Genomic DNA, 72,089 nt, shown 5'->3' on the forward strand with positions numbered 1-72,089 from the left:
GAAAATTACCCAACTTTCAGAATACACAATAAACAACAAGTTCTATGGACTCTGTCTAAACTTCTCCCTGCATCAATAAAGCATCCAGCATAATCAAAGGCTCCACCCCAGACATACTGTCTTCTCCCACCTCCAACTGGGCAGAAGATATGAACACCTGGAACCATGCACTGCCAGGCTCAACGAGAACTCCACTCACCTCAATTCTGATCTGATTCCACAACATAGGGTCTAACATCTTTTTATTTGCAATTTGTCTTCTTTTGCACATTGGTTGTTTATTTGTCCGTCTTTGTGTGTAGTTTTTCATTGATTCTATTGTATCTCTTCATTCTACTGTAAATGTGAGCAATGAAATGAATCTCAGAGTAGCATAAGGGGACATATACATGCTTTAATAAATATGCTTAGAAATTTGAATTTTTGTTCCACTGTTATAACATTCTTATTCAATAAGATGGACTGATTTGTCATGTCCTTGCACTTTATTGTCTGTCTGTGCTGTAATTTCTCTGTAACTACATTTTGCATTTTATTATTGGATTTCTCTTATACTACCTCGATGTACCAATGCTATATGCAAAACAAAATTTCCACTGTATCTCAGTACATGTGACAATATTGTACGGTGCTGAGGTACCTTTTAGGATGTGCTGGGATACCTCATCAGTGACACCTTCGGGTGTTTCAGGCCCTTCAACAGGAGACACCCCCGGCCAGGCAACCCCACCATGGTTGATCAGGCCCTGGGTTGTGTCCGAGTAGCATTGGTCCATAGATCACATCTCTTTCTCCATAGCCACCGGGAGGTTCTTTCTGCAGATGCTGTGACGGTCCTGATGGCTCTTTTCTTTGCAGTCCTCATAATGCCAAGGAGGGAGTAGGTTCTGCAGACAAATTACTAGTTCCCAATTTCATTCAAATAAAGTCACGCCTCAGAAATTGTGGTTCTTTTGAAATTGACCTAATGAATTGTATCAGTGATGTGATTGACATTTAGGATTTCAACTATGCCATTGCATGATAGAAAATAGCATCTTTGCACAATACACTTGGGGAGATTTGGAGGCGTTCCCACTCTCATTTAAGAAACCAAATGGATGAAGTTTGGGAAAGTTCTCTAGTAGGAGTAGCAGAGGAGGCATTAGTTGATGCTTAGTTGAGCACCTTTGTTGCATTCACCATGTAAAACAGAATTTCCCAGTGACTACCCATTTTAATCCTACTTCCCATTACCATTCCAACATGTCAGTCTATGGCCTCCTCTACTGCCATTTTATAGGTCCTCTTATGGAAAGTGACAGGTGAGCCTTTATGCTTGATAGAAATGAAGCTGCTTCTAGCACTTTAGTTCTCCCTTACCACTGCAACGATAGGTGAACATTGGTTTGTATTGGTTTGTATTGCAGTTTTGGTCTCCAAATTTGAGGAAGGACATTCTTGCTATTGAGGGAGTGCAGCATAGGTTCACAAGGTTAATTCTTGGGATGGCGGGACTGTCATATGTCGAAAGATTGGAGCGACTGGGCTTGTATACTCTGGGATTTAGAAGGCTGAGAGGGGATCTTATTGAAACATATAAGATTTTTAAGGGATTAGACACGCTGCAGGCAGGAAGCATGTTCCCGCTGATGGGTGAGTCCAGAACCAGAGGCCACAGTTTAAGAATTTGGGGTAGGCCATTTAGAACGAAGTTGAGGAAAAACTTTTTCACCCAGAGAGTGGTGGATATATGGAATGCTCTGCCCCAGAAGGCTGTGGAGGCCAAGTCTCTGGATGCTTTCAAGAAAGAGATGGATAGAGCTCTTAAAGATAGCGGAATCAAATGTTATGGGGATAAGGCAGGAACTGGATACTGATAGTGGATGATCAGCCATGAACACAGTGAATGGCCGCGCTGGCTTGAAGGGCTGAATGGCCTACTCCTGCACCTATTGTCTCTTGTCTATTTATTCAAGTTCCCGCGCAAGACCAGGCCCTTCCGGCCCAATAAGCCCACTCCGCCCATTTACACACATGTGACCAATTACCCTACTAACCATACGTGTTTAGAAGGTGAGAGGATATCGGAGCACCTGGAAGCAACCCAGCTTGTCATGGGGAGAATCTACAAACTCCTTACAGACAGTTGTGGAATTGAACCTGGGTAGTTGGCAATGTAATAGACTCTCGCTAACCACTATGCTACTGTGCTGCCCATGTGATGTGCTGGAATCGCTCTTGGTTTTTCTTTGGAGCACACTGCTTTGGAGTCCTTCAACTTCCATCCATTTTTTAAAGCTTAAATTGAAAGGAAAGTGCACTCAAGTGTCTACTTTATTAGGTATACTTGAATACCTGCTTGTTGATGGAAATATCTAATCAGCCAATCATACAGTAGCAACTCAATGCGTAAGAGCATGCATGCATGGTCAAAATGTTCAGTTGTTGTTCAGACCAAACATCAGAATGTTGAAGAAATGTGATGGAATAACTTGACGGTGGAATGATTGTTGAATCTAAATGGGGTGGTTTTGAGTATTTCAGAAACTGCTGACCTCCTGTGATTTTCAGGCGCAACAGTCTAGAGTTTACTGAGAATGGTGCAAAAGGAAAAAAAGAAACATCCTGTGAGTAGCAGTTCTTTGGGCAAAATCACCTTGTTGATGAGAAAGGTCAGAGGAGAGTGGTCAGGCTGGTTCAAGATGACAAGAAGGCAACAGTAACTCAAATTAGCCAGTGTTACAACAGTGGTGTGCAGAAGAGCATCTCTGAATGTACAACACGTCAAACCTTGAAGTTGTTGGGCTACAGCAGCAGAAAACCATAAACATACACTCAGTGGCCAATTTATCAAGTACAGGAGTAACCTAATAAAGTGGCCACTGAGAGTATGAAGTATTTTCATCTGCAATGTTACAAGTTGAAACTTCAAACCATTGTTCCGGTATTTCATTTCTGTTCCAAATAATGATTATAATGACAACAGAAATTGCGATAAATACATAGCAGGTCAATTAATACTGGCAAGGTAAATGGATAGTTGCTTAACTCTGAAGAATGTCCACTCTACCAGCAGGGAAACTGTTGTCATTGGTATATCATGACTGCCTTACACACATAAACTTGCAACTTGCAAATGAGAATGATATATATTAATATCAAATTATTTACACTTGTATCATATGTGCCTTAAAGTAATGACATAACATTACTGGGGTTGCAAAAAATCAATTTTCACCTTGTGTTATCTACATTTAAAATCATTAGGAAAACTGGCACTACTCAGGCATAACAGCAATGCAGGGAGGCAGTTTGGAGTAAATGGGTCCTAAAGTTGTTTCATTTGAGGTTTTACAAGGTTTCTCAGTTGGTGTGAAGGATCTTTGTTTCATTTTGTGTTTATTGGCAATTCCCTTGACTTTAATCATATGTTCATCTGATTTTTAAATATATAAGTATTGCAAATTATTTTGAATTGAAACTAAAATGAAATAAACATGCATAGCAAATATTTAAAGAATAATGTTAGAACATAAGAACATAAGAAATAGGAGCAGGAGTAGGCCATCTGGCTCGTTGAGCCTGCTGCACCTTTCAATAAGATCATGGCTGATCAGGTGGACTTATCTCCACCTATCTGCTCTTTTCCCATAACCCTTAATTCACCTACTATGCAAAAATCTATCTAACCTTGTCTTAAATATATTTACTGAGGTAGCCTCCACTGCTTCATTAGGCAGAGAATTCCACAGATTCACCACTCTCTGAGAAAAGCAGTTCTTCCTCATCTCCATCCTAAATCTACTCTGCCGAATCTTGGGGCTAGGTCCCTTAGTTCTAGTCTCACCTACCAGTGGAAACAACTTTCCTGCTTCTATCTTATCTATCCCTTTCATGATTTTATATGTTTTTATAAGTTCTCCTGTCATTCTTCTGAATCCTAGCGAGTACAGTCCCAGGCGATTCAATCTTTGCTCATGGTCTAACCCCCTCACCTCTGGAATCAACCTAGTGAACCTCTTCTGCACCAGTATATCCTTCCACAGGTAAAAAGACCAGAACTGCATGCAGAACTCCAAATGTGGCTTCACCAGTAAGCACCCTGTACAGTCGCAACATAACCTCCCTGCTCTTAAATTCAATCCCTCTAACAATGAAGGCCAATATTCTATTTGCATTCTTGATAGTCTGCTGCACCTGTAAACCAACATTTTGCAATTCATGCACAAGCCCTCCTAAGTCCTTCTGCACAGCAACATGCAGCAATCTTTTACCATTTAAATAATAATCTGATCTTCCCTTTTACCTTCCAAAGTGGATGACCCTGCATTTACCAACACTGTACTCATCTTTCTGCATCCTCTGCACAATTTGGGGAAGACAATTAATTAGAAAATACAATTTTAAGTTCTTCACAAGCTTCCTATGCTGAATCTTGTCATATGCCTTACTAAAGTCCATGTAGGCAACATCCACTGCATTGCCTTCATCCATTTTCCTGGTAACTTCCTTGAACAACTCTATCTACCATGCATGATGCCATGCTGACTATCCTTAATCAGTCCACCTGTATCCAAATACTTATAATCCGGTCCCTTAGAATACCTTCCAATAACTTTCCCACAGCTGATGTCAGACTCACTGGCCTATAATTTCCTGGTTTATGTTTAGAGCCATTTTTTAAAACAATGGAACAACATTGGCTATCCTCCAATCCTCTGCTACCTCCCCTGTCACTAAGGATGATTTAAATATCTCTGCTAGGTCCCCAGCAATTTCTGCACTTGGCTCCCATAGAGTTTGAGGGAATGCCTCGTCAGACCCTCGGGATTTGTCCACCCTGATTTGTCTCAGGGTAGCAAACACCTCCTCCTCTGTAATGTGTACAGGGTCCATGAAGTTGATGCCTGTCAAGTCAAACTAGAGTTTCTAGAAAGTATTGGGACCTAGAGGCAAAAGAAAATAAAATTTAAAAGTAGTAGCAAGAATCCACTGATAGACCGGATGGAACCCACTGCCTGAGTGCGGCTTCTGCCCGGAACATCGGGAGGACCCGGCAGCATCACAGCGGCAGTCCGGGAGCAGCGTTGGAATCTGCGGTAAGATGCTGAACCTTAAATAACTTGAGAGACTGTTTCATGGAAAAGAGCACTGCTGTCACTGCGTTTTGGGTTAGCGCTAGCTTCACGTCACGGGGATCATCGCACGCAGGCGCTTCTGGGAAATGATGTGAGGTTTAAGAAGAGCTCGGGAACCTTCGGGAATGGTCGCCCGGTTTGAAAACATGACGGTCTATTAGGGAGCGGAGACTGTGCAGCTCGAATTCGTCTACAAAGTCCAAAGAGACAGCCAGTTTTTTCACCTAGTGAATTAAAACTAATGTCTAATGTCAAATGTCTCATGGCTAATGGTTGATGGAACTAATGGAATGATCAAACTGCCACACTTACGAAAAATAAAAGGAGGAAAAAGGAAAAGTTGTTTGGTCATTGAGTGGAATCTAGTTAAAAAACCTTCAGGTAGACACATTCAATGTCTTTCAAGTGGGGAAGCTGCACATGTTCAAACAAGAAAAAGAAATCCGACATGACAGTGAAAAAACTGGTTGACCGGGAAACTGGAGGACCAGGAAACAGAAATCTGGGAGCTTTGAGCTGGAACAGCAGGAACAATAACATGGAATCCTGAGAAAGGAAGAAAATCAAGTTAAGATAAAACAACATAAAAGCTTCATTAAAAAGTTGTACTTACCTTCTCACCTGTGAACAGTCTGCAGAGGAAATCAAACATGGCTGATCAAGCTATTGGGAAATCAGTTGAGCAACTCAAGGTACAGCGAACGACAGCAAAAGGATTATTTTCTCGTCTGGTCAACAGTATTACCAGGACCTATGTCTGAAGAGGAGCTCAGAGTTAGTTTCAATAAACTCACAATAGGAGCCGAGAAAGCCATGGAAGCCAATGATGATGTGGAGGCCGGATTCATTGCAGAGCTGAAGGCGGAGCTGAACCCAGAGGAAGCAGCTGTGTTAACTGAGCGGCAAAAAGCCAACTTGGCAAAGACAGAAAATAAGTGTGAGTTGAAACTAAAGGAGGTCAGAAGCCTAACCTAGGAGACTCTTTGGACCAAATTTGGAAATGTTGAATTGTTCACAGCATTACACGCAGCAGAGGATGAATGTAAAAACGCGCTGCTGTACAACCTGATGGCAGCCAGGAGGCGTATGACTTCATACTTAACCACCTGCAAGGACTGGTAAAGACAGCGAAGGAGGTGCACGGTCAGTGGAAACGATGGATCCCGCCAGGGGATCAGAAGGTCCTAAAGGGGCTCAAACCCCACGTCCCCATGTTGGTTTCCAAGAAGGCCCACTTCATCCAGGCAAGGAGAAAGGAGGATGCTGAAAGACTAACGCTGATGGCGTTGGGCTTTTCCTCCAATTTTCCCACGCCAGCCATCAGATTGAAACCGACGGCCCTCCCCAAGTTTACTGGCAGCAAACATGATTTTCACAGGTGGAGAAGGACTGGGAAGCACTCCAGAGGCAGGGAGAGCCAACCGGTTGAAGAGAGGTGAAAAAGGTTCAACTACTGGACAGTTTTGATGACAAAATCAGAAGGGACCTTCACCTCACTACTTATAACACTGCAGATGACATCTTCCGTGTTCTAGAAAACTGCTATGGAAATCAAACGTGCATTGCTATTGAAATAGTGGAAGAGTTACAGAAAATGCCAGCTGTCAGAAGTCATCAGTCACGAAAAATAGTGGAATTAATTCAAGCTGTGGAAAAGGCACTTCAAGACTTGAGTGACCTTGGAGAGATTGGTGCTATGAAAAATCCATTGGTGACAAAATCAATTGAAAGTAAACTTCCAAAAACTCTCAAAAAGGAATGGCTGGTCTATGTCACTGACAAGAGAAATGCTGTGGCACCAGATAATCAGTCTCTTGGAATTCCTCAAAGGGCAAGAGAGCATATATGAGCGGCTCGAGCAACTGAGGGATGAAGAGCCAAGTAGAAGAGAAACCAGGGCTGAGCCAAGACATGCCAGAACCAAGTCTACCAAGTCAGGCGACGACCATGCAGGGTGTGTAGTCTGCAGTGATGGAAAGCACAAAAGGAAGCTCGACTTTTGCAAACAGTTTCGAGCACTAAAGCTACCGCAGTAAAAGGCTGCAGTAAGGAAGTTGGGGGCATGCAAGAAGTGCCTCGAGGTTCATGATGACAGTTCATACTGCAAACCCGCCTATCTGTGTAAAAACCAAGACTGCAAGGATGCGCATACTCCTGAGCATCATTACTATCTGTGCCCCAATGCTGAAATAAAGAAAAGCAGCGCAGGTCAGAAAAAGAGTAGATTTTGTCCAGAGGAAGATAAAGGCAAGAAGAAATATACAGAGGATCAAGAGGAGTTCTTCAGCAAACTTTCACCAGAATTGGCCAAACAATATCACGATGTATTTTCAAACACTGCACCCAGAGCCTTCAGCACTGTGAAAGATAAACTGGGCCTTCTGGTGGAAAGTGGATTGCAAGAGCTACCAGTGATTATGATGCTTCTCGAGGTCACAACTAATGCTGGGCAAAAAATCAGGACCTTAATTGACTTGATTTAGACACCAATTATATAACCCACAAGGCTGCAAGCAGACTGAACCTCAGAAGTGAGGAAATCACTCCCGTTGTCCATGGAGTTGGGGGGATGAAGGTTCAGGTGGAGACAAAGCAGTACCTTCTAAAAATGAGAGTAAACACTCCCAAGGGCACTCTCAAATCACACCAATTGGTTTGTTATGGGATAGACAGCATTGCAAAAGTCCACAAATATGTGACACCGAGGCAAATGCAGAAATTCTTCCCAGACATACTGCTTGATGAACTTGTGAGACCCAGAGAAATAAATTTACTCATAAACCATAGAGAAGGTCAGCTAGCACCTCAGAGAACCAGAGCTGTGGGAGACCTCGTGCTGTGGGACGGACCACTGGGGAAGACGGTCGGAGGAGCACATCCTGATCTCTTTGAGGAGCTGTCTGTGTCAGCCCACATGTCCAAGACACGTTTTGCAAGGTCAATGAGAGCAGCTGCTGTAAAGTACGAGGAGCTCACCAGCGGTGTCCCAGAGCGACTTCCACCAAACAAACAGGATGGCATCAAGCTCCAGGAGTCAGGTACTTCAAGCACCAACCGGGACTCCCTAGAGTGGTGGAAGTGAGATAGTATTGGCGCAGCATGCGAGCCAAAATGCCGGGGTTGCCACTCCAGAGACTGCCAGCCGGGTGGCAAAGGAGTGACTGTTGCTGAGGAGAGAGAACTCGAAGTTGTAAGAAGAGGCCTCAGCTATGTCACAGGTGACCGCCACAACAAGGAACCACATTGGCACGCCAGATATCCTTGGTTAGAAAATAGAGCTTCCTTGCCAAGCAATAAAAGAACAGTCGAGGATACATTTCTAAGGATGGAAAAGCAGCTAGCCAAAGAACCTGAGTGGAAAGCTGCCTACACTGCTCAAGTGCATGACATTGTCGATCGAAGGTCTTCAATGAAATTGTCCAAAGACAGAGTCATCAACTGGAACAGGCCAGTCTGGTACGTGAGTCATCTCATTGCTCCAAACCTGCACTCTGTCACAACCCCATGAGACTCGTGTGGAACAGCAGCCAAAAGTTCAGAGGCATGAGCTTGAACGACCTGCTAATGAAAGGTCCAGATGTCCTCGACCAGATTTGCACTGTCCTGCTCAGATTCAGGGGTCGGGTATACACTGCTCTGGGTGACATAAAAAAATGTACAATTCGGTTTGTTTGGAAGACCGAGAAGTGCACCTGTATAGATACCTCTGACGAGACTCCAAGGATGAGGAGCTGGGGGAATATGCACTTACAAAAGTGAACATTGGAGATAAATCAGCAGGGTGCATTGTGCAGCTAGCAATGCGCGAAACTGCTAACCTCCCTCCTTTCACCCACCCCAAAGAGGAGCGGCAGGTGCTCCAACAGGACAGTTATGTTGATGACATTCTCATATCCCACAACAACCTTGACCAGCTGAAATCCATCACAGCAAATGTGGAGCAGATCCTGAAGGCCGGAGGTTTCGAGCTCAAGCCTTGGGTCTTTTCTAGGCAAAATGGGAGGAAAGAGTGCAATGGCAAGCTGGAGAAGTCCAAGGCAGAAACCATGGTCTTGCCAAACGAAATGCATGATGATGACAACAAGGCACTTGGCCTGGGCTACATAGTAGAAGGGGACAAGCTCCGTGTCATGATTGCAATCAATTTCTCGAAGAGAAAGGAAAAAAATGAGACTTGGCCAAGACCTTCTACAAGAACAAATCAGAGACCAGACACCAAACCCCCTGACACAAAGGGAACTGCTCAGCCAAGTATCAGGGCTGTATGACCTAGTTGGCCTGGTAGCTCCTGCTAAGCAGAAGGGAGCTATTCTGGTACAAAGGGCATTCCAAGAGGGAAAGGGTGAAAGGTGTCCAGTCAAAGACACATGGGACTTAGCACCCTCAGATGGCTTCAGGGAGGATGCAATTAAGCTCTTCGAGGAGTACGTTCAACTTGGCATGGTAAAGTTGACCAGGGCACTGACTCCCCCATGCTTCACTGAGGAACCCTGGGCGATCACGTTCTCTGATGGAAGCGAGCATGCCTACGAAGCAGTGACGTACCTAAGATGGAACTTGGACCAGGGCTTAATCGTCAGGCTGGTGGAATCTAAAGCCAAATTAACTCCCCTGGATCACAAAGGTGATGCTGTCAAAGCAGAGATGTGTGGAGCAGTGTTTGCCTCATGCCTGAGAAAGTACTTTGAGCTGCATAGCCGAATCCAAGTTGGGAGGTGATACCACTTCGTTGATAGCCAAACAGTCCTTGGTGCAGTACAGTGAGAAAGCTATGGCTATCAAACATTCTTTGCAAATAGGATCGGAGAGATTCAAAACAGCACAGGGATCCAGGACTGGCGGTGGATTCCTGGTCTGCAAAATATTGCTGATGTAATCACCAGAGGAGCCAGCCCTCAAGACCTGGACGAAGACTCGGAGTGGCAAAATGGGCCAATGTTTTTGAGTTTGCCAGTGAATGAGTGGCCGATGAAATCAGCCAAAGAACTGGCAGCCACTGCCAGGGAAAGCATCAACAAGTTGCAAAAGAAGGCATTTGTTGCTGCTTTGACAAGGGCCAAGGCAAAGAAACGAGAACCCCAGCACAAAAACCGTACCAGGTCAAAATAGAACAATGGAGACCACCTGCAGCATCAGCCATCTGAAGCCTTGTGGATATCAAGCGGTTCAGTGTTCTAACTCGACTAGTCAAAACAGTTGCATGAATCTGGAGAGCAGCAAAAAAAAGTTCATTGGACAAAATCAAGCCGTGGACAGTCCAAAGTGGGAGGCAGTTTCTTTGGCAGGAGTCATCTCAGTAAGGGAATGAGAAGATGCTTTAAGAGACATTTTTCTAGCTGCACAAGAGGGCACAACCTTCCCAAGCACCACTACAGACCGGCTACAAAAACCAAGACTCTGGGCTATTGGTTTGTGGTGGCCAAGTGCAAATCTTCAAAGTAGATCAAGTTGGTGTCCCCATCTTGCCCTATGATGCCTGGGTGTCCACACTGTTAACTCCGGAGGCCCACAATAAGAGTCATGATGGAGTGGCCGGAACCTTGCTCAAGATGAGAAGAGAGGCATGGGTCATAAGGGGAAGGAAAATTGCCCAAAAAGTTGTCAATGGTTGCATGCTCTGCAGGAAGGCAAAAGCAAGGAAATGTCAACAAGTAATGGGTGACTTGCCGCCAGAAAGCGTTGAACCTGCTGCACCATTCCAGTTCACAATGGTGGACCTCTTTGGACCCTACCAAGTAAAAGATGACGACAAGAAAAGAGTAACACGGAAAGTCTGGGGAGTGGTCTTTTGCTGCATGGCCAGCAGAGCCATCCACACAGAGCTGGTAAATGCCCTATCAACCAGAGGATTCCTGATGGCCTATCAAAGGTTCATAGCAATCAGGGGACATCCAAGAAAGATCTGGTCAGATCAAGGCACCAATTTCATTGGAGCAAAACCAGTCTTGGAGGAGCTGTACAGATTCTTGGACGGCCTAAATGAAGCAGCCCTGCAGGAGACGGCGGCAAAAAATGGAATGGAGTGGATGTGGAAAATCCATCTGCCTGATTCTCCACACAGGAATGGTGCTACAGAAGCCGCTATACGCATTTTAAAGAGAGCACTCCAGAGTCTTGGGAAGGAGTCTGGGCTCAGTTACAGCGAGTTCCAGACAACTCTTCACATAACAGCCAACCTTGCCAATGAGCGCCCAATTGACGCCAGGGTACAGAGCCGGGAAGACTGTATTCAGTATGTCACACTCAACACTCTTCTACTTGGTCGAGCATCTCAAAGCCGGGATTTGAAAACCTTTTACTTTTCCAGCTACCCCTACAAAAGTCTCCGAGCAATGCAGTCGGAGGTGACCAAGTTCTGGTGGTGCTGGAGCAACTGGCTGGTCCTAATTTGTTTATCAGGAGCAAGTGGCATACTGCACAGAGAAACGTCTCTGTAGGGGACATCGTCTGGTTAAGCGACCAAAATGCACTGAGAGGACACTTCAAGCTTGGCAGAGTCGTCAATACTAATCCAGACAGCAAAGGCATCGTGAGGGACGTCAACGTCAGGATCTTCCCAAGCTACAGTGTTCCTGTGACAAAAGCTCTGAAAGTAACAACAAGGCATCCAATCTCTGATGGGAAAAAAGACAGGATCCAAGCCACCATCCTTCACAGGGGCGTCAGGTGGCTGGTTGTCTTACTGCCTGCTGAGGAACAGATGGAAAGTCAAGTCAATAATACATTGTAAGAACACAGAACTGGGACCACCAAGTTTCCCTTTGAAGCTGGTGATCTCCCCAGTATTTCCATGGGAAGATCAAGTGGGAGGTGTCAATTCAAACTAGAGTTTCTAGAAAGTATCGGGACTTACAGGCAAAAGAAAATAAAATTTAAAAGTAATAGCAAGAATCCACTGATAGACCGGCTGGAACCCACTTCTGCCCGGAACATCGGGAGGACCCGGCAGCATCACAGCGGCAGTCCGGGAGCAGCGTTGGAACCTGCAGTAAGATGCTGAAATTTAAATAACTTGAGAGACTGTTTCATTGAAAAGAGCACTGCTGTCACTGCGTTTTGGGTTAGCGCTAGCTTCACGTCATGGGAATCATTGTGCACAGGCGCTTCTGGGAAATGATGCGAGGTTTAAGAAGAGCTCGGAAACCTTCGGGAAGGGTCGCCTGGTTTGAAAACGTAATGGTCTATTAGGGAGTAGAGAGTGCGCAGGTCGAATCCGTCTACAAAGTCCGGAGAGACAGCCAGTTTTTTCACCTAGTGACTAAAAATAATGTCTAATGTCAAATGTCTCATGGCTAATGGTTGATGGAACTAATGGGACTATCAAACTGCCACACTTGCGAAAAATAAAACAAGGAAAAAGGAAAAGTTGTTTGGTCATTGAGTGGAATCTAGTTAAAAAACCTTCAGGTAGACGCATTCAATCTCTTTCAAGTATGGAAACTACACATGTTCAAAGAAGAAAAAGAAATCCAACTTGACAGTGCTACTTTTCCTCATTTCTATAGGCTCTGTGTCTGTCCCCTGAGTAAACCCAGATGCAAAGAATTCATTTAAGATCTCCCCCATCCGTTTTGCAGGTCAAGGGAGTAGGCAGTTTAAATGGTTTCAGCATGGACAAGATGGGCCAAAGAGCCTGCTTCTATGCTGGACTTCTCTATGACTTTGTGACTCTATGACTCTATAGATAGAGTAGACAGCTAGTACATAAGTATCCTTTTCCCAGAGCTGATATGTCTGATACCAGGGGCCATGCATTAAGATGAGAGGGGTTAGGTTAAAAGGAGATGTGTGGGTCACTTTTCTTTTAAATAGATAGCATGGAGTGCCTGGAAATGTACCTGTGTTTTGGTAATCCTTTGTGTTTTAGAAATGGCTTGTAATTTGGAAATCTTTTATAAGACAGAAATCTTCCATCTTTTAAGAATGTTGTTTGCATTGAAAATAAATGAATTGTGTTTAAACTACTTGGTTAGCTGAAAGTATCTCCTCTGTGATAAGAAGGGGGATACACCACTCTAAAATTGGGTATTAGCAACTAAACTCCCCATGGAGGATAAATAGGGAAGTGAACGAGTCTTTGAAGATTGGGTGGTTACAATTTAACCTCTCTTTAGTGAGGATTCCCATAGCTACTGGATCTGTGTTGGATAGGGCTTAAGGCCACTTGAGGTTGAACTTTGCAGTCAGAAAATGCGATCCCATCACAGTGGGCTGAAGGGGCTCATCATCGGTTCTATGTTCTAAAGAATGTTCTAGATGTGAATGCTTAGATTCACCTTAGGCAGTTGATGAACTTGATATTAACACATTACATATTTATTTGGTTTAACTCACAACAAGCTGGAGGAACTCAGCAGGTCGGGCAACATCCGTGGAAACGATCAGTCGACATTTCGGGCCGGAACCCTTCGTCAGGACTGTAGGGTAGTCTCCAGCCCCTTGGTATGAACATAGAATTCTCCAACTTCCAGTAATTCCCTCCCCCTCCCTTCCCCTATCCCTATGTCACTCTGCCCCCTCCCCCAGCTGCCTACCACCTCCCCCTTGGTTCCGCCTCCTTCTACTACCCATTGTGTTTTCCCCTATTCTTTCTTCACCTTTCTTGCCTATCACCTCCCTGCCTCCCCTCCCCCACCCCTTTATCTTTCCCCTTACTGGTTTTTCACCTGGAACCTACCAGCCTTCTCCTTCCCACCCTCCCCCCACCTTCTTTATAGGGCCTCTGCCTCTTCCCTCTACAGTCCTGACGAAGGGTTCTGGCTCGAAACGTCAACTGATCGTTTCCATGGATGCTGCCCGACCTGCTGAGTTCCTCCAGCTTGTTGTGAGTGTTGCTTTGACCCCAGCATCTGCAGATTATTTTGTTTTTATTTGGCTTAATCTTTGATATGCAATTGGCCATGAGGGCAATATGAACAATTTGTTACAAAAGCGCATTGAGGTAGTACAAGAGTGTAGAATAAAGTGTTACAGTTACAGAGAAAGTGCATTGCAGGTAGACAATTATGTCATGGTCATAAGGAGGTAGATTGTGAGGTCAAGAGTCTATCTTATCGTACTAGAGAAACATACAAAACCTACAGCACAATACAAGCCCTTTAGCCCACAAAGTCGTGCCAAATATGTCCCTACCTCAGAAATTACTTCGGGTTATCCATAGCCCTCTATTTTTCTAAGCTCCATGTACCTATCCAAAAGTCTCCTGAAAGACCCTATCGCATCCGCCTCCACCACGGTTGCTGGCAGCCCATTCCACGCACTCACCACTCTGCGTAAATAACTTACCCCTGACATCTCCTCTGTACCTACTCCCAAGCACCTTAAACCTGTGCCCTCTTGTGGCAGCCATTTCAGCTCTGGGAAAAAGCCTCTGACAATCCACACAATCAATGCCTTTCATCATCTTATACACCTCTATCAGGTCACCTCTCATCCTCCGTCGCTCCAAGGAGGAAAGGCCGAGTTTATTCAACCTGTCTTCATGAGACATGCTCCCCAATCTAGGCAACATCGTTGTAAATCTCCTCAGCACCCTTTCTATAATTTTCCCATCCTTCCTGCAGTGAGGCAACCAGAACTGAGCACAGTACTCCAAGTGGGGTCTGACCAGGGTCCTGTATAGCTGCACCATTACCTCTCGGCTCCTAAATTCAATTCCATGATTGATGAAGGCCAATACACCGTATGCCTTCTTAACCACAGAGTCAACCTCCACAGCTGCTTTGAGTGTCCTATGAACTTGGACCCCAGGATTCTGATCCTCCACACTGCCAAGAGTCTTACCATTAATACTATATTCTGTCATCATATTTGACCTACCAAAATGAACCACTTCACACTTTTCTGGGTTGAACTCCATCTGCCACTTCTCAGCCCAGTTTTGCATCCTATCAATATCCGGCTGTAACCTCTGACAGCCCTCCACACTATCCACAACACCCCCAACTTTTGCGTCATCAGCAAACTTACTAACCCATCCCTCCACTTCCTGTTCAATAGTTTTATAATAGTGGTATAAAGATTTGCTATATTCGTCACATGTACTTTAAAATTTACAATAAAAGGCCTGTAGCTCTTCCTTTGGATCTCCCCCTCCCCCTCCCACTTTCAAATCTCTTACTAACTCTTCCTTCAGTTAGTCCTGACGAAGGGTCTCGGCCTGAAACGTCGACTGCACCTCTTCCTAGAGATGCTGCCTGGCCTGCTGCGTTCACCAGCAACTTTGATGTGTGTTGCTTGAATTTCCAGCATCTGCAGAATTCCTGTTGTTTGCAATAAAATGCATTGTTTTTTTTGTGAAATCAGATCAGTGAGGATTGTGCCGAGCAGTCTGCAAATGCTACCATGCTTCTGGTGCTAACATACACTCACTAACTCTCATCATAGGTTTTTAGAATGTGGAAGGAAATCAGAGCACTCAGAAAAAAAACATGCAGTCACAGGGAGAACGTACAAACTCCTTACAGACAGTAGCAGGAATTGAACTCCCAATTTTTCAGCTGGTGCCGTAATAGCATTATGCTAATGACTATACTACCCAGCCATCCTTGAACCTGTTCTTCAGCCTGGCGGTACATTAACTTCAGGCTTTTGTATCTTCAGTCTGACAGGAGGAGGGAGAAAAGACACTACCTGGTGTGGGTGGGCTTTTTGTTTATTCAGGCTGCTTTACCAAGGCCATGAGGAATACAGACAGAGTCCATAGAGGGGAGGCTGGTTTCCATGATGTGCTGAGCCATTTCGACAACTCTCTGCAGGTTATTGCAGTCACCTGCAGAGCATTTGCCATACCAAGCCATTATACATCTATTTAGCATACTTTTTATGGCTCAACAATTAAATACTGCTAAGGGTTGTTCGAGACATGATAAATGTCTTTATCCTTCTGAGGAAGTAGTGGCACAGGTGAGATTTTCTGTCCATGACATCAACATGTTTGGACAAGGACAGGCTATTAGAATTCATAACACAGAACACTACAGAGCAACACAGGCCCTTTGGCCCACTAACCATTTAACCTACTTGCAGATCAACCTAACCCTTCCCTCCCATATCGCCTCCATTCTCTATCTTTGAAGTGCCGATCTAAGAGTTTGTTAAATGCTCCTAATGTATCTGCTGCTACCACCTTTCCTAGCAGGGTTTTGCACGCAACTCCCTGTAGGAAGAACTTTAACTGTGATATCCCTCTATGTTTTCCTCCAATTACCTTAAAATTATGCCGCTGGTGTATTCAGTAATGTTCATGACCAGAAACTTGAAGCGCTCGGCTCTCGCAACCTCAACACCATTGGTTTAGATAAGATCATGTCCACCGACTCCTTCCTGAAACTCTTTTGCTTTGATGACATTGAGGGAAAGGTGATTATCATGACACCATGTCACTAAGTTCTTAATCTCCTTCTTGTACTCCGATTCAACATTATTTGAGATACAGCCCACTATGGTGGTATCATCTGTAAGCCTATTAGAGCAGAGTATGGCCACACAGTCATACGAGGACAGGGAATAGAATGGCAGGCTGAGAATGTAACCTTTTGGGGGACCACAGTTTAGAATATTTGTGGCCAAGGTATTGCTACCTCTCCTTCCTGACTGGTCCGTTGGTCAGGAAGTTAAGGATCCATTTACAGACGGAGGCATTGACTCCCAGATTCTGGAGTTTGGTGAAATGTTTGCTTGGAATTATAATATTGGAGGCAGGTTTCACCTGCTTTGTTACTTCTGCAAATCAATGGAGATGCCCACAGATTGTATCAATCATGAAAATTGTTTTTCGTTCACTGCAATGAATTTTGAGCAATGAAGTTTCATGGAAATTAATTTACAAAATGAAAACCAGTTACTTGCATTCATATTCCATAACTAATGATGTCATCTCTGATGTTTCTCCCTCCTTATACATTATACACACATATTCATTCATTTAACAAGGAGTCTAGAAGTCTGTCAATAGTTTTGTGTTAGCTCCAAAGGAGCTAATTTGTCAATCTAAAATTAACATTATCGATGAAATACAAATACAAATATACCTTTAACAATATTGATTGCAATTTTTAAAATCTCATTAAATACACTATGTCAGTCAGTTGATATGCATATTTGAAAAGTAAAGTAAGAAACCATGATCTCATACTTATTAATATCCAAAATATCCAGTGTATAAAACTGACAAAAATGTAAGTGAAAAGTAAAAAAACAGAATGATAATTTTAATGGATAATTATAGATAGGGAGCTTGAAGACTTGGATGAGGATGCAAAAATAACAGAAATATAAAAACTCAAAAAGCATAACACATCCATCAACATTTGAAAGGGACAAAGCTGTTAATATATTTGGCAATGTTTTTCATCACACAGAGTCCATCTGGAACTTTAAACATTAGGCTTCTTCAAGCCTTTTTTTAACTTATCATCTCCCATTATCAAAGTCATAGTCAATATAAATTTACTATCAAAGTATGAATATAACCAAATAACCATATAACAATTACAGCATGGAAACAGCCCATCTTGGCCCTTCTAGTCCATGCCGAACTCTTTACTCTCACCTAGTCCCACCGACCTGCACTCAGCCCATAACCCTCCATTCCTTTCCTGTCCATATACCTATCCAATTTAACTTTAAATGACAACATCGAACCTGCCTCAACCACTTCCGCTGGAAGCTCGTTCCACACAGCTACCACTCTCTGAGTAAAGAAGTTTCCCCTCATGTTACCCCTAAACTTTTGTCCTTTAACTCTCAACTCATGTCCTCTTGTTTGAATCTCCCCCTCAATGGAAAAAGCCTATCCACGTCAACTCTATCTATCCCCCTCAAAATTTTAAATACCTCTATCAAGTCCCCCCTCAATCTTCTATGATCCAAAGAATAAAGACCCAACTTGTTCGACCTTTCTCTGTAACTTGGGAGATGAAACTCAGGTAACATTCTAGTAAATCTTCTCTGTACTCTCTCAATTTTGTTGACATTTTTCCTATAATTCGGTGACCAGAAATGTACACAATACTCCAAATTTGGCCTTACCAATGCCTTGTACAATTTCAACATTACATCCCAACTCCTATACTCAATGCTCTGATTTATAAAGGCCAGCATACCAAAAGCTTTCTTCACCATCCTATCCACATGAGATTCCACCTTCAGAGAACTATGCACCATTATTCCTAGATCCCTCTGTTCTACTGCATTCTTCAATGCACTACCATTTACCATTTATGTCTTATTTTGATTAGTCCTACCAAAATGTAGCACCTCACATTTATCAGCATTAAACTCCAACTGCCATCTTTCAGCCCACTCTTCTAACTGGCCTAAATCTCTCTGCAAGCTTTGAAAACCTACTTCATTATCCACAACTCCATTTACCTTAGTATCATCTGCATACTTACTAATCCAAACATCTAGATCATTAATATATATGACAAACTACATTGGACCCAGTACAGATCCCTGAGGCACACCACTAGTCACCAGCCTCCAATCTGACAAAAAGTTATCAACCATTGCTCTCTGGCGTCTCCCACCCAGCCACTGCTGAATCCATTTTACTACTTCAATATTAATACCTAACGATTAAACCTTCCTAACTATCCTTCCATGTGGAACCTTGTCAAAGGCCTTACTGAAGTCCATATAGACAACATCCACCGCTTTAACCTCATCAACTGTCCTAGTAACCTCTTCAAAAAATTCAGTTAGATTTGTCAAACATGACTTTCCATGCACAAATCCATGTTGACTGTTCCCAATCAGACCCTATCTATCCAGATAATTATATATACCATCTCTAAGAATACTTTCCATCAATTTACCCACCACTGATGTCAAACTCACAGGCCGATAGTTGCTAGGTTTACTCTGAGAAACTTTTTTAAACAATGGAACAACATGAGCAATACGCCAATCCTCCGGCACCATCCCCGTTTTTAATGACATTTGAAATACGTCTGTCAGACCCCCTGCTATTTCCACACTAACTTCCCTCAAGGTCCTAGGGAATATTCTGTCAGGACCCGGAGACTTACCCACTTTTATATTCCTTAAAAGTGCCAGTACTTCCTCTTCTTTAATCATCATAGTTTCCATAACTACCTTACTTGTTTCCCTTACCTTGCACAATTCGATATCCTTCTCCTTAGTGAATACCGAAGAAAAGAAATTTTATCCCTCACTATCCTTTTGTTATTAATATAACTGTAGAAACCCTTTGGATTTACTTTCACCTTACTTGCCAAAGCAACCTCATATCTTCTTTAAGCTTTTCTAATTGCTTTCTTAAGATTCTTTTTACATTCTTTATATTCCTCGAGCTCTTCATTTACTCCAAGCTGCCTATATTTTTTGTAGATCTCTTTTTCCTAACCAACTTTCCAATATCCCTTGAAAACCATGGCTCTCTCAACTTTTAACCTTTCCTTTCAACCTAACAGGAACAGAAAGATTCTGTACCCTCAAAATTTCACCTTTAAATGACCTCCATTTCTCTATTACATCCTTCCCATAAAACAAATTGTCCCAATCCACTCCTTCTAAATCCTGTCGCATCTCCTCAAAGTTAGCCTTTCTCCAATCAAAAATCTCCACCCTGGGTCCAGTCCTATCCTCCTCCATAATTATATTGAATCTAATGTTTCAATATAACTAATATGTCACCATATACCACCTTGAGATTCATTTCCTTGCAGGCATTTACAGGAAAATAAAGAGATACAATAGAATTTATGAAATAACTAACATAAAGACTGGCAAACAACCCATGGGCAAAAGAAGATAAATTGAACAAATTAAAAATAATATTAATAATACTGAGAACATGAATTGTAGAGTCCTTGAAATTGAGTATGTAAGTTTTGGGATCTGTTCAGAGTTCAGGAGTCTGATGTTTGTACGGTAATAACTATTGCTGAATTTGGTGGTGTGGGACCCAGTGTTCCTGTACCTCTTGCCCAAATGGTTGTAGTGATTCCTTGATGATGGCTGCTGCTTTTTTAGGGTTGCGCTATATGTATATATACTCAATGATGGGGAAGGTTTTGTCTCTGATAGACTGGGCTGCATTCACTACTTTCTATAGACTTTTTCCCTTCCTGGGCATTGCTGTCTATGATGAAACCAGTTAGGATACTGTTCACTGTGCATATTTGGAAGTTTGTCAAAATAGGAGGTGGTGTGCTGTATCTACACAAGCTTCCAAGAGAGTAGAGGTCCTGTTGTGCCTTTTTTGTGATGGCACCGGCAGTGCATGTTGATCCCAGGACCAATCCTCTGATGACACCAAAGAACTCTGTGTTTCTGACCCTTCCCACCTTAGATCCTTGAATGAAGACAGGCTCATGGTGCGCTGGATTCTTCCTCCTGTTGACTGTTTGGTTTTGCTGGCACAGAGTGAGACATTGTTGTTGCGGCACCATTCAACCAGGTTTCCAATCTCCCTCCTATATATCCATTTGACTCCACCTTTGATTTGGCCAGGAACTGGTGTCATCAGTAAACTTAAATGTGGCATTGGAGCTCCACGTAGACACGCAGTTAAATGTAAACATGAGTTGTGTAGGGAACTAAGTGTGCACCTGTACTGTTGGTGATTGTGTAGGAGATGTTGTTGCCCATCTGTACTAACTGGGGTCTGCAGTTGAACATCCAGTTACACAATGAGGTACCAAAGCACAGACCAGGGAGCTTTGTGATGAATTTTGAGGGGATGATAGTGTTATTTCAGGTTTTCTATGTTTATAGTTTATTTTAATCCTTTAAATTCCATTCTTCTCTGAAGAAGTTAGATGATTTGACACTTAAAGTGCAGACAGCTCATATATGGACATATGTTACCCTTAGAAAGGTGTTTGCAGAGGGTCATTAGAGTTATGACTAACATAAAAGCTTGGACTAAATTCTATATTTACTATTAGTGTCTGAGTTAACCTAATGCCAAGTACTTGGTCTTGTGTATTTTACATGATGGAATTCCAAATGAATCAGTTTTTAATATGTAAATTGCCATTAGCATCTAATTCTATCAAACATGCACCTTACTGCTGTGCTGAACAGAATGAGTCCAGGGGCGTTCTCCGTGTTATTGAATTATAAAATTGTAGAGCGATACAGCACAGTAGGAGCTCATTCACCACATTCTTATTTCTGCTGGCTCTTTGGAAAAATTATTCATTTAGTTTTACACTCCTGCTCTTTTCCCATTGCTTGACAAATTCCTCTCCATTTCTTTTCCATTTCCTTTTGGAAAGTTACTATTGTATCTGTTGGAACTGGAGTTGGTTTGTTATTGTCACATGTACTGAGGAAGAGTGAAAAGGTTATCATGCATGCAAATCAAATTCTTACATAGTGCATTGAGGGGAGTACATGGAAAAACAATAACAGAGAGCAGAATAAAGTGGTACATTTACTGAGAAAGTGCTGTGTAGGTAACAATAAGGTGCAAGAGCAAAATGAGAGAGATTGTGAGGTCAAGCAAACATCTTTTCATTCTAGGGAACCATTCAGAAGTCTTATCACTGGGGTAGAAGCTGTCTTTGAGCTTGATGGTACATCTTTTCAGTCATTTTTTTAAAATCTTCTGCCCAGTTGAAGAGGGAATTAAACAGAATGTCTGAGGTGGAAGGGTCCTTTGATAATGCTAAAGATTTAAAGATCTTTAACCCAGGCAACCTTGTTCATAGTCTATACTTTCACAGTATGGTCCAGGTCAATTTCGACCCGGACTAAGAATCCCCACGAGTGTCTATATCAAATTTTGAACCACAGATCTATTTAGACTGTATAGCCTATCTGACATTAATAAATAGGTGATTAATTCTTATTTAATGTTTCAGAGATCTAAAATCCATTTCTATAGATACGGGTCAAATTTGACCCGTAACAGCCTCAATGTACAAAAATTTGTAGTGCCTGTACAAAAGTATAAAATTTTAAAATATTTTCATTTTTGTGCATTTTATGTCACTTTAGGAAAAGTCATCAAATTTCAGCTAAAAAAGTGGCACTTAGGGTGTTTTTACTGCTGTCAAATGTCAAAACGGGTCAAATTTGACCCGAACATTACGTAAGGGTTAAATATAAAAAGATTAGATTTGTTTGTCACACGTACGTTGAAACACACAGTGAAATGCCAGTGAAAAATGCAACCAAAATTGACATCCTCCATGATTGTTTACAAAACTACTTATTTCACTTTTTTTTACATCTTTTTATTTCAAATGTGGTTCTACTACTGTTAGAGCCTGTGATCTACTTTTGGTGGTACGTTTTCGGGCCGATTGAGTGATCTGGTGCTTTGCTGCCTGCAAGGGAGTTTGGTGAGGTTCAGAGCACAGTGTGCGTCCTGGAGGCCCAGAACCCTGGAGAGGGAGCACAAGCCCATGATCGACTCCATTCCTGACCGGTCTCCCCAGTTAAGGCATTGAGGAAGATTGAAATCAACGATGACAAGAATGGAAGTTGGGCAGGTGACCGGTCCCACTCTCCCTCTCACTTCAGGTGGTGCCAGAGCCCTGGATCTTGGACAGGGTTTAATTGATGTGGGTTGTGGACTGGAATCTGTATTTCATGTTATGACGTGTTTCTGGTTTTTGGTCGCTGCTTTTTCTGTTGCTATTTTGTACGACTTCGATCAGGGCGGACTCATTCTGCAGCCTGCAGATACTGAAACCACAGTGCTGTGTTGGGCTGAACTGAGCTGGACAGAACATGCATGGACTCTTTCGATGACTTTGTGGTTTGGTGTTTTATATTCTGTGTTTTTTTTGCTCTTTTTTTTGCCATTGGCTTAATTTGTTCTTTTTTTGCGCATTGTACATGTTTTATGTTGAATGGGTTCCATGTTTTCTTTGTTTTGTAGTTGTCAGTGGGAAGATAAATCTCAGGGTTGTGCACTGCATTCATACCTTGATAATAAATGTACTTTGAACATTGACTTTTGACTTTGAAAATCAAGTGAGCGGACTTTGCAGCCTGCAAGTATCAGCACCTTTCCAGCACCAACATTGCATGCTCACAACTCAATATGTCTTTGGAATTTATGGCTTTTACTGCCACAGCAAGAAGTATGGACAGTTCATAAAGGGGGAGGTGAGATTCTGTGACGTGCTGAGCTGTGTCCACAAATCTGCATTTTCATATGGTCACCTGCAGAACATTCATAGTTCTAGGCTATGCATTCCATATCATAATAAGTTGCTTTTTTCTTAAAGAAAGTCATAGTTGATCCTTTCATCGAAAGTGACACTGAGCCATAAGCTGAGTTAAGATCATTTTGAATGCCAGCACAGAGAGAAGAGGATTTGTATTTTGTATATTCATGTATCTAATAAACTTGATCTGTGTACTTTCAATACATAGCCTTTTTGCCACACCTATGCAATTAAAAATATTAATAATTTTGAATATCTCTTTCAATCTTTTAGCATAAATTTCCCTCATATAAGAAGATCTACTTCATATTTTTCTGAACAATATCACAAGTTTCAAGCAATGTTTCTCCCCTTACCAACATGAATCAGAACCTTTAGACAGCCTGTGACCTTCACTGAATAACCACCTCTCCCCACACCCACCAAAATGCCAGAAGCACAAAATGCTGAATGTGCCAATAAAAGGTTAGCTAGAAGATTTTTATTCTAACATCAATGCCTTGCACACTGCTTCCAGTCCTCAGGATATTTGAAATCTGGCTGCATGTTGTTCCATCACCAATTGTAGTCTCTTTATACAAAGCACATCGAAACTGCTGAGAGCAATCACTGCCACCACAATCATCCCTCACATTCACAGCAGCCCTTTGTCCAATTGTTCAGTGACTGACATTGACAGAGTTTGTATAAGTTTTGACTCCCTCACAAAGATCAACACAGCAAGCCTGGTTGGAAAGTTTCCCTACAGTTACTGCCAGGAATTATGCAGGACCTAGTTTAGCATGTGGTTCTGTGCATAAATGACATAGCTCTGTTTTTGCCAGGTTCATGTTTTTTTTCACACAGCATTCAATTAACTGTTAGTGTAGACTTGCCATATACTTAGCACACTATAAAAGAGTAAAAAGAAAATTAGTGGAATCATATATTTTTCAAAAGCCTCCTATATACAGTAAGTCTCATATGCAAGTCTCACATGCAAATTTCTATATAAAACTCAATGACTTAGCAATTCCACCATGACACATTCTGAATGGAAATTGGTATCTCCAGTAAAGGTTTGAATTGTGTTTGGATTGAATCATATCCTCCATAAATTTGACTAAAATCCTCCCACCACCAGACACACTTGTGCAGTTGAGTATTTTTTTAAAGATGGACGCGTACTTATAGTGTTATTCACCTATGACCTTCTTATCAAGGTGTTGGGAAGAGTAATTAAGTTACATTAAACAAAATTGTGTTCATTGTTGGTCATCCATAACCAAGCCTGGTTTTCGCAGTGTGTCATGCTCCGTAGCTATGATGTATAAAGTAGGCTCTTCATAATTAAGTCACAGCCTGGTACTAGAATCTCAACTCAGATTGGTCAATTTCAACATGACAAGAGCAGCGTTTCAGACTCCTCCTATTGTACAGAATCAGAGACTCACAATGATCATTTGTCCCTGCCCCAAACCCCCAACTACACTTATGCAGACACAGTTCTATCATATGGCACCAATTACTTGACCTGACATGATTCAACCCTAAAGCACCCCTCCTCTTGCATCAATCACGTGATCTTCTTTCAAGCAATCCTTCCATTACAGAACTGTCTGTTATTCTAGGCCACTCTCTCCACCTCCACATTCTAACAGAGCTAGACAAATGGGTTGTCATACCAGATGGAATAAACTATCCCTCTGGATGTGGAGAGGATGTTTCCAAAAGTGTGGGAGTCTAGAACCAGAAGGCACACCTCAGAATACAAACATCCCTTGAGAACAGAGATGAGGAGAATTTCTTTAGCCAGAAGGTGGTGAATCTGTAGAATTTATCTGTGGAAGCCAAGTCATTGGGTATTTTAAAAGCAGAGGTTGATTGTTTCTTGATTAGTACGGGCATCCTGCTAGGATTATGGGGAGAAGGCAGTAGAATAAGGTAGTGAAGAGTAATAAATCAGCCATGATAGAATAGCAGAGAGGTTGTGATGGGCTGAATGGCCTAACTCTGCTCCAATGCCTTATGGTTTTATTCTTTAACTGTACAATGGGATTCTACTGAGAGTATTACATTTATTTCTCTGAATGATATCTCAGCAAGGAGATATTATGCCAGAATGGGATACAGCTGAAATACATCAGAATGTCATTAGGGCATAAAGTTCAAGGGAAATTGAAGATTAAATTAAAGTTAGAAGATTAAGAAATTATCTAATTTAAGTGTAAAAATGATAAAGGAACTTAATAAGTAAGATTATCTCTTTGGTGCTGTCGGTGAATTTACCAGAGATCCGATCTTAAAATTAAAGTTAGCTATGGAGGAGCAAAGCTACTGAAGAAAGAAATACTTAACAAACAAAAAGTATAAAGGTTAAATTTTCTTGTGAAAGATCAATTGACAAACCTGAATGAAATAAATAGATCTCTATTATCTATTAAGGGATTAAAGGCGAATAAATGAAGCCATTCATAAGCTAATACTTTGTGTAATTCAGTGGTGAAACAGGCTCAGAGAGTCGAATACCTGACGGCTGTATCTTTGTGCACCAAAAGAACAAAATATTACAAAAGCTCTTGGGTGCTGTCCATCTTTGTCATAAAGCCTTTGGATAAATTCTTTCATGAAACCACACCACTGTTTAAATATTCTATTTTCCCCAAAAGCACAATATAAATAAGCAACATGTAAAAGCATCCTGTTACATAATGGGGCTAAAAAATAGCAAAAAACAGCTTTGTATCATTGTTATAGACAAGAACAAAAAGCTCTTAGTCGTTGCAACATTTTGCTTTTAGTATCCATAGCAACCTAAAGCTATTATTCCAAATAAACTGCAAACAATGGTATTCTTGAGTGAGTAAAATATTAGACCAGTTGGTTGTAAGAAGTGAAATACATTATTTTGATGGAGTTCAGTATCAGTTGTGTTATTGAATTTCAGAAATAGTTTCATTCTTAATCCACACACAGATTGTAATGATTTCTAGGAAAGTTCAGAATTTCATGTTGTGTGTGTTGTCCAAATTCTGCCTGCCACGTTAATACTGATATCTGAGGTCTGATCATTGGAGAATTTGCATTTGTACTTTGCCAACCTAGAAGTACTGCAAGTTTGTTAAAGAAGCATTGGAACAGAACTAAATCAATCAGCCCTGTGAACCTGGTCTGCCACTTAATTTGATTTCAGCTATTCTGCATATCAACTCCATTTACCACCTTGGTTCTATTCTAATTGAAACTGCATAATTATTATGTTTGTGACAAAGGATACAATTACTGAAGTAATGACTGAAATGTAATTCAAGTCTGTACCACCAGAGTTTGATAAGTACTCAACTAATAATTTTAAAAGAATCTTAGTTGGAATAATAATGATTTTAATACATTGACAAATTAGTGAAGCAAAACACTCATGTTATCATGCTTACCAGATGATTTGTTTCAACTTTGAAGCAAAAATTAAACTTGCTGAAAAACTGAATTAGAAACAAAAAATGTCAGAAGCACTTGACAGGTCAGGTAGTATCGATGGAGGGGAAACAAAGTCAATATTTCATTGACTCTGCTTTCCAGTTGTTCCTGCCTAACCTGTTGGATACTTCTGATATTTCCTGGCTTTGTTACATGTTCAGGCTATCACTCATTTTGATTCAGCTCAATTCAATGCAAAAAAAAAAATCCTGTATTTAAAAATTATTCACAAAAATGCATAGAGCTGAATGCAACCAAAAAGAATTAGCATTGGTTTATCATTTTTAATGCTATCAGGAAGCTCCAGAAACATTTCAAAGTCATTGAGCAACTATTAAAATGCGGGCACTGTTGTAAATTTGAGAAAGGAGTCTGCTAATTTGTGCGGCATCCTTACAAAACAACAGTGGGATAATGGTCAATATTGCTTTAATAATATTGATTGAGGAAGAATTATTGGACACTGTAACAAGAGAACTCGAAAGCTCTGCTTTAATAATGCAGTGGGTTATTTTATGTACACTTGAGAGGGCAGTCAATAGTTTAACTTCTCCGAAAGACAGCACCTTCAACGTTGCAAATTTGTTCAGCACTGCACTGAGGAGTCAGCCTTGATTATGTACCCAGGTTTCTACAGCAGGGCTTAAATCACAACCTTCTAAATCAAAGGTGAGAGTGCTTGCACTGAGCCAATGCTCTCAGTTAAAAAGTCACAACCATTTTCTGTGCTCAGTTAGCTGATCTCAGTCAGAGCAAAAATAATGGCTCCTAAATTGTCAACTATCAGTGAGGGGTGGAGGGGAAGTATTGAGTATTTACATCTTCTCATTGTTGTCCTTTAACCCGAGGTGAAAAACACATAATAGTGTCAAAATGGGACATGACTGGGATTAGCTTGCAGATTTCAAGATTCAAGATTGTTTAATGTAACTACCAGGACACAAGTGTAAAGGAGAACAAAATAAATGTCACTCCGGATCTGAATGCAGCACAAAAAAAATGATAAGATATAGAACACAATAATAAAAATATAAATAGATAGGTTTTATATAGATATTGATTGATTGATTGATTGCAAGTCCATAAAGTGATGTGAGGCACAAGATCAATCTAACCCTTTCCTCCCACATAGCTTTCCATTTTTCTGTCATCCATGTGCTTATCAAGAGTCTCTTAAATGTGCTGAACATATTTGCTTGACCAAACCTCTGTTCATTCTACACACCTACCATTCTCTGTAAAAAGCTTACTTCTGACATCCCCCCCTTTACTTTCCTCCCATCACCATAACACTATGGCCCCCTCCTATTAGCTTTTCTGCCCTGGGAAAAAGTCTCTGGATGTCCACTCAATCTATGCCTCTTAACAACTTGCACATCTCTATTAGGTAGCCTCTCATCCTCCTTCGCTCCAAGAAGAAAAGCCCTAGCTCACTCAACTTATCCCTATAAGATATCCAGGCAGCATTCTGGTAAATCTCCTCTGCACTCTTCTGAATCAAGTCTGAAGTAAGGATCTAAACATAACATCTGAAATGTTATTAACTAAAAAACACTGATGACCCATCCCTTCCAATGAGCTTGCTTGGTCATTTTGATAAAAGCAGAAGACATTTACCTACTTAAGCACATCAGCCCTACCGAGATATAGGCCACTGACAGCAGTTCATCAGAGCCCTCTGTCCTGGGCTAGTCTTTCAAGTTGTCCGCAGAAGTAGCCCATCCTCTTAAGTTTGCATTCCCAGGGGTGAGGTTTTTGGAGCTTTTGTTGGTGTCTCTGTAGCTCTGGGTTTTATACAGGATAGGGTTGCTATCCCCATGCCCAACACTCCTCTTTTTCCAGCAGGACTTGAGACTTCAATGGCAGAATCAATGCAGAAGATTGTTTTCAGTTTTATTATATAATTTAACTGCTAATATAAGTCATCCCTTTTCAAAGAAATTTGGCCATCCATGTTGTCCTTTCCTATCTTCTAACGACATGAGAACAATACACCCAGGAACTAATTTCTACTTATTAAATAGGTTTACACGATGATTTGAATAATTTTAACCAACATCTAATTGACTTCCCACTAGTGTTAAGTCAGAACTCACCAGAGCTGCAAATGCAGTGTGATTGACCTAATGGCAAACCTTCTTCCAATTGCCCAAAAGAAAGTCTATAATCTCCTCAATCGGAAAATGATCTGAGCAACAAGAAAATAAAGGGATTAAAATTTAAATCATATACCAAAGGGTGGCTGAACCAAAAGCCGAGGGCTACCCAATGACAAGAATATGCAGTCATATTTGTATCAGGCAATCAGTGTGACTTCTTTTGGCACAGTACATGGAGGTGAACTGAGACCACACAGACAACAGAAAATACCATTCATTTAATGGAGAGTATACAGGGATTAAGAGAAAACATATCCTACACTACCTGGTTCAGAGACAGTACTTACCATTCAACCATCAATAGGTTTCAATAGGTACACTTAATGTCAGAGAAATGTATACATCCTGAAATTCTTCTTCTTCGCAAACATGAACGAAAACAGAGGAGTGCCCAAAGAATGAATGACAGTTAAATATTAGAACCCCAGCGCCCCCCAGCTCCCCCCTCCCACGCACAAGCAGCAGCAAAACGACAACCCCCCTCCCCCACCGGCAAAAAAGCATCTGCACCCTCCACTGAGCACTCAAGTGTGCAACAAATCATCAATAAAGACACAGACTTGCAGTACCCCAAAGACTACTCGTTCATCCGGTATTTGACATACCACAAGCTTTCTCTCTCCTTAATAAGGGAAAAGAGGTGTTCCCATTCCTGAACCAGTGTGGATAATTTCACCCACCTCAACACTGAACTGATTTCACAGCCTATTGACTCACTTTCAAGGTCTTTACAACTCATGTTCTCAGTCATTTATTTATGTATGTATGTATGTATTTATTTATGAATTTATCTATTTGTTCATTCATTCATTTGCTGGTTTATTTATCCATGTATCTGTTTTTTTTGTCTTTGTATTTGCACATTGGTTGGTAGTCAGCATTTGTGTGGATTTTTTTCTCATTGATTCTGTTATATTTCTTTGTTCTAAGATGAATGCCAGTAAGAAGGTGAATCTCAGGGTAGTATTTGGTGACGTGTACATACTTTTGTAATAAATTGCTTTGAACTTTGAAAAGGAATACTGAAGAGAGCAATTTCTTCTTATTATATGAATAGACATAATTATCCAGCAGAGCAAAATATATTCAGTGCAAAACAAAATGGTTTTCCATTGCGATATATGTAACTGTGCTTAAATGAACTGGTGTCAATAAAATATGTTTGATTAATTAAAAATAGGGATTTTCAACAAAATATAAATAAACTTTGATATGATGTCAACTGTCAACTCTTTCTTATTCATACTGAAACCTTGAATCACAATGATATGAAGTAACAACAGTGAGCCTTGTAAGGCAGATACATAGCCTTACAATTCTGTTGCAAAATAGCATAATCAATACAAAGGTGTCAGACTTACAAAGATTGATCTGGTGCATTCTCAGATTATAAATAGACTGTGCCAGTGAAATGAATAGAAAGTTTAGCATTGTCATTCAAGATTTTCCTTTCTTAACTGTTCACTCTGCCAATTCCTTACATTTTTACACATCATGTAATGTGCAATTCTTTCTAGTCTCTCAACAATTAGACTCTTAACTCTCGGAAATAAGATAGACTGAAAATTGCTAAGAACAGTACCTTTGTTTGTTTGTATGTACCTTTTAAGTTAAGACAATCTTAGTACCACAGGCTTAAAACAATCCTTACAGCACAGGCAATAGAACACCAGCAGACATTAAGCCTATCACCAAGTAATCTAAGGTGCAATAAAAACAGAAGATGTTGAAAACTCACAGCAAGTCAGCCAGCACCTGTCAACAGAAAAACAGATTTAACACCTTGGGTCTAAGACCCTTCATCAGAGCAGATCAGATAAGTGTCTTTGGGTCTTGGATCAGAATCAGCATCAGGTTTAATATCACTGCATATGTTATGAAATTTGTTAACTTTGCAGCAGCAGTACGATGCAATGCATGATAATACAGAAAAAAACTGAATTACAGTAAGTATACGTATATATTAAATAGTTAAATTAAATAAGAAGTCCAATAATAGAAATAAAAAAGTAGTGAGTTAGAGTTCATGGGTTTCATGCCCATTCAGAAATTGGATGGTAGAGGGGAAGAAGCTGTTTTTGGGTCACTGAGTGTAGGCCATCAGACTTCTGTACCTCCTTCCTGATGAGAAGAGGTATGTCTCGTCTGATGGAGGTCTACAATGATGGATGTCACATTTTTGAGGCATCGCTCCTTGAAGATGTTTTGGATACTACTGGAGCTAGTGCCCATGATGGAGCTGATTGCGTTTACAACTCTTTGCAGCTTATTTCGATCCTGTGCAGTAGACCCCAACCCCACTTCCCCATACCAGATGGTGGCACAGGCAGTTAGATTGCCCTCCAAGATACATCTATAGAAATTTGTGAGTGTTTTAGATGACATACTGAATCTCTTAAACTCTAAATGAAGTATAGCCACTGTCTTGCCTTCTTTATAGCTTCATCAATATGTTGGCTCCAGGTTATGTCCCAGTCTAACCTGATCAACTTGATGAGTGCTTCCATAAGTATCTAGTTATTTTATTCAGATTTCCAGCATTTTCATTTAAAATTTTTAAACCTAAAATGCAAGCATATTTCAATGTCTATATTTTAATAATTCGATTGTGTCAAGTAATTTGAGTCATCATTGATTAAGCAGATCCTGAAATTGAAAAGAAATTACATTTATACAGTGCCTAATCACATTAGAGTCATAGAGTAAGAGAGCATGGAAACAGGCTGTTCATAAAATCAGGTACATGCCAACCACAACCTTCTATCTGATAGTCCTAGTTGCCAATGTTTGGCCCTCCAAACTCCACCCCTCCTTGTACTTATCCATGTGCCTCATAAATGCTGTAATTGAACCTGCCTCGAGTACTTCTTTTGGCGGTTCATTCTAGGACGAGAATGACTTGATGACTAATTGGTTTTAGGCAGGCCAACTGGGGAATCATATTATATAGATCACAATTTCTTTTTCAGCAAAGAAATAAACTAGTTCAGCCATTTTTAATGGGTTTGGCCATTGGTGAATAAATCAGGAGAATGTCATGATCACATAATTCTTTGGCATATTCAACATTCACCCTAGAACAGACAAGGTCACATTTATCTTTTATTTGAAGGAGACTATCTCTGTTGAAGGGCTGATCAGGAAAGTCAACCTGAATTATATCTTCAATTCCTGGGATGGAATTTGAAACTTCAGACCTCTCACTCCCAGATAACTGAACTAAACTGCCAATGTGGCTGATATGATTGATTAATAATATCAGGGTTCAAACTTCAAAGCAAATTTACTACTCAGAGATTTACTTTCTTGCAGACATTCACAGTAGAACAAGGAAATACAACAGAATCAATGAAAAATGAGTTAATACTGTTTTAGGTTATACTATTATACTATTATTCATGTATTTTCTGCACCTGTATAGTTTAATTTAGTTAGTACAAAATAGTAACATATTATAGTGGAAGTATTATTTTCCTGAGATTAGTTAAAGTTTGGATTTCAGATCAGATTTTGCTTTTAGATGAGATGAACATTTCAGCATACTGTATATGACAAAGAGATTTCAACTTCTGTTTTGGCTTGAAGGGTGTTAAGCAAATGATACAAACTATTGTGAGTATTAGAGCCCATGGAATGCCTTAAAATATAATAATGTACAAGCCTAAATCTTTGACAAGACACTAAAAAATTTCCTTAATTTTACCATGAAGTTGAATGTCGTTTGGTGAACGTGAAGTGAGCCAACACTTGAAGAAATGCTGATTCCAAACTTGCTAGATTTTTTTTTTTCACTCTCAAAGGGGATAAACATCGGCAACCCCAGTGCGCGCCTCTCAGCTGGTACTCTTGCAACCTAATCTGCCCTCCTAGCATGCTGCAGAACACACTTACTCATTTCAGATGCAATGCCAGTTACTTGCTACAGGGCATATCATATCACTCAGCACATAGTGACCCTCCAAACAAATTCCTCTCTTGTCTATTTGCTGAGCAGATCACAGATTCTTAAGCAGCCTTCCGTCATCTAAAATTGGATTATCTGTCACTTATTATTTTGTTTCCTGCAAAACTAAAGAAACCACAGTGAACAAAACAACCTTCTCTACAAAAACAAAACAATTATACTTGAAAAATATCTAATAGCATCTCAACTCTGAGTGACAAATTGACATTTCTAAACCAGAGCATTAAATATTAATATGTTGAAGCTGAAAATGTATTTTTAGTACACTTGTCTCACATATTATGTTTATAAATGTCTATAGTTCTCACAGCAATATCTGTTTAATGCTTCATCATTAAATATGACAATGCTTGAAATGTGTTAATTTATTTGGAAACCCTGTCAGAATTTTATTCAGTAGTCTGCAGAATGCTCTTTTATATTTTTCATCAATCTTTTTTTTTTCTTTCCACGTCACCCTGCTCCAGATGTGAGAGCCATAGAGTCAATGCTGCAGAATCATGAAGGACTATCAGAGTCAGTGCTGATCAGTGACTTGGCCAGTTTCCCTACGGCAAAATGCTCATAATGGGAGGCACTATTAGATAGAAACTGACAGAAGTTCTTCGTACATATTAGTAAGAAAACATAACATTACTAACACAATTACTAACTTGAAATTTGCATTATTATATGCAGCAATATTTGCCAACAGGGGATTATGGTTTGTGCATTTATCTTTGATATTAAGGTATCGTTTAACTGTTTGAGAGCTAATCTATCATTTTCAGTCTTTTAAGCAAAACGTGTTTTGAATTCATGACGTTTTCAGAATTTTAGAGTTGAATATTCTATTTTTATAACATGTTGTATACCTTCACAGAAGCAAGAGACATTGGAATTATTAAAGCTTTCTCTGTATTATTTGCACACACTTATCCCCACAAATTTACCATATAAAATTGCTATCATACATCCAAAGCAGTTAATATGACTTTTAAATAACAAACTAAATTATAACAAGACTCAGAATGGTGATAATTCTATTTGCACTTTCATATTCTTTGGTTAACCAGTATCCGCAATGAGAATGCTTGTTTTTCCAAAACTGACTTGCTAGCTCCGACAACAATCTCTCCTGCCATCCCGAACCTAGAATGGTAACTAAGGCTTCCTCCTCCTCCAGAAATCAATTAATTGACCAGTTTATCTCCTCTCCATGCCTATTTACTATACTTTGACAGAAACTGTACTGTAGGTGTCAAGGAACAACTCATCTCTTACCAACTTCCAGAAACCAGTAGGTAAAATCTCCTGGGCTTTATTTTCTGAGATATTGGATAATTTCTAATTCACTGTCTGATTTACTATTATATTCTCAGGGTACCTTTTTGTCATCTTCAACTTCTGTCATTCTTTTTTTCCAGTCTTAACTATTTTTTCCTTTTGCCTCATTATTATTGGAATATCTCTTTCTTTCTCAGTATTTATTTTGACCCTCCCTCCAGCTATCTAATTTTACTTTCCTTCTTCACCAGTACTTAACATATTTTTTCTGTATTTATATTCATAATTTTTTTATAGCCAATATTATCTGTCTGGTATTGAAGTTGGTATCAGTTTATTATTGTCACGTGTACCAAGATACAGTGAAAAGCTTGACTCGCATACAGTTCATACAGATCAAATTATTACATAGTGCATTGAGGTAGAGTAAGGTAAAAGAATAACAATGCTGAATAACAGCTACAGAGCATGTGCATTTGAAGTAAACAATAAAATGCAAGAAAGCTAAATGCCAGGAATTGCTAGAACAGCGCTAGAGACAGAGGAGGGGGACACAGTGCCAGCCTTTAGAGGTGGGATGTAGAGGTTTTGCTGGCTGCTTGCTGTGGAGAATCTAAGAGCCATCAAGACCATCACAAAGGCTGCTGAGTAAAACTCCAGATGGCTATGGATCAAGAGGTATGAGCTATGGACCAATGCTGCTGATACACAAGTCAGGGCCTCCCAGCGCCTGGGAGAGGGTATCTGATGTTGAAAGACCCAAAACACCAGTTGACCCCAGGTTACATCACTGAACGTGTGTCTCAGCACATGCTAGGATATATCTCAGCATCAAGATAATAATGATGTGGATTGTGATGTCAAGGGTTCAATTTATTACACTAAGGAATTATTTAAGAGTTTTATAAAAGCAGAGTAGAAACTGTTGTTGAGCCTGGTAGTACATGCTTTGAGGCTTTTGTATCTTCTGCCTAATGGAGATAGGTATCAGTCAAAGAATTCAACTTTGCTTTCAGTGCCGCAGCATAGCCTCTGACCACATGAAGAAAATAATATTTGAAGAGCAAGTCCTCAAACCTAGCATAAAGCTAATGGTCTACAGGACAAAATTATTGCCCAAGCTCCTGGGCCACCTATAGAAAGGCACCTCAAAGCTACTGTAAAAAAATGGCACATTACATTCATTATGGGGACAATCCCATAATTTGCCAGAGAAATTATGATAGTCAGAATCTCTCTATAGACTTTTACTGTATGTGGCCCTTTCACGATAATTTTCTTCATGAGATTATTTACAGACATAATAGTGAGATAGTATTCATAGAGCCATAGAACCATAGAACACTACAGCACAGAAAACAGGCCATTTGGCCCCTTTGGTCTGTGCCGAAGCATTATTCCACTAGTCCCATTGACCTACATCCAGTCCATAACCCTCCAGACCTCTCCCATCCATGTATCTATCCAATGTATTCTTTAAACTTAAGAGTGAGCCCGCATTTACCACATCAGATGGCAACTTATTCCATAATCCCACCACTTTCTGAGTGAAGAAGTTCCCCCTAATGTTCCCCCTAAACCTTTCCCCTTTCAACCTAGAGCCATGTTCTCTCGTATTTATCTCTCCTAATCTAAGTGGAAAGAGCTTATTCACGTTTACTCTGTCTATCTATCAAATCTCCCCTCACTCTTCTACACTCCAAGGAATAAAGTCCTAACCTGTTCAATCTTTCCTTGTAACTCAACTCCTGAAGACTCGGCAACATCCTACTAAATCTTATCTGCACTCTTTCAATCTTACTGATACCCTTTCTATGGTTAGGTGACCAGAACTGTACACAATACTCCAAATTTGGCCTCATCAATGTCTTATACAACCTCACCATAACATCCCAACTCCTATACTCAATACTTTGATTTATGAATGCCAGGATGCCAAAAGCCTTCTTTACAACACTGTCTACTTGTGACGCCACTTTCGGGGAAACTGGCGTCAGTTGTTCAGTGGTTTATGGACCATTCAGAACTAATGGTGGAGGGGAAGAAGTTGTTTCTAAAATATGTAATGTGCACCTTCAGGCTCCTGTACCTCCTCTTTAATGGTAGTAATGAGAAGAGCGCATATCCTGGATGTTAAGGGTTCTTCGTGTCGGATGCCACCTCCTTGATGCAGCCAGTGCCCATGATGGAGCTGGCTGGCTGAGTCTACAACCCTTTGTAGCTTTTTTCAGTCCTGAGCATTGACACTTTCATACCAGGCAGTGATGCAACCAATCAGTGTTTTCCAAGGTATATTTGTAGAAATTTGCTATTGTCTTTGGAGACCACATCTCCTCAGACTCTGAGTGAAGTATAGCCACTGACATGCTGTCTTTGTGGCCTTGGTCAAGGATACAGCCATTTGTTATATTCCTAGCTGTATTTGCCAGAAATGGATCAAAATTGTCAATAATTTATTAAATATTCAATATTAGACCATTTTCTAAATAGAGAGAAAATTCAAACATCAGAGGAGCTAATAGATTTAGGAGTCCTCGTGCAAGATTCTCTAAAGGTTAATTTGCAGGTTGAATCTGTGTTGAGGAAGGCAATGCCATGTTGGCATTCTTTTCAAGAAGACTAGAGGCTTTATAAAGCATTGATGAGGCTTCACTTGGCCTATTATGAGTAGTTTTGGGCCCCTTGTGCTGACATTGGAGAGCGTTCAAAAGAGGTTCACGAAAATGATTCCAGGATGGAACGGCTTGTCACGTGAAGAGCAATTGATAGCTCTGGACCTGTATCCACTTGAATTCTGAAGAATGAGGGAAGACTGTACTTCTTCCTATAGATGCTATCTGGCCTGCTGCGTTCCACCAGCATTCTGTGTGTGTTACTGTTAAGAAAAGATTTGATTTTTTCCAAAACAAACGGAGTGCACTGTTATAATTGAATTTAATTATAGTATTATGAAGTAGACCATTTTAAGATCAGCATTTTAGGACTATTTTGAAAACATGGACTGAAATATGTTCAGGGAGGTGACTGCTTACAACCATCACAATATCAATGAACCTGTGGGAGCTGTGACTGGCTACGTAGAGAAGTGCATTGAGGACATCACTGTCATTAAACACATCTTGGTGAGGGGAAATCAAAATCCATGGCTGACAGCAGAGGTGCAGGCATGGCTGAAAGTTCAGGATGCTACCGTCTGATCAGGGAATGACAGCTCCCAGATCAGCGAGAGCTGTGCTTTCCTGTGCCATCGGTAGGCAAAATTAGATTACTTACAGAGGATATACAGCCACTTCTGTGAAACCGGAGATTTGAGGTGCATGTGTTTTCCTTCCTGACTGGCTGAATGCCTTTTATGCTCAGTTTGATACTTGGAATATATGATGGTGAGTAAGACCCCCCCCGCCATGTTCCCGCCGAGAAGCAGGCAGTCTGTCTGGCCACAGCTGATGTGAGGAAGACCCTAGCTAGGGTCAAATCATGTAAAGACGTGGGACCTGATAACATACCTTGTCAGGTGCTGAGGGACTGAGGCGTCGAGAGACCAAGTTAACAGAGGTTCTGGTAGACATCTTCAGTATTTCTCTGGAACCCTCCACTGTCTCCTCAGGCTTCAAGGCAGCCACCATCATACCAATACCCAAGAGAGCAACAGTAACCTGCATTAATGACTACCATCCAGCGGCACTGACCTCAACAAAAATGAATTACTTTGAGTGGCTAGTTGTGAATTGCATTAAACCCCATCTTGCTGGTACATTGGACCTTTTCCAGTTTGCTTATTGCTCAAATTGGTCCACTGACGATGCCATGGTCTCTGCATTCCACTCCACCTTGTCCCTCCAGCCAGGATGCTGTTTCTCAACTTCAGCTCGGCACTTAATATGATCATCTTCCTGAAACTGCTGGGTATACTGCCCTTGTTGGGTCTCAGTACCTCTCTCTATAACTGAATCCTGGACTTCTTGCAGAAATATCTCTAGTTCCATCATGATGAGCTACACTACTGCCAGGGCAGCGTTCTCAGTCCATTACTGATGCATGACTGCACTGCCAGATCCTCAAACAACAGGAATTCTGCAGATGCTGGAAATTCAAGCAACACACATCAAAGTTGCTGGTGAACACAGCAGACCAGGTAGCATCTCTAGGAAGAGGTACAGTCGACGTTTCAGGCCGAAACCCTTCGTCAGGACTAACTGAAGGAAGAGTCCTGACGAAGGGTCTCGGCCTGAAACATCGACTGTACCTCTTCCTAGAGATGCTGCCTGGCCTGCTGCGTTCACTGCCAGATCCTCCTTGATTTGAGTGATCAAGTTCACTGATGATACAACAAGGGTTGGCCTCATCAGTGATGGCGACAAGATGGCGTACAGAGAGGAGGTAGAATGCCTGGTAGAATAGTGCGAGCACAACAACTTAAGTTTCAACATTGACAAGACTAAATATATGATTGTGGACAGGAAAGGTGCAGTCTGATTACTCCACACTGCATATACACACTCTTCCATGGAGCACCAACTCTCTGGGAGTGCACTTAATGGAGGATCTCACCTGATCCTTCAACACCACCTCTTTGGCGAAGAAATCACAGCAGTATCTCCCCATTTCCTGAGGAGATGGAGGTGAGTGAGGCTGCCACCCAACCCCCATCCTAAGCAATTCTTACATGAGCACCATTGAGAGCGTCCTGTCTGGCTGTATTCCCATTTGGTATGGGAATTGCAAGTCACCCGACACATGTCTCTACAAAGGATTGTGAAGACGGCTGAGAGATTATCAGGGTCTCTCTTCCACCCATCAGAGATACTGATCAGGAGCACCGCATACGCAGGGCCCTTAGTATTGTCAATGATCCCTCCCATCTGTCCAACAATTTCATTGACTTCCCCCCCACCACCACCACCATCAGGAGGTACCGTTGCATTAGGACAAGAACTGTCAGGAGAGAAACAGCTTCTTCCCCAGGATGTAAGACTACTGAACTCCTTACCAGCACCCAGGTACCATTACATATGTAGCACCATTAGTGATATGCTGTTTACTTTTTCACTTGTGTCGTAAATGCACCTTATTATGTGTTAATTTATTTGTGGTAATATTACTTTATGTGTATCTGTGTGAGTTATATGTACTGTGTTGTGCACCTTAGTCCAGTGTTTCGTTTGGTGGTCTACATATGTATGGTTGAATAACAATAAAGTCAACTTGAAAACCTTTTATGTTACAGATTTAAGCTTAAAATTTAGAAAATCAGATTTTGCGATTTTTGGATTTTGATCTTCCCAGCTTTTAATAATTTGCATGTACCTTTGCAATTTAGATTTTTTTTTGCTATTTTATTTTGACTCAATAAAATGGATAATGTCTGTCAGGAGAAGAAGTAAGTTGGATGTCTAAAGAAGTGCCTGCTATGTATGAGATTTTAAATATAGCACAGATATGTGTAATTTCATATTAAATGGATGATATGAACTGGAGTGAATTGGACAAAGGAAAAAAAATTGCTGGACCATTCAGCAATAACAGTGTAGTTCTATAATTGAGTCATCATGGGCAATGGAGAGTATTGCAGATTCCATTTAAGATTGGGTGCAATGTTCTGAATAATGGAATTATTCATTTCTGTCTTCAGTTTTATTGATCCCATGTGAATTATATAAATGCCATTTTAAACCTTCCAAACTTTTTGTAGGTTCAAATACTCTGAAATATAATTTAAATCTTTATAGATCAACCTATCAAGGAAGATTATTTTAGCAAGGGTGACTTCAATACAGAAAGGTAGACTGCCTTCTGCAAGTTGAAATCAAATGTTGCTTTGAAAAGTAATGGAATCACTCACTGATACAATTTATAGATCAAATTGTTATGACAAACAACAAGGATAAAAGTGAACTGTAGTGGTTCAGGAGGAATATGATTTACCGTCTGCTCATGACAATAAGGAAAGGCAGTAAATGTTGGTTTTCCCAGACATATCTAGCATTGGAATATATTTAATATTCCAATGTACCTTACTCGGAAGCATTTATTGGGAGAATGTATAAGCATATGAGGGGAAAAAGGAATGGAAGACTATGCTATTAAATTAAGATGCCAAATGGAAGAAGGAACCTAAAATGGAGGATAAATGGTGGCGTGGACAGGTCAGGATGAACAGCTGCTTCTTTAACCATATGTTATAGTGGACAAGATTTTGAGGGGTTTGGATAAAATAAATGCAAGCAGGCTTTTTCCATGGAGGTTGAATGGAACTACAGGCAGAGGTCATGGGTTAAGGGTGAATGGTGAGAAGTTTAAGGGGAACATGAAGGGAAATTTCTTCACTACTCATGAGAATGTGGAATGAGCTGCCAGCCCAAGTGGTCCATGCAAGCTCAATTTCGACTCTTAAGCAAAGTTCAGATAGGTACATTGATGGTCAGAGTTTGGGGGGGCTCTGTTTCTGGTGCAGGTCAATTGGAGAAGGCAGCTTAAATGGTTTTGGTATGGACTACATGGGCCGAAGGGCCTGCTTCTGTATTTAACTTTTCTATGAGTCACTCTCTGTTCTAATCTTGTGTACTTTACTGCCTGATTTAGTATTCCTTGTTATGAACGAATAAAGCTATTGCTTTTTAATTACCGCTAGTGCTCAGTTTATTAAGCTTGAAATATTGCTTCTTAGACCATATATACATATTGTGCACAGCTCAGGTCATAGTACTGATCCCAGTGTAGATCATTAGCCTATTCTGCCAAATAAATTCAATACCTACTATCTCTCTACCTTTCAGCTTGTTCCCTGTCTAGTTCAGAAGGTTGACTACAATTCCATACACATCTTATTTTTCTAAAACTCTTGAGCTATTATGTGGTCAATACAAACAACATTTTCTCTTTCAACAGTAAACAATTGTGGCAAGTTTCTCGGTCTAATTCCTGTATTTGAAAACAAAGGGCACGATGTCACCTTGGAAGTGGCTTCATGACATTCTTACAAATTAGACTTGAAATTGTAGGTAGTGGTCAAAACTGTGCAAACTCGAAGTTCAAAAGTTCAAAGTAAATTTTATTATCGAAGTACATATATGTCACCATATATAACCCTGAGATTCATTTTCTTGTGGGCATACTCAACAAATCTATAAGGTATTAACTACAACATAATCGCTAAAAGACTGCTCAACTAGGGCATTCAACCAGAGTGCAGAAGACAACAAACCGTGCAAGTGCAAAAAGAATAAATAATAATAATAAATAAATAAACAATAAATACTGAGAACATGAGATGAAGAGTCTTTGAAAGTGAGTCCATTGGTCGTGGGAATATTTCAATGACTGGGCAAGTGACGCTGAGTGAAGTTATTCCCTTTGGTTCAAGAGCCTGATGGTTGATGGATAGTAACATTTCCTGAACCGGATGGTGCAAATCCTAAGGCTCTTGTACCTTCTTCCTGATGGCAACAGTGAGAAAAGATCATGTCCTGCGTGGTGGGAGTCTCTGATGATAGAAGCTACTTTCCTGTATCAATGTTTCATGTAGAAGTGCTCAATGGTTGGGAGGCTTTAACTGTGATGGACTGAGCCACATCCATTATTTCTTGTAGCATTTGCCATGCAAGGGCATTATATAAATCTGCTTTTTTTCTGAGTATCAAATTTATAGATCTCAGAACATAGAACATAACAACACAGTACAGCACTTCAGCCCACGATGTTGTGCCAAACTTTTAACTTACTCTAAGATGAATTTAAGCCTTTCCACCCACATAGCTCCCCATTTTGCTTTCACCCATGGGACTATCTAAGAATTTCTTCAATGCCTCTAATGTAGCTGTCTCTACCACCATCCCTGTCAGGGGGTTCCACATACCCTCTACTCGCTGCAAAGATCTTACCTCTGAAGCCTCTCCAATAATTTCCTCCAGGCAACTTAAAGTTAGGCACTTGCATTAGCCATTTCCGCTTCGGGAAATAGTCTCTGACTATCCAGTCATTTGCTGACCCTTATTATCTTGTACACCTCTATCAAGTCACCTTTCAACCACCTTCACTCCAAAGACAAAAGCCCCAGCTAGCTCAACCTATCTTCATAATACATGTCCTGTAGTGCAGCCAACATCCCAGTAATCCTCCTCTGCACCTTCTCTAAAGCTTCCACATACCTTCCTACAATGAGACGGGCAAAACTGAACACAATATTGAAGTGTAGTCCAACCAGGATTTTGTAGAGCTGTAACGTTACTTTTCATCTTTTGACCTCAATTCCCCAACAAATGACGGCCTACACATCATACACCTTCTTAACAACCCTATCAACTTGCGTGGCAAGCTTGAGGGATCTATGGACAAGGACCCCAAGAGTCCTTTGTTCCTCCACTCTGCTGAGAATCCAGCCATTAACCCTGGACTCTGCTCAAAATCAGACCATTAAACATCACATATCGCTGTGTGGCAGCTGCAATTACCAGCTGCACCATCAACCGGGCATATTAAAGTGTCCTGTAGCCAACCATCCTCCTGATAATCTGGCAAACGACTGAGCTGTTGCATTACACCAGCCTAAGTAGATGGGGCTGGATAATTGGATTGTGCCATTCTGCCACAACCAGAGAGGTATTCTCTGGAGCTGCTTCTTTTTAAGGAGAGGAATGAATTCTCTCCCATGCAATTTACTATGGACTGGCCAGCATTGAATATAACCCCACAGTCAGGAGATGAGTGGTGTCTCTTGGTTTGAGGAGTATTTACTATGGTGTTGTAACCAAGTTTGCTTCTGTTTAGCTGGTTCAAGTTTGGATTCTAGAACAGTTCTGCTGAGTTTGTAAACATTTTGGGTAAATAAAACCCCTATTTTTTTCACCTTTACCTGCTCTCCCAGTTTTATGCTTACCCTGGTCCTTCACATGCTGTTTTACTTCACTAAAGCACATAAAAGCGATGAATTTAAATGATGATAAGTATTGACTATTTTTGAACAAGGCTCTATGATTTCAATAAGAATCCCTGAACATGATATAAGTAGCAGAATCAACATAATAGATACAGGAAATCTTTACATTGTTCCAAACGCCAGTTGGGAGGAGCATAAGAATATCAAACTAGAAAAAAAAATCTTAGGTATGTTAGCTAATATCTTGCATTGTGCTTGCGTGACAATTTCTGTCTTGGTTACCTAGTTGGAAATCAAAAAATAAACTGCAAATACTGAAAATCTAAAACAAAAACATAAAATGTTTCGGACACTAATTCCTCATTCTGTATCCATCATTCATCTGTAACATTAGCTCTGCTTGTTTTTATTTCCTTTCCTTTGTTTCTCTCTCTTGAAGTGGAGGACATATCCAACCTGAATGATTTGGGCCTGTTCTCCTGCTCTGCATTTCACATCTTCCACTTCCTTATGTCCATATTCTTTTGTCTCTGTTCTCACTCACTAACTGCTCCAATTCACTTATTGATTTTACTTTACTTTACTTTTTTACTTTACTTTATTGTTGCCAAACAATTGATATTAGAGCGTACAATCACCACAGCGATACCTGATTCTGTGCTTCGCACTCCCTGCAGTACAAATCGATAGTAAATATGAAAAATTTAAATTATAAATCATAAATAGAAAATAGAAAAGGGAAAGTAAGGTAGTGCAAAACAACCAAGAGGCAGGTCCAGATATTTGGACGGTATGGCCCAGATCCGGGTCAGGATCCGTTCAGCAGTCTTATCACAGTTGGAAAGAAGCTGTTCCCAAATCTGGCCATATAAGTCTTCAAGCTCCTGAGCCTTCTCCCAAAGGGAAGAGGGACGAAAGGTGTGTTGGCTGGGTGGGTCGTATTCTTGATTATTCTGGCAGCACTGCTCCGACAGCATGCAGTGTAAAGTGAGTCCAAGGACGGAAGATTGGTTTGCGTGATGTGCTGGGCTGTGTTCACGATCTTCTGCAGTTTCTTCGGGTCTTGGATGGGACAACTTCCGTAGCAGGTTGTCATGCACCCTAGAAGAATGCTTTCTACGGTGCATCTATAAAAATTAGTGAGGGTTTTAGGGGACAGGCCAAATTTCTTTAGCTTTCTCTGGAAATAAAGACACTGGTGGGCCTTCTTGGCAGTGGACTCTGCTTGATCCCATGTTAACAGACTATCAGAATCAAGTGATTCATCATAGACTTATGTCATGGAAACTGATTTGTGGCAGCAGTAGAACTCAATAACAAGAAGACTGCTATAAATTGCAAACTAATAGTGCAATATAAAGGAATAATGATGCTGTGCTCATGAGTTCATGGACCATTCAGAAATAACATGGTGAAAAGAAAAGCTCTTCCTAAATCATTAAGTGAGGACCTTCAGGCTCCTATATTTCCTCCATGACAGAAGTAACAAGAAGATGGCATATCTTGGATAGTGAATGTCCTTTGTAATGGATACTTTCATCATGAGGTAGTGGCTCTTGAAAATGTCCTCAATGATGGGGAGGGATGTGCCTGTGATGGAGGTGGCTGAGTCTACAACAACCTCCAGCCTCATGTTTACTGCAGTTTTACCCTATAAGAGACATGCCCCTCTCCCACCCTCAATGCACTTTCGCTCGCTTCCTTTGTTACACAGTCATGTGTATTTTGTTTTGTTTGTTTCCTTTCCATTTCTGATGAAGGATTTCCAACCTAAAGCATTGACTCAGTTTCCCTTCTCATAGTTGTGGCCTCACCTGCTATGTTTCCAGCATTTGCTTTTCATTATGGTCATAGGGCTGTGAGTTGTGCAGCTGTGTGAGTGTGTGTGTGTGTGTGTGTGTGTGAGCGTGTGTGCGCGCGCGCATCTGTTTTTATCGGTGCGGTAGGAAAATAAGACTATAAGACGTAGGAGCAGTGTTAGGTCCTTTGCCTGTTACTGGGTTCGGATATGGCCCAAGTGCGGAGTGAGGGACGCTGAAGCAGGCCGATAGATCACAGACTTTAATGCGAACAGCGTTAAAGAGAAAAAGAAAACAATAAAAGCTAGGCCAAACAAAGCCATTAACTAAAACTCTCAAATGGAAAACGAAGCCTACACTGCCGCTGAAAAAGAACAAATAAGAATAAAGTGAATACCGCTAGTCTTCAGAATCAGTTGACTCGACAGTCCAATTTCTCAGGCAAGGCGGAATGCAAGCAGGCAGCAAAGCGTTGCTGTGTCCAAGTCTCGATGAATACTACGATGGAATGAATGAAGTTAAATGCTATCACAATGAAATAATAATTAGCTGACATGTGCATATCCACGAGCACAATTGCCATATCTACTGCGCTGCCAAATCCATGGTTGTGACAGGGACCCCTCTCTTGGCCCAGCCCCTGAGGCTCTACAGACCTGAGTCTGCTGGAAGTCCCAGATAAGGAACTCGTCCAAGATGTCCTTCAGTGATGCTGGTAGATAGGTGCCATGGTGTGCACTGCCAATATTGGAGCCAAAGACTTACATGTAGAGACAGAAATAACAAGAGCTGTTACAGAGGTAGCTCGATCAAGTGACACTGTGAGATTACCCTCCAACTGGAGCTAATCGGGCATCTGTTTCAACAATAAAACTAACACAGAATCCCTGTGCCTAAACAGAAAGCACCAGGAAACCACATTACAAAGAGAGAGTGGCTCGAGAAAAACACAAGGAACTCTTAAACCATTAAAAACTGTTGTTAAGCAATAATTAATCTATTCAGATGCTCGAAAAACCTCAGAGCCCAATGCTCTGTGATGTCCTGCACAGGCCTGAAGAAGTCACTACAGGCCCGCATCCCTATAGCTGGCACCTGATGGCCCAGGAAAACCTGAAAATCCGAGACCCAGGAATGACTCGAGAGACCTGAGGAACTTGAGAGGGAGGCGTGGGGAACCCGAGAGGCAGGGAGACTCGGGGACTCAGAGAGACTGAGAGACCTGGGAACCCCAATAGACTGAGATCAAAAAATCTTGGGTGGGAACGAGATGGAGGCTTAGGAGTCCTCGAGATAGGAAGGACATTGAAAACCCCTAAACACATTGAATAAGCCTTGGAAACGTTTGGAAAAAGAAAACCTTGGGAACATAGAGAAAAGTCCTTGGGAAACCTTGAAACCATGAAACCTAAGACCTAGAGAAGGAACTTTTTGAAATCTTGCTCAGTGTTTTTCCAGAGGCAATTAGGATATACTCTCAGTTTTACAGATTAACACAGCATAGACAGATTTCTTTCATTGCTAAACTAACTGGTTCCCTGTAGATCTGTTTAATCCAGGCAACCTGTTCATATTCTATATCTTTGACCTGGCCCAAGAATCTGCTCATAACAATTATTTGTACCAAACTTTGAACCACAGATCCATTTAGAATGTATAAATAGCCTATCTGACATTAATAAATGGGTGATTAATCATTTAATGTTTCAGAGATGTAAAATCCATTTCAATAGATACGGGTCAAATTTGACCCGTAACAGCCTCAATATACAAAAATTTGTAGCACCTGTACAAAAGTATAACATTTTTAAATATTTTCATTTTTGCGCATTTTGGGTCACTTTAGGAAAAGTCATCAAATTTTGGCTCAAAAAATGGCATTTAGGGTGTTTTTACTGCTGTCAAATGTCAAAACAGGTCAAATTTGACCCGAACGGTATGTAAGGGTTATTTTGTGACATGAAAGTTCAGTTTTCCCAGTCTGTACCATGACTTTCATCAAGAGGTTAAAAATACTCTTGATAGGGCTACTTTACTTCAGTATCTGCACACTACAGTCAGGGATCGGCTTTTGGAGTAGGGCTCTTCCGGAATTTACACTTGTTGAATCAACTAATAAGCTTGCTTGAAGTGCTCATTTGTTATGCAGACCTGAGTCACTGGACCCCAAAGCTGGGAACCTGGACACTTGTGACTTGAAAAGCTTGGAATGGATAGCGGAGAAACTAAATGTAGACTACTTGGTAGGTAGACTCGGGACTCTTGGAATGTAGAGGCAGGACATGCACTGAGAATAGAAGGCACTCTCTTCTCAAGCCACCAATATCAAAACGTCACTGTTCAAACTTTGCTGGGTCTATTACTTGGCAAGATACTTCTGTCACGCTGGAGACAGAAGCAAGAGTTCATACGTAGGAGTTCCAATGGAACATTGTTGCCTCAACAAATCACTCTGACCAATAAATCTCATGGCTAAGGTCAGCTGCTCCGTCTCCGCTCGGTTCATCTTTGTGTGGTCGAGACTTGCTGTTACCGGGTTCGAATATAACCCAAGTGCGGAGTGAGAGGCACTGAAGCAGGCTGATAGATCACAAACTTCAAAGCGAACAGTGTTAAAGGGAAAAAGAAAACAATAAACGCTAGGCCAAACAAAGCCATTAACTAGAACTCTCAAATGGAAACCGAAGCCTATACTGCAGCTGAAAAAAGAACAAATTAGAATAAAGCGAATACTGCTAGTCTTCAGATTCAGTTGACTCGACAGTCCAATTTCTCAGGCAAGGCGGAATGCAAGCAGGCAGTGAAACGTTGCTGTGTCCAAGTTTTGACAAATACTAAGTTGGAATGAATGGAATTAAATACTATCACAATGAAATGATAATTAGCTGATGCGTACATATTAATGAGTGCAATTGCCGTATTTACTGTGCTGCCGATTCTGTGGTTGTGACATTGGCTCATCAAGTCAGTTCCCCATTTCATCATTGCTGATTATTTACCTTCTCTACCTCATTCTCCCATCTTCTCCCCATAACCTTTCACACTCTTACTAATCAAGAACCTATCATCCTCTGCCTTAAGTACACCCAATGGTCTAGCCTCCACAGCCACAATGAATTCCACAGATTCACCACCCTCTAGCTAAAGAAATTCCTCCTCAGCTTGTTTCTAAATGGCCGTCCCTCTATTCTAAGGCTCTTCCCTCTGGTCCTAGACTCTCCCACCATAGGAAATATCCTCTCCATATCCACTCTATCAAGGCCTTTCAACATTTGATAGGTTTCAATGAGATCCCCTTCATTCTTCTAAATTAGATGAGTACAGGAACCATCAAAGTCTCCTCATACAATAACCCTTTAATTCCTGGAATCATTCTCATGAAACTCCTCTGAATCCTCTTCAATGTCATCACATCCTTTCGTAGATAAAGGGCCCAAAACTGTTCACAATACTCCAAGTGAGGCCTCAGCTGTGCCTTATAAAACCTTAACATTACATCCTTGCTTTTATATTCTAACACTCTTGAAATGAATGCTAAACTAACCACAGACTCAACCTGCAAATTAAACTTTAGGGAATCCTTCACATGAACTCCCAAGTCCGTTTGTAACGATGATTTTTGAATTTTCTCCCTGTTTATAAAATGGTCAATGCTTTTATTCCTTCTACCAAAGTATTGAATTCAATGACACATAACATAAAAAGAATCGATCCCAACACTAGTCAACCAGAAAAGGGCCCCTTTATCACCCCACTTTCTCTCCTGCCAATCAGCCAATGGTCTATCCCTGCTAGCATTTTCCTGTATAACCATTAGCCCTTAACTTGTTAAGCAGCCTCCTGTGCGGCATCTTGTAAAAGGCCTTCTGAAAATCCAAGTACACAATATCCACAGATTCTCTTTTGTCTATATTGCTTGTTATTTCCTCAAAGAGATCCGAGCAAGATTTTCCCTTAAGGAAACCACGTTGACTTCGGCCTAATTTATCATGTGCCTTCAAGAACCCTGAGACCTCATCGTTAACAATCAACTCCAATGAATTCCCAGCCATGAGGTCAGACTAATAGGCCTACAATTTTCGTTCTTCTGCCTCCCACCTTTCCTGAAGAGTGGTGTGACATTTAAAATTTCCCAGTCCTCCGGAACATGCCAGGTCTACACTCCTGCATTGACATTACAGTCAGTCTTCTTTCATTGCTTTATATTTGCATCTGATGGTTCTCTTTGCCTTCTGCGATAATATGATATTTCTATTACTTTTCACCCTCTCCTGCAAGGTTTCCAGAGCAGCATCCCCAGACCTTGAAGCCCCCCTCTTTCCCATGCTGCATGATTCATCACTCTTTACCAGCCTGGGTTCACTCCCCCTGCAATTCCCAGAATACAATGAAGTAAGTGGCTGTAAGGAATGTGAGAATATGGGTCAAATTTAACTAGCGCTAACAAGCTACGATATTCAGCCCCTGTGGATTTAAGCAGCCAATCAACAGAATGATTAGTGCTGGCTCTATACAGGAATTATTATGATGAGCAGTCTGTACAAAGTTGGCATTCTGTCTTCATTGCAATCAACTTTTATGGGTTATTCGTGCATCGTGATCCCATTACCTATTTTTGGTTGCTATCCAATTTAGCCCTGATTGTATTTTTTTTTCTTCACTTCACTTTCCAATTAGCCTTCTGAATACACATTCCCTAGCTGAGAGGTTCAAAATGCTCCAGACTGAAAACACTGTCAAGGGCACTTCCAACAATTCATTAGTTAACTCATCAATAGATGAACGTCAATGATCGGACTGCATCAGTTTGCTTTCACCTTGCTCCCTTTTCAAGGAATCTGGTCAAAGCTCAGCAAGCCATCAATGTAAAGAGGGGAAGGAAAGCTATGTTATAATACTTGTTGTTGCTGAATTCAGACTTTTCCATTCAATAGAGCAGTGTTCACACAGCATAGTAAACTCTAAACTGTCTCAAGATATTATTCAAAATTAACATACATAGTTTATGCTTATTATCTCGCAAATAAAGAACATTTGAGTTTGACTGTCTAAAGTAATACATCATGTGAAATTCAAACAAATATAAAATCCTTCTCTGCAGCATTTAATTGGATTATTCAAGCCACTGTATTGTTAGATTTATTCCGAGTCACCTGCTTTCTTATGCACAACAGTATATTAATATGTACAGATGCATTGGGGCCACACTAGACATGGAGAGCAAATCTGTTCTCTTAATGAGATACTTATGCAGCAGAAAGTACAATAGTGAGAATAAACAATTTATTATCACAGCAGGACTTCTATATTGCAAATCCAGATATGAGTCTGTGTGTTTAGCAATTAATTTCACCATACCGCAAGTCCATGGTAACTCACCTACCTCAGATTTAGCTCAAGTGGTTCACTTTTAATCATCGGGTCCACAGTGCAGCCTGTAATTTCTATAATCCTTAGGAACTACTTACATAGTTCTTTTCCACTGTACCATGGTCTATTCTCGCATACTTGACATAAAATCATCACACTGTTCAAGATTCAAGATTCAAGGTTGTTTAATGTCATTGCCAGTACATAAGTATAAAGGAGAATGAAATAATTGTTACTCCGGATCTGTGCAGCACAGAAAAAAATACAGTAAGATAAAGAACACAATAATAAAGAAAACACAATAAATATAAATAAATAAGATGGCTTATATGCACAGATTGATTTTATGTGCATAAATATATGTAACTGGGTGACCGTCGAATCTTATTCATTATCGTTAAAAGTGTACCTAGGCATCCATCCGAGTAATGCTAGATCAGTTGTCTGTGCCCCTAAGGGGAGATGGTGATGTCATTATGCGTATGCGGGATAGTGAGGAGACCATTTTGATTTCTGCTGAAGAAGCTGGTGGGGCTTTGGAACTGAGTTCTCCTAGAGATGCTGGGCATGGTGAGGAAAGGTGAGCATTAATTGACAATATCCATGTGAATTTGTTTATGCTTGTTGGCGAATCAAGAATATTGGTAATTTGACATGTTTTACATGTGGATGCTTTAGATTTTCACGAATGAAGTCATCGACGCTGGATAACGTGGCTTGTGCAAAGTTCCTCACCAGCCAAGTAGGTCAGTCTTCCTGTAATCTAACTACCAGGCAACATCTTGTAAAAGTTGTGCCAAAGTGTAGCTTTTGTCTAACTTTATTGTATCATGACTGATTGTGAATGTAACAGCATAACGTGAATGTTTAATCTCTGTTCAGAAGTTCAGCACGTGTGTACTAAAAAGTAGTAGACGTCTTAGATGAGATGTATTCGCTTACATTTTCGCTGCTATGTATAAGATATAGGGTTGGGGGAGGGGGGGATGCTAATGTTGTTTGTATTGTCTTCCTTCAGAATTGCCACTACCATATTAGTTCTGTATTAGTTTTGTGTGGTTGGATTTATGTATTTTTAGACTGCATATGCAATTTGCCGTTACATAAGGATATGGATCGAAAGTTAAACTGAGATTGTAACAGCAAGAACTGGCTGTAAATTTGTTCATTTTGTTTTAAGACCCTCTTCTGGCATGTAAACATCTGAAACAGATAAAGGAATTAAAACCCGAAAAAGTATTTGTTGTCCTGAGTGTGTACTTTTCCATAGGCTACAAAATCTGTTACCAGGAGTGGGGATAATTCCAAGCCAGTTTAGAGGGTCTCTGATCATTGTATGCAGTATAATATACAATACCTAATATAGTAGTGTTGAAGACGGGACTGCTGTTCCCATCGGGCGGAAGGAGAGAGCGCCTGTTGCCTCGTGGAGAGCGTTGTGGAGCCTCGGGAATGGGCTGGGATGTCAGCGACTGATGTCAGGGCCCAGAACAGAGACATGGATCCAGGAAACTGCGGGCCGTGAAGCCATCGCATTTTGAGCAAAGGACTGCAGCAACTCCTTTTGCAGGCTTGTTGTGAAAACTTTAAAGACTTGAGCTTCTACTATGTCACACTTAGAGGACACACCAGTTGAACTTGATTTGAATGAACAAGTTAGGGAATTTCATAGTAGGTATAATGAAGCCATGGCAACCATAGCTAAATTAAGCAAAATGTCCTATGTATATGTCCCAAGGGAAAGACGCATTGTTCCATTTACAGGGGATGTTGAGAAAGATGGGAGGTCTGTTGATAACTTTATTGAAGAAGTACAATGTGCACTTCGTACTAGAGATCAGTCTGACGAGAATCAGTGTGACTTTGTTATGTCCCTGCTCAGGGGTGCAGCCTTAGAAGAAGGACGTATGCACAGTGATACTGGGGAAGACCAGGCTAATGACTTGTTCACCTATCTCAGGGAAGCTTTTAGAGACAAGCATAGTGCACCCCAGCTGTAGCATAGCTTCTACAGTCACAAACAGCGTGAGGGTGAAGATGTAAGAGAGTTTTCACATGCCCTAGCCCAAGCTCTTAACTTGCTACTGAAGCACTCCCCTGATGCCGTGACCATTAAGAGGGTGGTGCTAAGAGATCAGTTTATAGAGGGGATCAGGGATCCTTCCCTCAGAAGGGAGCTCCACAGATTCATGCGGGACCACCCTGAGTCCTCAATGACAGAAGTGAGAGGAGGCTCATCTGTGGCTCGTAGAAGAGCCCCTGGGAAATACAAAAACTGGAAACTCAAACTGTAGCAGTAGCCAGGCACAGTGCTCAATTCTTAAAGCTTGGGAATCTGAGTCTGTCACACTAGGTGACATCCTTAAAGTAGTCGCAGAGCAGGGCAAAGCCCTTCGTGAATTGACTCAAGCAGTGAAAGATCTCACTCTACAGAGGGATTTTACATGCGCTACTAGCAGTAGACGTAAGTTACAGCCTAGGTTCACAGAAGATGGGCAACCAATCTGTTTCAAGTGTCGGGTCGGAGGACATTTGGCCAAGAATTGCCCACGGAAGCGGGGTGCAAGGGAAGTGGAGTCTGCATCCTCCCGCCCTCAAGACGTTGGGTGTCGGGCAATTGGACGGAACCTCATAGATACTGCCTCGTCCCTGTGCCGAAGACGCCACACCGCAGCGGCCTCAATGACTACAGACCGGTGGCATTGACCTCCTACATCATGAAGACCCTGGAGAGACTTGTTCTGGAGCAGCTCCGGCCTATGGTCAGGCCACACTTATATCCCCTCCAGTTCACCTACCAGCCACGACTAGGAGTTGAGGATGCCATTGTCTACCTGCTGAACCTTGTCTACGCCCACCTGGACAAGCCAGCGAGCACTGTGAGGGTCATGTTTTTTGACTTCTCCAGTGCGTTCAACACCATCCGCCCTGCTCTGCTGGGGGAGAAGCTGACAGCGATGGCAGGTGGATGCTTCCCTGGTATCATGGATTCTTGATTACTTGACTGGCAGACCACAGTACGTGTGCTTGCAACACTGTGTGTCCGACAGAGTGATCAGCAGCACTGGGGCTCCACAGGGGACTGTCTTGTCTCCTTTTCTCTTCACCATTTACACCTCAGACTTCAACTATTGCACAGAGTCTTGTCATCTTCAGAAGTTTTCGGATGACTCTGCCATAGTTGGATGCATCAGCAAGGGAGATGAGGCTGAGTACAGGGCTACGGTAGGAAACTTTGTCACATGGTGTGAGCAGAATTATCTGCAGCTTAATGTGAAAAAGGCTAAGGAGCTGGTGGTAGACCTGAGGAGAGCTAAGGTACCGGTGACCTCTGTTTCCATCCAGGGGGTCAGTGTGGACATGGTGGAGGATTACAAATACCTGGGGATACGAATTGACAATAAACTGGATTGGTTTAAGAACACTGAGGCTGTCTACAAGAAGGGACAGAGCCATCTCTATTTCCTGAGGAGACTGAGGTCCTTTAGCATCTGCCGGACGATGTTGAGGATGTTCTACGAGTCTGTGGTGGCCAGTGCTATCATGTTTGCTGTTGTGTGCTGGGGCAGCAGGCTGAGGGTAGCAGACACCAACAGAATCAATAAACTCATTTGTAAGGCCAGTGATGTTGTGGGGATGGAACTGGACTCTCTGACGGTGGTGTCTGAAAAGAGGATGCTGTCTAAGTTACATGCCATCTTGGTCAATGTCTCCCATCCACTACATAATGTACTGGGTGGGGACAGGAGTACATTCAGTCAGAGAGACTCATTCCTCCGAGATGCAGCACAGAGCGTCATAGGAAGTCATTCCTGCCTGTGGCCATCAAACATTACAACTCCTGCCTTGGAGGGTCAGACACCCTGAGCCGATAGGCTGGTCCTGGACTTATTTCATAATTTACTGGCATAATTTACATATTACTATTTAACTATTTATGGTTCTATTACTATTTATTATTTATGGAGCAACTGTAATGAAAACCAATTTCCCCTGGGATCAATAAAGTATGTCTATGACTATGACTATGACTATACAGATAATGTATAGCTATCCCGTGACCAGTTGCTGCAACGCGCCATAGGAACATGTCCAGTTGTTGAGCTTGAAATATCAGGTGTCACTGTCCATTGTCTGTTGGACACAGGTAGTCAGGTAAGCACCCTGACCGAGCACTGCTTTCGAGAACACTTGAATGGAGGGACGAGGATATGTTGTCCACTGCTGGCTGGCTTAGGCTAACAGCTGCAAACAGTCTTGATATCCCTTCCCTTAGGTATCTGGAGCTAGAGGTTCAAGCAATGGGCATGAAGATACCAAATTGTGGCTTTTTAGTAGTCAGGAATCCTGTTAGCACCGAACCATCTATCCCATGTATTGTAGGCATGAACATTATCAGCCAGTGTAGGCAACTTGTCTACACAGAGTTTGACACAACCCTAGAAGGGAAGCTGGATTCTGATTGGAGAGATGTTTTCCAGAAAGTGCAGATGCACACTACTGAAAAGAAAGCAGTAGTCCGAGTATTGGGAAAAGACACTGAGCACATACCTGCTGGATCTGTAGGCACCATTGCGGCTAGCAAGGCCACTGGCGATGCTGGTAGTGACCATAAAATGTTACTTGAAACACCTAACACCCTTTCCCAGGAGGTGTCGTCGTCATGCCTACGCTCATTGACTCTGGTAATCCTATAGTGCCAGTGCAGATTTTAATCCTCTCTCGAGGGGATGTATGGCTCGCACCTAGGACCTGGCTGGGTATCCTGTCAAAGGTGGAGTGCGTGGATAGTGATCCACAATGATTTCAGCCGATCTCAGCTGGCGTTGATTACGTGACAGTGGGTGTAAAGGAGGAGTGTAGTAATCATAAGTTAAAGTCAATTCTAGACAAGCTTGATATTGGGGGTAGTGAAGGACAACAAGCTCAGCTAAGAGCTTTACTGGTTAAGTACCTAGATATCTTCACAGTTGAAGAGGAAGACCTTGGGTACACTGACAAGGTCAAGCATGGTTCAGTTAATTGATAACGAGCCTGTTTCACAGCCATACCGTCACGTTCCGCCGAATCAGTAGAATGAAGTGAAAGAGCACATCTCAAAGTTGTTGAAGAAGGGTGTGATTCAGGAGAGCAATAGTGCGTATGCCTCGCCTGTGGTGTTGGTCCGAAAGGCTGATGGTAGCATAAGACTGTGTGTAGATGATCGGAGATTGAATCTTAAGACCAGAAAGGACGCGTCCCCGCTCCGGCGTATTGATGAGAGTTTTGATGCCCTGTGGGGAGCGCAATTTTTCTCGACAATAGACCTCGCGAGTGGTTACCAGCAAGTGGCGGTAGAGGAGCGTGATAGACATAAGACTGCTTTTTCGACCCCGTTTGGTCCGTATGAATATCTTCGCATGCTGTTTGGGGTCTGTAATGGACCGGCAACTTTTCAAAGGCTCATGCAGGCAGCCATGAATGACTTAGTTTTCCAAATCATACTTGTGTACTTGGATGATATTCTGGTCTATTCACAGACTTTCCAGGAACACTTGGAGAGGCTCGACACTCTGCTCAAGTGCCTCAAGGAGACTGGTATGAAGGTAAAATTGGAGAAGTGTCATTTTCTGCAGTCAGAGGCCAAGTTATCAGCCAAATATCAGCCAAGGGGATAGGCACCGATCCTGAGATGGTCTTAGCTGTTCAGCAGTGGCCAGTACCATCTACAGTTAAGGACGTAAGATCACTTACTGGCTTTTGCAGTTATCATTGACGATGCATTCATGGATTCTCAAAGATTGTAGGTCCACTGCATGCTGTAGTGAATTTGTGTACTAACGTAGGGAATCCAAGTAAAACAAACCAGCTGTTAAAACAGTCTTGGACGGAAGACTGTCAGACTGCCTTTGGCTTGCTCAAAGAGAAACTGACCAGATCCCCCATCCTTGGCTTTGCTGATTTCTCCCAGCCCTTTATAGTGGAGACCAATGCCAGCAATCATGGGCCAGGAGCTGTGTTATACCGACAGCAGGGAGGGGGAAAGAGGGTTATTGCATATGCAAGCCGGCAATTAAGGAATGCCAAAAAGAATGATAGGAATTATAGCAGCATGAAATTGGAGCTGCTTGCACTTAAGTGGGCTGTAGTGGAGAAGTTTTGTGGACACTTGTTGGGTTCCAAATTCACTGTAATCACTGACAATAACCTCTTATCCCACTTGAAAACTACCAAGTTGGGAGCAGTGGAGCAGAAATGGATCTCACAGCTGTCAGTGTTTGACTTCGATATCCAGTATCGTCCGGGTCAGAGCAATACCACAGCTGATGCACTCTCTAGGCAGCCATTTGCAGGGGAGCCTGAGCCTGTCTCAGAGGATGCGGAGTTTGATGGGGCTGTGGCGATCTGTAGTTTGATCAATCGCAGCACTGCCCTTGACCCGGCACTGATTACCACTGGTCTTAACAGCTGTAAGGTTAAGCAATTTCGAGCCTAAGAAGCTGGTACTAGCGATGTAAGTGGTCCAACGCAAGGGAACACTCCAACCCTCCCAGGTTATTCTAATGGGGATTTGCGTACTTTTCAGCAGCAATCCCTGTGTTAGGTGTCCTAAGAGACTTATGGGATCAGAAAAGAAAGCTGAGTGGCCAGGAGCATAAAACTCTGCCTAAACCTGTTTTGTCTGTGTTAAAGCACTGGGACAGTATCAGGGAGCGTAAATGGTTACTGTATAGGGTAGTTGAGGATGAGAAGCTTGGGGAGTGTTACCAGCTTCTGGTACCTATCAGCTTGAGGAGCAAAGTGTTAGAGTATGTACATGACTCTATGGGCCATCAAGGCAAAGAACGTACTCTGTAGTTGTTGAGAAGCCGATGTTTTTGGGTGGGCATACACGAGGATGTGGCACAGTGGAACAAGAATTGTCCATATTGTGTGCTAACTACGATGCTGCAACCTAGGATCTGTCCCCCCCATGAACTCATTTCTGGCTTCTAGGCCACTTGAAGTTGTAGCTGTAGATTTCACTGTGTTGGAGCCGGCAACCGACAGACATGAGAATGTCTTAGTGGTCACGGACGTTTTCGCTAAATTCACCTAATCATTTCCGACTCGGGATCAAAAGGCAGATACCACAGCAAGGGTGCTCTTGAGGGAAAGGTTCATGAAGTACGGTGTTCCTGAGAGATTGCATTCTGACCAGGGCCGTAACTTCGAAAGTGAGGTCATAGTTGAGATTTGCAAACTATACGGGGTAAAGAAGAGCCGTACTACACCTCAACATCCTACTGGCAACGCGCAGTGCGAGCGTTTCAACAGGACGATGTGTGATTTGTGGCGTACGTTGCCTCCAGAAAAGAAACATAGATGGCCAGAACATCTACCCGAGTTGGTGTATGCATATAATGCGACACCTCATGCAACCACCGGGTATCTGTTGTTTGATGTGGATCCCTACTTGCCCATGGATCTCTGCTGGGGCAAGAACAGACGATGGACTGGAAACATGACTGGCTAGCTGTACACCAGAACCAACTGAGGGATGCGCATGCCAGATCAAAAGAATACTCTGAACAGAAGGCAGCAGAACACATTGTCTGGCAGGAGGACAAAGTGTACTGTCCCAAAGTTGATGTGGATGTGCTGGTTTACCTGAGGAACAGACCATTAGGCCGTAATAAGATCCAGGATGCTTGGAACTCAACCGTCTGCAGGGTGGTAGAGGTACTAGGCAACACATACACTGAAGAACCTTGGGAGGGTGGGCCTAGCAAGAGGGTGAACGGGGTAGCTATCAGGTCCTGTGAGAACTATCCCACTCCAGCTACCAGAAGGAGACTGCAAACTCCAGTAACTCAGGCCAGCTCACCCCTGGGGCGTGAATCAGATTCTGAGGATTCAGAAAATGGTGTGATATTGGTAGAAGATATGTCAGAACAGGGTGTACAGAGTCTTGACCCTAGCCTAGACAGCATATCTTCCGAAAATATGACACCTTCTGGTACTGAGACTGGGGAGCCTATGACTGCTAATGCAGGGGCGGAGGTCGGTAGCCCTCCTGTGGCAGCACCCCGCAGGAGTAAACGAGTAAATGCTGGACAGCACCCTAACCCACATCGCAAACCAAGGTCAGTCCTTGATGAGGCCTCCATAAGTCCGGCAGCAGTGTCTGAGATACTGGCTAGTCTCAGTTCAGTTCTCTTTAGAGAAGCAGTTAAGGAGGTTAAAAGTACCCTTGCAGTGAGCGAGTAATCGAGGACGATTACTTGAATACAGGGGAGAATGTAACCGGGTGACCCTAGAATCTTATTCATTATTGTTAAAAGTGTACCTAGGCATCCATCCGGGTAATGCTAGAATAGTTGTCTGTGCCTTTAAGTGGAGATGGTGATGTCATTACGCACGCGCGGTATAGTGGGGAGACTATTTTTGTTTTCGGCAGAAGAAGCTGGTGGGGCGTTGGGATTAAGTTCCTCCCAGAGTGTGCTGGGCATGGTGAGGAAAGGTGAGTATTAATTGACGATATCCTTGTGAATTTGTTTATGCTCATTGGTGAATTGAGATTATCGGTAATTTGACATGCTTTACATGTGGATGCTTTAGATTTTCATGAGTGAAGGCATCAGCGCTGGATAGCATGGTTTGTGCAAAGTTCCTCACCAGCCAAGTAGGTCAGTCTTCCTGTAATCTAACTACCAGGCAATATCTTGTGAAAGTTGTACCAAAGTGTTCCTTTTGTCTAACTTTATTGTATCAAGACTGATTGTGCATGTAACGGCGTAATGCGAATATTTAGTCTCTGTTCAGCACGTGTGTACGTCTTAGATGAGATGTATTCGCTTACATTTTCGCTGCTATGTATAAGATATAGGGTTGGGGGGGATTCTAATGTCGTTTGTATTGTGTTCCTTCAGAATTGCCACTACCGTATTAGTTCTGTATTACTTTTGTGTGGTTTGCTTTATGTATTTTTATACTGCATACGCAATCTGCCGCTACACAAGGGTGTGGATCGAAAGTTAAACTGAGATTGTAATGGCAAGAACTGGTTGTAAATTTGTTCGTTTTGTTTTGAGATCCTCTTCTGGCACGTAAACATCTAGAACAGATAAAGGAATTAAAACTCAAAAGAGTATTTACTGTCCTGAGTGTCTTCTTTTCCCCAAGCTACATATACACTTTTTTTTTTGAATCACAAACAAGAGAAAGTCTGCACCTTTGTATTTTGCCAATCAACTTTCCAGCTCTTGGCTTCATCCCTCCCCCTCCCACTTTCAAATCTCTTACTAGCTCTTCTTTCAGTAAGTCCTGATAAAGGGTCTTGGCCCGAAACGTTGACTGTACCTCTTCCTAGAGATGCTGCCTGGCCTGCTGCATTCACCAGCAACTTTTATGTGTATTGCTTGAAATTCCAGCATCTGCAGATTTCCTCGTGTTAAAGTCTGCAGATGCTGGAAATCAAAACAACACACAAAATGCTGGAGGAATTCAGCAGGCCAGGCAGCATCTATGGAAAAGAGCAAACAGTGAATGTTTCGGGCTGAAACCCTTCATTAGGAATGGAAAAATAGGATTAGAAATAGAGGGTGGGGGGACGGGAGGAAAAAGTAGGTGATAGATGAAACCAGGAGGTTGGGGAGAGGTGAAGTAAAGAGCTGGGAAGTTCACTGGTGAACGAGATAAAGGGCTGGAGAAGGGGGAATCTGAGAGGAAAAGACAGAAGGCCATGGAAGAAAGAAAAGTCGGGAAAAGCACCAGAGGGAGGTGATGGGCAGGTAAGCAGATAAGGTGAGAGAGGGAAATAGGAATGTTGAATAGCAAAAGGAAGGGACTGTTCTCGGAAGTTCGAGAAATCAGTGTTCATGCCTTCAGGTTGGAGGCTACCCAGACGGTATATAAGGTGCCCAACTTGAGAGTGGCCTCATCGCAGCAGTAGAGGAGGCTATGGACTGACATGTCGGAATGGGAATGGGAATGGGAAGTAGAATTGAAATGGGTGGCTTCCATGAGATCTCGTACCTTTTTCTAGCAGATGGAGTGTAGGTGCTCGGCAAAGTGGTCTCCCAATCTACATCGGGTCCCACTGATATTCAGAAGGCCACACTGGGATACAATAGACGTCACACCAGATACAGTAGATGACTCCAACAGACTAACAGGTGAAGTGTTGCCTTACCTTGAAGGACTGTTTGGGGCCCTGAATGGTAGTGAGGGAGGAGGTGTAGGGGCAGGTGTGGCACTTGTTCCACTTGCAAGAATAAATACCAGGAGGGAGATCAGTGGGGAGGGATGAGTGGACAAGAAAGTCGATAGGATGCAATCCCTGTGGAAATAATGAGGGGGGAGCTGAAAGATGTGCTTGGCGGTGGGATGCCGCTGGAGATGATGGAAGTAACGAAGAACTACGTCCTGAACGTGGTGGCTGGTAAGATGGTAGGTGAGGACAAGAGGAAACCTATCCCTGGTGGGGTGGTGGGTGGATTGGTTGAGGGCAGACATGCGTGAAATGGAAGAGATGTGGGCAAGGGTGAGGGCAGCATTGATGGTGGAGGAAGGAAACCCCAAAATTTAATTCGATATATACAGTATATTACTGTATTTCAGTTTTTTTCTATATACAGTATGTTCTGGAACCATGAAAGGAAATAAAGTTAAGAATTATTTTTCATGTTTGCTGATACAGTGCTTAGGCCTTTCCAGACTTTCAGACTGTGCCACGCCACCCCAGCAACCCCACTTTAAGCCTAACCTAATCACGAGACAATTTACAATGACCAGTTAACCTACTAGGTATCTCTTTGGATTGAGGGCAGAAACTGGAGAATCTGGGGACATTTACAGAGACTTCTTACAGAATTGAACTATACCCAATGATTTGGCCTCTACTGCTGCCTGTGGCAATGAATTCCCCTACTGAAAATTAAGAGCTGAATAATTATGAGAGGCAATAGAAGAGTGGAGAATATAAATGAAGAATCAAAATCAGAATCAGGTTTATTATAACTGACATAGGTCGTGAGATTTGTTGTTTTGTGGTGACAACACAGTACAATACATAAAACATATAAAATACAAGAAATAAATATAAAATATATGTATAAAGTAAGCAGGTAGTGCAAAATAAAGCAAAAATAGTGATAATGAGCTGTGCTATCCAAGGAAGGAATAATCAGATAAATGACCAGTATAATTACACAGAGAGAAGAAGAAATCTTGTTTCATAAAACTATGGCAAGTATTCCACAGAAATTACAAACGAGAGAAAACCTGCAGATTCGAGCAACGCACACAAAGTGCTGGAGGAATCCAGCGGGCCAGGCAGCATCAATGGAAAAAAAGTACTGCCGATGTTTCGGGTCAAGACCCTTCGGCAGGGCCGGAGTGTAAAAGATAGGGAGTAGGTTTAAATGCTTCAGGGTGTGAAGAAGGGGAGAGAGAAACACAAGGTGATAGGTGAAACCTGGTGGGGGAGGGATGAAGTAAAGAGATGAGTAGTTAATTGGTGAAAGAGATACAGGGCTAGAGAAGGTGAAGTCTGATAGGAAGGAACAGAAGGCCATGGAAGAAAGAAAGTGGGGGGGAATAACAGAGGGAAGCAGTGGGCAGGCAAGGAAATAAGGTGAGGGAGGGAAAAGAGGATGGGGATTAGTTAGTGGGGGGCGTTACTGGAAATTTGAGAAATTGATGTTCATGCCATCAGTTTTGAGGCTGCCCAGACAGAATATAAGGTGTTCCTCCAACCTGAGTGTGACCTCGTTGTAACAGTAGAAATACCAGTTTTGGTTAGGATCTGAAGATTGTAAGGTATAAAATACAACACAAATTACTAACACGTATAGAGCACTGACTTTTCCTTATGAATCTACAATGAAGTAGTGTTCATTCATTCATTGACCATTCAAAAATTGGATGCCAGAGGGGAAGTGACTCCTAAAACTTTGAGTGTGCGTCTTCAGGCTCCTGTAACGCCTCTCTGATGATAGTAATGAGAAGAGGGCATGTCCTGGGTAGTAGGGGTCCTTAAAGATGGATGCTGCCTTCTTGATGTGTTACCCTTTGAAGCTAGCCTCAATGCATAGAAGTGCTAGTGCCCATGATGCGCACAAGGAGTAACCAAGACAACACCTTAGGAGGAAGACAACTGAGGAAATGACTGATGGGAAGGGAAGATTGACTAAAAATATTTCCTCAGATGAAGTTTAACATGTAAGCGGCACAAAGTATCCAGCACATCCATGGTTGTCATTAAAGACTACTTGGTGGGAACGCAGCCTGAGTTCAACACTTATTATCACATAGCAAGACTAACACATCTTCAGTCAAGAAGATTTTGGATAAGGATATCGTTATGAAATCATTTGTAGCTGAGGAATTGAAGTGACATGGATTAAGTAGGACATTGTGAAAGGAATCAATGTGAAGAATGTTCAATCATACCCTCAGACATAATCAATAAGCTCTAAAACCTCGGCCTCTGCAACTGGATCTTTGACTTCCTCACCAGGAGACCACAATCTGTGCAAATCAGAGATAACATCTCTTTCTGGCTGACAATCAACACTGCGCACCTCAAGGATGTGTGCTTGGACTACTGCTCCACTCTCTCTACCCCCCCGCCCAACTACATGGCTACGCACAGCTCAGACACCATCTATAAACTTGCTGAAGGCACAACTGTTGTTGGCAGAATTTCAGGTGGTGGTGAGGAGGAATTCAGGAGTGAAATGATCAACTGGTTGAGTGGTGCCACAACAACCTTGCATTCAACATCAGTAAGACCAAGTATTTGATTGTGGATTTCAGGAAGAGGAATTTGAGGGAACACACACACCAGTCCTCATTGAGGGATCAGCAGTGGAAAGGGTGAGCAGTTTCGACTTCCTGGGTGTCAGCATCTCTGAAAGTCTATCCCGGGCTGAACATATTGATGAAATTACAAAGAAAGCACAGCAGTGGCTGTATTTCACTAGGTGTTTAAGGAGACTTGATAGATCACTAAAGACAGTAGCAAATTTCTACAGATGTACTGTGTAGAGCTTTCTAACTGATTGCATCATCATCTGCACAGGATCAGGAAAAGCTGAAAAAAATGGCAAACTCAACCAGCTCCATCAAGTGCACTAGCCTCTCCAACGTTCAGGGTACCTTCAAAAGGCAAAATCTCAAAATGTATCTTTCTTTCTTTATTAATCTTTTTATTGACTTAAAAGGAACAGGAATACAAACGAGGAGAATTATCTCAAATATATATATCAATAACAATACAAACCAAGATTAAGATAAACATCATCAAAATCATACATATTGTTAAGCTAGTATAAAATATATAATTAAAAAAAGAAAACAGCAATTCTCCTTTTATCAGTTCATGAAGAGGAAAGAAAAAACTTTGAATTTTAAATGAAGAAAAAAAAAACCCACTACACCATATAAAAAAAAAGAAACAAAAAAAAAAGGGACCGGGCAATCCATTTTGAGGATACGACCAAGAAAAAGAAAGATTTTCTGATCAAATCTAAAACTTCAAAAAAAAAATTGGAAGAGTAATAAATCAAATTAAATGAAAATATTGAACAAAAGGTTGCCAGATTTGCTCAGATTTAAAGGATGTAGCAAATGTCCGACTTCTTATTTTCTCTAAACTTAAACAGGACACAATGGAGGAGAGCCAACAAAAGACCATAGGTGGATTAGAATCACAAGTATCACATGTACGTTTAAACACACAGTAGAATGCATTATTTGCATTAACAACCAGCACAAACTAGGATGTGCTGGGGGCAGCCTGCAAATGTCACCTCACATTCTGGCAACAACATAGTATGCCCTCTATGCTCAGCCAAACAACACAGAACACAATGAGCAACAAGAGAACAACATCAATACAAGCTCTTTTCGTTTCCATCAGTCATCCAACTCACACACCCAAAATCAGTTTTGCAGTCCCAGGAGAGGATTCCAGGCCTCCAATAAATTCACGGGCAACAAGTCTCCAACTTTCCCAGTGAAATTCAGTATCATAGACACAAGCCTTCAGCCATCAGACTTTCGATTGATATTCACTCTTCAGTTTTCCGTATTGACCCGAAGACTAGCCGATAATGGGATCCCAAATTCCAGATTTTCATGTCCCCTGCACACACAGACATCTACTATAATCCTGGGATTCACCAGCCTGCATCCTCACTGGTCCTCATCCATAGCGCTTGTTAGGCCTCCATCCAAGGATGTCCTTCATCGCATGTCGATGTCGCTGGCCTTTGAACGTGGAGAAGGATTTGATGTGGTTTAAAATAATAAATTGCTGGATATAGTTATTGAATTCAAACGCAGTTTAGGAGGGAAAAGACAGAGACAATGTTTCAGACCCAAGGAACTTTAAATATGCTATGAGCTTTAATATTTGCGAATAATGCTCTGCCTTTTGAAACAAGTCGTCTACCAGGAATATACTGGACCAGTATCTTTTTGTAGCCTTTGGGGTGAAACAAGGTGAAAATACAGGAAATATGAAGACACTAAACCCTGCATTGGTGCATTTCAGGTGTCTTCAGTGATACCTACCTGTCACTTACTGCATTTTTTTCATTCTTCTACATTAATCAGCCTTCTCCGTAGAACAGCAATGGGCTTTAGCAAATGAAAAGGGCACTCAAATAAAGATGCATGAGAAAAAGCCAGTGTACTATACATGCTAGGAACTTCAGCAGACCTTTACACCTAGTGATCAACAGATCTTTACACCTAATGGTCAGCAAATCCAAACCATACATTGACATTACTACAGAATACTTGTTATAGTTCTAGAAACAGAAAAATAGAAACATAGAAACATAGAAAACCTACAGCACAATACAGGCCCTTCGGCCCACAATGCTATGCCAAACATGTACTTACTTTAGAAATTACCTCGGGTTACCCATAGCCCTCTATTTTTCTAAGCTCCATGTACCTATCCAGGAGTCTTTTAAAAGACCCTATCGTATCCGCTTCCACCACTGTCGCCAGCAGCCCATTCCACGCACTCACCACCCCCTGCTTAAAAAACTTACCCCTGACATCTCCTCTGTACCTATTTCCAAGAACCATAAAACTGTGCCCTCTTGTGTTAGCCATTTCAGCCCTGGGAAAAAGCCTCTTACTATCCACATGATCAATGCCTCTCATCATCTTATACACATGAAGCAATATTTATTTTTCTGTCTGTGTAATTATTCTTCACATGTATTTGATTATTTCTTCCTTGCACAGCACAATAGCACAACTATCAGAGCTACTGCCTCAGAATTTTAGTTCCTCATGCTGTCTGTCTGGTATTTACGTTCTTCCTGTGATGTCATGGGCTTCCTCCCACATCTCAAAGACATACAACTAATTGAAAACTTTAAGTTGGTCCTCTTGTACATTAAATGGTAGAATATTGGGGAGATGGTGGGAATATGAGGAATATAGTAAAAGCAATTAATGCAGGGCTAGTGTAAAGGGGAACTTGATAGTTGCTATGGACTCTAATCAAAGACTCTATCAAATTTCTACAGGTATATGATGGCAGCATTCTAAATGGCTGCAATGCTGCCTAGTATGGACACTCCAATGCAAAGGATCAAAAGAGGCTACAGAGTGTTGTAGACTCAGCCAACTCCAGCACGAGCTCAATACTCCCCACTATTGCCTTGTTGCTTTTTTCCAGGTGGGCAATATGTTAGTTTTTTTGTGAGGAAGGGGTTTGGGGCTGGGAGTTTGTGAGTCTTTGTTTCTTTTTCTTTTTTTTTGTGCGGGGTGGGAGGTTGATGTCTTTTCTTTTAACAACATCCATGGTTTTTTCTTGTTTCATGACCAATCTCAAGGATGTATTCTGCATACATACTTAGATTAGATTAGATTAGATTAGATTATGAGGACGCTCAGTCCTCGTTTATTGTCATTCAGTAATGCATGCATTAAAATGATACAATGTTCCTCCAGAAGGATATCACAGAAACACAGGACAAACCAAGACAAAACCACATAATTATAACATATAGTTACAACAGTGCAAAGCAATACTGTAATTTGATAAAGAGCAGACCATGGGCACGGTAAAAACAGTCTGAAGTCCCGATAGCTCTATCATCTCACGCAGACGGTAGAAAGGAGAAAATCTCCCTGCTATGAACCTCCAAAGCACCGCAAACTTGCTGATGTATTGGATTCATCTGACCGTAGCCTACTCTGAGTCCGTCCGAAAACATCTAGCCTCCGACCAACCCTCCGACACCGAGCACCATCTCTGCCAAGCGCTTTGACCCCGCCCCAGCCGCTGAGCAACAAGCAAAGCTGAGGACTTGGGGCCGTCCCCTGCGGAGATTCTGGATCACACAGTAGCAGTGGCAGAGAAACAGGCATTTCCGAAGTTTCACCAGATGTTCCTCCATGCTCTCACCTCTGTCTGCATCAAATCAGGATTGTGCACGGCACCCTACTTGACAGATAATGGATATTTGATATTTTATTACTTTGATAATAACTTAATTGAGGACCTCTTCAAAAGTCAATGCTTTAAAAATACAGCATCCATCATTAACGACTATCACCATCTGGGATATGTCCTCTTCTCATTAGTACCATCAGGGAGAAACTATAGGAGCCTTAAGATCACACTCAACATTTTTAGGAGCAGTTTCTTCAAATCTGCCATCAAATTTCTGAATAATCAATGAATCCATGAATACTATCTCACATAAGTGTTTTTGTAACTTATAGTAATGGTTTTAATGTGTCCTGCTGAATGATCTCAGCCAAAACATCAACTGTGCTCTTTTTCATAGATGCTGTCTGGCCTGCCAAGTTCCTGCAGCGTTTTATGGGGTTGCTGTAATGTTTTTAAAGTTTTCCACAGTAGTACTGCCACGGAACAACTAATTTCATTACTCATGTCAATGATAATAAACCTGATTCAGATTCGGATGCAGATTCTCTGTGGGGTAAAGTGTCTCTTTTGATGGTCACTATGTTTAAATTCTCAATCACAGCAGATTTATTACAATCAGAATATTGATTCAATTCCCTTTTAATCTGCATTGCAGGCATTGCTTTAAAACATTTAGGAATAATATTCCATTGTGTAATTTGTTTTTATATTAAAAATCCCCTTAATTCCAATAATAATAAACTTGAATCAATGTTGGTCTGCCATCTTTTTGTAAACATTATTTAAGTATGATGAATGAAAACTTGTAGCTTTACTTTTCTCAATGGAGACGAAGATGAAGAAGGTAAAGGAAGGAAAGAAGGTATATGGCATAAAGTATACTTCCATTTATTAATTGAGGCACTGAATTCAAGAGGCAGGAAGCTAAGTTGAGTTTTATAATTCTCCAGTCAGTCTACATTTGGGGTATTGCTTTCTATTCTGGTCAGTTTATTTTTCAAAGAATGTGGAGGCTTTGGAGAGGGTGTAGAGGAGGTTTACCGAGATGCCGACCAGATTATAAAGCATGTTCTATAGGGAGAGGTTACATACACTAGGGTTGTTTTCTCTGGAGCAGCAGAGGGTGAAAGGAGACATGTGATATCAAGTTTGTGGGTTTGGTGAGTGGGGACAGAAGGCACCTACTACTGGTAAGTAAGTTAACCATTTACTTACAGGACAAGAAAGACACTAAATGTTCAGTAAACCCTTCAAGTTACACTCGGTTACAAACTTATCTAAACTGAGCACCCGCAGTAGCAGGGCAAAATAGACTCTCAATGCAAATGCTTATCCACAGTGTGCACCCAGACCCTCTTTGCTGCAGCACATCCTCGCTGTTTACTATTTTCATTGCACCCTCCACTCCCTACCATTGACAACCACGTGTGCACAAAAGAGTGAGTGGTTTCTGCACATCAGATTTAAACTCAACTGTGCAGCGACATCAACTGCTTGAAAGGTCATTTGCACAGTTTGTTGTTCATTGATCCAGTCTAAAGTTACTGTTCTATAGATTTGTTGAGTATGCCTTCAGGAAAAAGAATCTCAGGGTTGTATGTCAGGACATGTAAGTACTCTGATAATAAATTTTACTTTGAAGTTTGTACTTTTAAATGGCAGCTCGTGGGAGAGGCTTTGCTGTTCATTAAATGGCCCAATCCCTAACTTCCATAGGGGAAAAGTTTTGATGAACAGTTAAGAGATAGATACTTACTGCAACAGTGGGACAAGTCATTTTACAGAGAGAGAGAGAGAGAGATGCGTGTTTGGATTGTGCTGCCAGGTATGGTAGTGGAGTTAGATATGATAAAGGCTCTTAGTTAGACACATTAATATGCAGGGAATGGAGAATTATGGACCATGTGGAGCCAAAATGGATTAGATAACATGAGCTTAATTAGTTTGGCACAGAACTATGGGCTGGAAATCATGTTCCTGTGCAGTACTGTTCATTGTTCTATATTCTACAAAGGCAGCAGAGGGCAAGAAGTAAAATTTGGGTGTCAGTGTAATATTCCTCAGCACAAAATTACTAATGGGTATCTTTAATATATGAAGATATCTTTAATATTAAACACTCTGCATTCTTCATGATCTCTAAGCCTAGAAATTCTATTCTTATCGAACAATGTTATAGAGTCATAGTGCGATAGGTATTTGCTTTGACCTCATGTTTGCTAATCTTGCTTTCTAAATAGCAGCTGCCACTTGAAAGGTCACAAACAATTTTCAGTGAACTTTCAACTATAATGCTTTGTTTAACTTCCGGATGTAAATGGAAGGCAGTCTTCTGTTCTTAAAATGTGAATGAAAATCACTCTTTATAGAATACATTTGCAAATGGATTCTGTATACTGAAGATACTTGATTTGTAAAGAGTCACAGCACCTGTTTTATTAAGAGTGGAGTAAAAGACAATGGGTTACTTAATTTGGGTTGTTTCAAACAGACAAGCTGAATCTTAAGTTGCTTAATTCAAGGAAGCTTGTAGAACAGATGGATAATATGAATTAGCATATCAATGACTAATGTGTTTATAGCTGGAAGCACTTTAAACACTAAGAAATTAGCTTTACAGAATTAATTGTAGCTAGCTAAGATCCATGTAACCAATGATGTTTTTGGACCATTTGTGTTAAAAGGATATCGAGGAAATATCACATGCTTGTGAAGCCACTCAAGTGGCTGAAAAGGGCATGAATGTAGAGATTAATTCATGCTTCTTGACAATGAGGTAAGGAACGTCAAGAAACATGCTTCAACTTCAGGTTCTGTGATAGACAACTTGTTTGTCTGCACCTTTGGTATGTCTCTATAGTTTATAGTAATTGTGCCTGTGTTTTGGAAATCCTTAATCCTTTATGTTGGAGAAATGCTCTGTGCTTTGGAAATGGCTTGTGTTTTAGAACTGGTTTGTAATTGGAAAATGTTTAAGATAGATATCCTCTGTGAGTTTTAAATGTGTCTTAAGAGTGTTGTGTGGATCTACAATATATTACTATAAATAAATGAACTGTGTTTAAACTGCTTTGTTAGCTGGAAGTATCTTCTCCATGGTAGGGAGAGGGGACACACCACTTGAATAGTGATACTGCAGCTAAACTTGCTGTGAAGAGCAAACAGGGTAGTAAACTAATGTTTGAAGGTTGGGTAGTTGCAGTATAATCTCCCATTAGTGAGAGTGCTCATGGCTATTTATATCACATTGGCCTTAAAGTTTAGAACTTTGCAGTCAGCAAACTCAATAGACAATAGATTTTTCTACAGCATAGAAACAGGCCCTTTGATCCATGCCAAACTATTATTCTGCCTAGTTCCATAGATCTGTCCCTGGACCACATCCCTCCATATCCCTACCATCTATGTACTCATCCAGACTTCTCTTAAATGTTAAAATTGAACCTGCATCCACCACCTTCACTGACTGCTTGGTCCAGACTCTGACCAACCTCTCAGTGAAGAAATTTACCTCACGTTTCACCTCTCACCCTTAACCCGTGACCACTAATTCTAGTATCACCCAATCTCACCACACCAAAGGAAAACACCTGCTTGCATTTCCCCTATCTATACCCCTCATGATAGTTCACTGTGAGAAACATGGTAACAAGTTACCTGAAATCTGATTGCTATGTCTGGAACCAGAGAATCAGTCAGGTTTAACATCACTGGCATATATCGTAAAATTAGTTGCTTTGAGGCACTGTACAATGCAATACATAATAATTAAAAAACTATAAATGACAATAAGAATATATATATATATATATATATGTGTGTGTGTGTGTGTGTGTGTGTGTGTGTGTGTGTAGTTAATTTTGTATATATATTATGTTTGTTGCACAAAAAGAGAACAAAAAAAAGAATACAATTGGTAAGGTAGTGTAGTGTATGTGTGTTCATTGTCTATTCAGAAATCTAATGCTGGTGGGGAAGGAGGTGTTCACTTCTAAGTTCAGTATAAATTTATTATCAAAATACACTTATATCACCATCTTGAGATTCATTTACTACCTTTAGGTTCAATCATTCAAAGATTCAAATTTCATTTATTATCAAAATATGTATGCAGTATACAACCCAAAGATTTGTCTTCCCACAGACAGCCAAAAAAAGTAAATAATAGAACCCATTCAAAGAAAAACATCAAAGCACTACCCCCTCCAATACACACAAAAAAAATCTAATTGCACAAACAGCAACAAAAACACAGAATATAAAACACAAATCAAAAGAGTCCAGGCATATTCAGTGCAACCTAGCATTGAGTGGCCTGTTATCTGCAGGCTGCCCTGATCAAAGTCGCCCAAAAAAGCAACAAACCAGAAACCAGAAACACATCAAAAAGTGAACTACAGAGTCCAATCCACAAACCACGTCGGTTAAATCTTGCCCAAGACCGAGGACTCGGGCACAATTGTCCTGCAGCATCAAGTGAGAGTGGGAGCGAGACCATCACACCTTCCACCGGCAGCAACAAGTGAGAGGCTGGAAGACGGGGCTGAACACCCACTTGCCTTCCACTCTCACTTTAATGATTTCAAACTTTCTCAACACTTCAATCGGAAAGATCATCGATAAAAGGAGTTGCCCATGGGCTTGCGCCCTGTCACTTGTCTTCTTGGAGGCCTCAAAGCTGCACACTTCACTCGACTCCTCACCGAACACCCTCAGAGACTGCAAAGCACCAGATTATCATGGTAATTTACATGATAACCTTCCATATGCATGATAAGTCTTTATGCTGAAATCACTGCCACACAGTAACAATGTCATTCGATGCATAATGCTTGACTAACATCACTGTTGCGATATTGTAATGCAAATATATGCTTCACATCAGACTGAGCCTTAGCTGCAGGAGTGGATGTTTGCCAGCTGCAAGGATTCTTCCTGCTCATCTGATCTTGGGGGGCGGGGGGGGGGGTTCTGGCAGTAAACCAATTCGACCTGATGGCATGAACATTGATTTATCTAACTTTCAGTAATCATTCCTTTTTGTTACCCCCACCACCTTCTCTCTTTTTCAATTCCCATTCTGGTGGCCCTCTCACCCCTCCTCTGCTCCTCATGACCTATACATTGTTGTCCTTTGGTTCATTATTTCCTTCCTTTTATTCCATGGTCCACTATCTACCTCTACTGGATTCCTTTCTCTTCAGCTCTTTGCCTCTTCTACCTATAACCTTCCAGCTTCTCATATCATCTCCCCTTACCCCACCCACCCGCCTTACCCCTTGCCTGGGCTCACCTATGACCAGCTAACTTTACTCCTCTCCCTCCCACCACCATCTTATCCTGGCTTCTGCCCCTTCCTTTTCATCCCTGATGAAAAGTCTCAGCCTGAAATGTCAACTTTTTAATCCCCTAACAGATACTTCCTGTCCTACTGAGTCCCTCCAGCATTCTGTTTGTGTCGCTCAAAATTTCAGGCATCTGCAGAATCGCATGTGTCTAAGCAATTCTTTTCCACAGGGCAAGCTGCTTGTTCTTGAT

This window comes from Mobula birostris, chromosome 3 (assembly GCF_030028105.1).
Source record: "Mobula birostris isolate sMobBir1 chromosome 3, sMobBir1.hap1, whole genome shotgun sequence".
NCBI lineage: Eukaryota > Metazoa > Chordata > Chondrichthyes > Myliobatiformes > Myliobatidae > Mobula > Mobula birostris.